The following is a 72,089-nucleotide window of genomic DNA, read 5'->3' on the forward strand; positions in this document are numbered from 1 at the left end:
TTGGGTAAACAACTGCTGAGTAATAGGAAAAAATTTTATAAGAGTAAGCCAGTATAAATCATGAACCTTGTACAAAGAAAACTTTAGAAATGAATTCATTGAGTAAATTTTGAATTTAAAGTGGTTGAGATAATAGTGGAGAACAAAATGAAAAATATACTTCTTAAACAGTGGCAGTACAAGTAAACGATGAACCATATGTATATACACATATTTATGTGAACAAAGTTCCAAACAATTAAATTGCAACAAAACATGTATTTTATCCAAGTTCTCAATTTTTGGTTCATTCTATCAAGCTGTCATAGTGATAGGAATAATTGATGTTTACCATTTTAATATTAAAGTTTTCTCACTAATGTTATTAGATATAAATGACTTTGGTTAGTGATTTTCCCCCAACACTGTGCTTTTAGAATGCATGATATGATTATGTATGAAATGGGAATTGGAAAGTCCCTTAATATCCATGAGCATGTATTTATGCAGTCTTTAAAATTTAGAATTATGTAGGTTGCCTAAGCACTATATTCAAACATTCAAGTATAAACGATTACATATATATGGTAATTGTCCCATATGTGAAGGAACTGCAAGGACCAGGGACAGAAGCAGTGAGTACGGAAGTTCAAGGTTATAACTTTCTGAACATGCCACTATCTACAGAGCATGCACATTTTTAATATATTCTAAAGCCGGCAGTTAACTCTGCAATGACTCAAAACTGGCACACAGCATCACCATAACCAAACAAAATGCTTTTGGTTTGAAAATTGGTTTCTTGTGTCAGCTAAAATTCAGAAACACATTTGCTACTCCAACCTCATTCTCCCCCCAAAACACTATTATGTAAAATTCTTTTAATCAAATGAAACTATGTAGATCGGGCTTAACTTTTCACCAAGTTGTAAACCCTGAGTACAAAACATTGTAGTCTTTTTATTATATTACTAGAGGCCCAGTGCACAAATTCATGCATGGGAGGATCCAGCCAACCTGCTCCAATGGGGGCTGATCGGGGGCAGGTCTGGTGGGGGGAGGGTACACGGGATGTTGGCGGGTCAGCCCCACCCCCAATGGGGGGGCCAGCCAGGGGGAGGGGTTGCAGGAGGTTGGAGGTGCCGATCGGGCCCCATTGGGCAGGTTAGCCACTGCAGTATTCATCATAGCAACCAGTCGTTCCAGTCACTTGGCTTTTATATATATAGATTTTAGGAGCTAGAGAAGAACTTCTGCCCCAAAAATATTAAATTTAGTTCAAATTCAATTTAGCAAACATATATGAAGTGCCTACTATTTATTAGGTGCTGAGTTGACAAATGTGAAGAAAACACTGTTGTTGCCCTCCAGAAGATCTCTGCGTAATAGAAATAACAGCTATAAAACAATGTGACAAGTATAATAACAACGATCTACACAGAACATTATAGGACTAGAAAAGAAAGTCTCCTTCAAAGTACAGGAGTGTCGAGGGTGACTTCTTAAAGTGGTTATCTCTGAGCTGAGTCTCTAAAGATGAGAAGATAGCCAAGCAAAGAAAAGGGAGGAAGCCCTTACAAAGGAGGGGATAGCATAAGTAGAGCAAAAAGCAGAGTCAGCATGCTGGCCTTACGCCACTGTAGGCACTTCAGGGTTGTTGAAGCGGAAGAGTGGGACAAAGAGGGGCAAAAGGTAACAAACACCAGCATGCTGATTTAAGTCCATATTGAACTATCCATATGAGAGAGAGCAAAGCCTTTCTGACTGAATAGAGGTACTTGACATCTGAGAGCATGGAGAAAGGGAAGGCCAGTTCCAAAAAGAAGCTTCAGCTATTAAAGACAAGCATTGCTCCTTTGTAATTTTGGTTAAGCAGGTCCTAAGCAATTGTAGAGATAGATAAACAACTTCCCTACTAACATCAAAAAGCACCATCCACATATGATTAAGCTTGCCTACAACATAAACAATGTAGCCACAGACACCCTTAGACAATCTCAGAAATATCAGCAATGTTATGATTAAGCAAAATATTATTTTGACGGTGGCATTCATTCTCATTACAGAAAAACTGTCCAAGATGTATAATATCTCATATACTATTAAGTCATTATAATGACAAATATATCTCTAGGCATTAGATTCCCTAATTGTTTTCCATGAAAACAATGACAATGCATGTGACAAGTAATGCTTTCCTTCAAGAGACCTTAACTGATACATTTGATGTTACTAATCTGGGAACTACCCCAGCAGGAAAATCTACTTGTTAACCTCTTAAATCCTAGCAGCAGTCTAGTGATGGATAGAATTGAATAGATGTAATGACACAACACTCTACAAAAGATTCCACTAGAGATCAAATCTATGCCTGGTAACTAAGACTGTATGATAATTTTTCTCTTACCTACCTTCTATCTTCCAGACTGGTGGGTTTTGAATAGGCATGCGATTGTCCTGAGGAAAATATGCAGTTACTGGCAAAGCATTATAGGCTGGTAGTTAAGTGGAAAGCCTTGAAAGTCACACAGACCTGGATTAAAATCCATTCTCTGCCTCTACTAACCCTGTGCCCCAAGCCTGATGGCAAATGAGAGATCACATTTCATAAGGCTCTCAAAAGTCCCAGCAGGATCAAGCCCCAGTTTCCCCCAGGTTGACCAAACAATATTGCATCCTTGAATTCCCTCTCCCCGTTCTCTGTATCAACTCCTTCTCCTGAACTCTAGCTCCCTGAGTTAAAAATACCCAAATAAACTACTTCCATCCAAGTTTTGTCTCAGGCTTTGCTCTAAAGAGACAGTAAAGTTAAAGGAGTTGAAGCCTATGGACTTACTATAGAGTGAAGTCAAAAGTTTTCTAGTTTCTCACCAAAGTGGAAAGGTTCCCAAGGAAACTAGGTCCTTCAAGGGTCTGGAAGGGAAAAAAACAGTTCTGAATTAGATGCTTAGGCCTTTCCAGGACATTTTCTCCTCAGATGTTCCCTAAATGGCCAGGAAGAGCTGCTTCCAGCTGTACCAGGAGGGGTGCCATGGAAACATGCAGCCACTTTGAAGCATGAGCTCACCTGGAAGTGTGCAGCAATTAACACACCCCACCCACAACTCAGGACCAACAGGGTCGGTCCGACATGCATGGCCTTCTTTCACCTAGATTGTGCAGTCAAGAGTACTTTCATAAAGCACCTTTTGATTGGCTTTCCCTTTTCCCTAGTTTTGCACCTCCCAGTCCCTCACTCCTTTCACTTGGGGTCACTCCCCAAGATAACAAGCAGAGTCAAGTCCTATGGTGTCTTTAAGAAGGGGGTAGACTAATGTCTACCAACAGATTACAGAATACAACAAACACACCCTAGGAGCAGGTCATGGCCTCAGGTTGTCCCAGTGGATTGGCCTATTGTCAACAGGATGAATCCCTTAATGGCCAGACACATGAAGTGTCACTATCCCTTTAAAATATACAGTAAAAATAACATAAAAAAGAAACAGCAAAAAATCATACATTTCAAGTACAGCATTGGCTCCATACTCAAACTCTATGTTTCATGACCGGGTTATGTCAATCAGGTTTATGTTGAAGGCCTCTAGTCTTCAGCTATGTTGAGGGCAATCTGTTGATGAAAGTAAAAAGGTCTCATCATAATTGACATTAGTTCAGGAGACTCCAGCCTCAGTGAGATGTTATTCCCCTGACCTATTACCAAATCAAATGCCAGGAGCCTTTTTTTAATAGGGAAAACAAGACATATAAGTAAAAAAAAAAATGGTACCAATGTATAATGTTATAGATATTATAGCTTATAAAAGTGTATGTATACTTAAAAGTATAGCTTATAAAAGTATATGTATTTATTAATAATTAATAATATAATTATTAATATCAAAGTATATTAAGAACTAATCAAATCTTCAATTCAATGAGTTAGACAACAGAGTGGAACAGTAATATTGAAGTTTAAGTAGAGAAAATGTACAAGAAAAGGATATGGCTTAGCCGGTGGTGGATTCTATATTATCCCTCTCAACCACTAATTGAAGGCCAGTTGGAAAGAGTAGTCCATGGTTACTTATAAGCCATAATCAACAAGAACTGAATTGTTTACCCTCCTCGAGACAGAGATCTGTGGTCCTAATGAAGAAAACTGGAAGAAGCAGGCACTAATAAAACAAAAAGATGGGAGATGTTAGGAGCTCTGCCCACCAAAATGGGAATGGACACTTTAGATCCCAATATAGTTGCATTGCTAATACACAAAGTGGTTCAACCATTGCTGAGGCACAAAACTCCTAGTACACATCTCCTTTAATGTGAGTGCAATTGAAGGGGGAGAGGGAGGGAGGGTGGGAGGGAGGGAGGGAGAAATGGGTTTGAGTAGCAGGGATTAGCTAAACTAGTATGAATTTGAATTCTGTAATTTGCCAGGCATTTTGCTAAATGGTTTACACTGCCTACTCATTTTGGAATATTCATATAAAGTGAATATTATAAATCCATTTTGCAGATGAGAAAGCTGAAGCTTGGGTTTTAAGCAACTTTCCCCAAGACCAAATAATTAGTAAGTGATAGAGCCAGACAGGCCTGATTGACTCCCGTATCATTCTTTTTCACTACACAAGGCTGCTCATCTCTCTTTTTGCTTAAGTCAGGGAAAATTCTTACCAAACTTTTCATTTATATCCCAGTTTTCATGTGTAGAGAAGTGCTGTTTCTACGAGGATGCCAGAAGTGTGATATGTGGTGTCTAACTAGCTTAGTAACAAGAATAATTCCTGCATATTCCAATATTTACATACACATTGAGAATTGTAGACCATGTTTCTGAATTAAATTGAATTACATAGATATTGACTGAAATGGGCCTGACTTAATGACTTTGGAATACCAGGTACAAGTAATTTGGAACTAAAGAATTACATTTTTTAATTTTATAAATTAATGTTCTGAAGAGGAATAAATAGCCAGGGCTAATTTCTTTCCTTAGGAAGAGAAAGCAAACACAGAAAAGTGAAGTCTGGAAATGACAGGTTCTGGAAATGAAATTTAAGCTCCAGGTCTTCAATGATTTTTTCTAACTCTAAGACCACTTTCCAGAGAATGATCTGGAAGGCTCTCTGCACTGAGCAAATCTCTTTGAAGACAGCTCTGCATTTTCCTACTCAGCTTCTTCCCTTTCTAAAAATGTTTCAGCTTGTCTTTGAAATGCTGTGGCATTAAAATGCAATTCTGTCTTCCCTCTTGCCTATTCTCTGAGCAGCAGTCCATAATTACTCCCTACCACCACCCACCCATAAACCCCTAGAATGTCTGCATGTATAATGTATCATGCATGTGCTCAACAGAATTTTTCTATGTAGAGAAAGCCTTGGAAATCTGACAGTTTTCAAGTTTCTATAACAGTGTATTTTTTCCTGCATTTAATATTGACCCCAGGCATCTTCTGTGGCTTTAAAGTCTACAGAATTATTATTCAATTTACATTCTTAGGGTTACATGAATGCCAGTTCCTCACAGGCATTGTGGCTAGCTCGTCCTGGGATACTTGAGTGGCCTTACCCCCATCTCTCTTGCAAACTTAGTCAAGACTTTTAAAGTTCATGATTTTTATGAGTCTTTTGGATGTTATGTTTCATGAAGTGCCTCAAGCATGGTCTGGAGTTCTAAACTGTGTGCACAGTCACGTGCATCATCAACAGAAGCAACTTTGCTTTGGGTGTTACACCACTTGGGAAAGCTCCAGATAGAGCAAAATCTATCACAATAATAATATAGTATGAAGCGATTTGCAAAGAAATGAATTACCAGATGAATACCCAGCATGAATATTGGGTGGATTAGCCCTGCATGCCATTTAAAGAAAGAAAACTATTTTGTAATAGGAAAATTATTTTTATATCTCTGATCTCACCTGCTGTATTTCCCTTCCATTCTGCTGATAAATTTATACACTTTTATGAAGAGCAATTCCAGACTCCATTATTGTTCCAGAAGTTCTGACATTCTCATAGAAAATTAAAAACTGCCATAACCGTCCTTCCTGCTCATAAAAGTCCTAGAAGAGGTGAATCATAGCAGAGGATCTTCTGACTTAGGGTAATTTTTTTTTTATTCTTCTATGTAAGTCCCCCAGGCAGGAAGAAGGAAGAAGTATTTCAAACCCAATTCCAAATATTTCACTTGGAATCACTCCTTGAGAAGAATGGAGCAGTTGCAATTAGCATATCTGCAAATTTTCTGAACAAACTCAGTAATATTTTCATTAATAAATTGACTGAACAGAGCCCCCAGCTGTCATCTGGGTACACACCCAACAGGAGAATTTTTAAAATAAAATAAAGAAGGTCACGTGATTATTTCTTAAAATGCCTTTGTAAGACATGGAGTCACAGAATTGAAAGGGTTCATAAAGTTCAACTGGTCTACCCTAGCTCTCTTATTTAATAGATGAAGAAACTAAGGCCCCAGGAGGTAAGGAGAGCTATACAAAGTCACAGAGCCAGCACTGGTGCCCAATATCCTACCACTGATCTAGGTTTCTTCTCATACTGATAGAAATAATCTCTAATAAGTTGTTTCATTATTTTCTTAGAAGTTAAAACAGTGATTTGTTTTGTGTTTCTCAAGAGGTTGGTTTTTTTTTTAATACATTTTTATTGATTTCAGAGAGGAAGGGAGGGGGAGAGAGAGATAGAAACATCAATGATGAGAGAGAATCATTGATTGGCTGCCTCCTGCACGCCCCCCACTGGGGATCGAGCCCGCAACCCAGGTACATGCCCTTGACTGGAATAAAACCCGGGACCCTTCAGTCCGCAGGCCGAGGCTCTACCCACTGAGCCAAACCAGCTAGGGCTTCAAGAGTTTAATTATACTTAGTAATCACATATTATTGCTCTTTCAGATATCCACTTAAACTCTATAATGTCACTAAAATGTAAATGTTGTGGTCCCATTTTCTTTTTTATCCCAAATGTTTATTGCAAAGATCTCCCACACATCTTCATTCAGGGGCTTTTAGTGCTGCTTCCTTCTGAAGGAGCATCGTCCTGACAGCCTTGCTTTTCCTTCTGGAAGCTGAGAGAGCACAGTGGAGCAGCCAACACACAAAATTGCCCTTGTGCATGGCTACTGGCAGTGATGGCTTTATAGCACCCTGGGAATTTCATATTCATGAAGTAGGAATTGGGGCTCTGCACCAGGCACTTTTTGTATTCCCTCTTTTCTTCTGGAGAGGGATAAAAGAAATCTTTTATGGGAAGCATGTTCCCATGGGGAGGTCATCTCTGCAAGCAAGGCTCTGGTCCCATTTTCTGATAAGAATACTTACATCACAATCACAAGGCTCAGTCTATACTCTCCCCAAAATTATCATATTATAGAAATAAAACTACACATTGTACCATAACTGTATCTAGTTTTCATTGTTTCTTATTGCTCTCTGATTACCTCATGGATGCAGCAATTCCCCTCTTTTATCATGTCCTCATTTTGTGCATAATCCTTGACCTGTAACAGGCATTCTTTTCTTATTACAATAAGTTGAATTCCTATACAAGACTTATTTGGTGAGCAAAAGTAAATAAGTAGTCATAATTTCAAGAATGTTTAGACATCCCTTAACTGTTTGAACATCAGAATAGATAGGAAAGGGCAAACACAGGGCCATGAAAGTCTCTGGAGTAGCCATGGGTTCAGCAGCCCCTACATCAAGCTTCAGAGGAGCCCAATTTGTAGAGCCCATTTCAGATGCACCAGAAGCAAACCATTATGTAGATGGCTAAATGAAAGGAAACTTCTTTCCTCAGAAAAACAAGTCATACTATTTTGCACTACCATTAAAAGCCTTTGCAAAGAAAAGAAAAGGGATGACAGACAAATCAATGTAAGATCCACCCAAACTTAAGTCAAATATAGCCTTTTCCCTGGCCCATGTGACTGACTCAGTTGGTTGAGCGTCGTCCCATTCACTGAAAGGTCACAGTTTAATCCCCAGTCAGTGCACATGCCCAGGTTTCAGGTTCGGATAGGGGTGCAAACAGGAGGCAGCCAATTGATGTTTCTCACAGTGATGTTTCTCTCTCTCTCTCTCCCTCCCTCTCTCTCTCTCTCTTTTTAAAATTAATAAAAACATATATTTTTAAAAATTAAAAAATATAGCTTCTTACCTCAATAATCATAAAATGGTTCTCTATCTGGTGATTCTGGGCACAATTAGTGGCCGTTGCTTATTGTCAGAACTAGTGGCCCAGTGCACAAAATTCATGCACATAAAGGAGAATTAATTAGAGGAAATATTTTAATATTGCTACTTGCCCTTTCTCTATAATAGAAGTATCAGAGAGGAAAGAAAATTAGTAAAATGTATATGAAAATCTCCCTCCTGTCAGAGTCTGGGACACGCCACGGGACCTAGAGTCAAGTCCCCACCACCCGCATGTGCTTCGAAAACTCAGGAGACCCAGACCCGGCTGGCCTCACCCGCATTGGGTGAGACCCAGACCTGGCCAGCCCCACCCCCATCAAGCCCCTCTGGGCAGGGGGCACAGCCTCAGGTCCCCCAGTTCGGCGCCAGGCAGGGGGCACAGCCTCAGGTCCCCTGGCCCGGCGCCGGGGTAGGGGGGGCTGCATGAGGTCCCCCGGCCCAGCACTGGGGCAGGGGCAGCATGGCCTGAGGTCCCTCACCCTGGCCAGGCGTCATGCAGCCTCAGTCCCCGTTGTTTGGTCGTGACATTATGGCATCCCAGCTAATTTGCATATTTATCTATTTTATATATATATAGATGATAGATAGATAGATAGATAGATAGATAGACACCTGTAACAAGAGGAGCAGCCGACCATCAAACCACAGTACTTACCTGACTCTCAGTTGTCCTCAAAAATCACACCAGCTTTAAATTGCAGTATTCCTAGGACATCCGAAACTCGGGTTGAGATCAAATAGGCCAATACCAGAGGCAGTCTTTCTGAGGACCTTAAATGAACAGTTAAGTAAGGGCTGGTGAGATACAATGTCCTCAGTCTAAAGTTGCCCAAACTAGAAGAAAACATCAAGTTGGATTCCATGTTTAAAAGTAAAGGGATTATCTCAGGAAGCATCTTAGCTCAACCTGCTATAACAAAAATAACATGGACTGTGTGGCTTATTAACAACAGGAATGTATTTCTCACAGTTCTTTTTTTAATATGTTTTTATTGATTTGAGAGAGAGAGGAAGAAAAAGGGGAGAGAGAGAAACATTAATGTGAGAAAAAAAATATCAATCAGTTGCCTCCCACATGCACCTGAACCCACAACCTGGGCAAGTGCCCTGACCAGGAATTGAACCAGTGACGTTTCGGTGCAAAACGTTTCTGTGCATGTGATGCAACCAACTGAGTACACTGGCCAAGGCTGTTTATCAGTTCTGAAGGCTGGAAGTCTAAAATTAGGGTGCCACCATGGTTGAGTTCTGGTGAAGCTCTCTTCCAAGTTGTAGACTACTGACGATGTATCCTTGTATCCTCACCCTGGCCAAGAGCAGAGAAAGGAAGCAAGCTCTCTCATGACTCTTATAAGGGCATTAATCTCACTATATGCATTCTCACAACAAGGTAATCACCTAATCCTGATTACCATCCAAAGTCCCCACCTCCTAATAAGGGGGTTAAAGTTTTAAAATATGAATTTTCAAGAACAGGAGAAAATTCAGCAATTAAATTATCACTCTTCAGGAAAAGAATCTACTATTTAATAATTCTTTAGATTCCATTACATTTATGTTTTGTGCTCTGTACTTCAGTTTTAAAATATGGCCAGATACATTCTTATTAACCACTTTAATCTTCTGGTACTTCAGATATTGCTCATCATCTACTCCAATTTTAAAATGCTCCTATGTGTACATGTCAGCATAGACACACAGAACACTTTGCCAATAGTTTTTCTCTTTTTTAAATGCATTTGTATCTATAGGATACAGCTCTAAAGTAATTTATGAATATCATACAAAAATAAAATTAAAATATGATATGAATAATATCATAATACCAAAATCTAGAGAAAGGAAATATGCGGTACAACATTTTAAGTATTTTACCCTGACATACATTTTTACATTAAAAATTATATCTGGGGATTCTAATAGTTCGCAAATTACCCTTTGATGACAGACTTCAGAGACTGAATCAATTGGATTTTAGTAGCAGCAGGTACTGCGATGTTGTGTTAATAGAAACAGTAAAGTGGTCCCTTCTTTTAACAACATCCTCTCCTTTTAACTTAGTGCCAAATAAACACAACTCCTGGAATAAAGATTTAATAGGGGAAAAAAAGGGAAAACTTCCCAACAAATAATAGCAGCAGCTTTTAAAACACATGAAGAATTAAGATACATCTCTGCCACCAGATTAGTAATGAATAAACAGGGCCCACTAATTTTTATTGTGCTTGCAGTAAAACAGACCACACAGGTCTTCTCTTCTGGAATCTGTAAGTGGTACTTAAAAATCCTTACATGGCTTTAGCACCTGTAATGACTTAGGATGTTCAGGGATGTCTAGAGGAAAAGGTACTCAGCATTTTCTTACATATACAGTTAAAAATAATTTCCTTGGTGTTAGCTACTATGACCCAGAGAACAGCTTCAGGCCCAAACACCCGGTGTATTTTTCTCTACTCACTTATTATCTCCATCAGCTTTTCTTCAATGTGACTCATCAATTACCTCTATATAAATTCATCCTCCATCCCTAATGATTGATATAAATGTTCCCCATCCACGATAACATAATTTACAGTGCTAACTTCCTTTCATCTACAATTCTGCATAGGTTTTTGACTTGTACTAACATCCCATATCACTTTAATTTTTCATATTGAATTCGTTTCAAGAAGGGATCCCCACACACATGACATCTCATTTTCAGGACAATCTGTAAACATTATGGCAATCTGTAAGCCAACCTGATAGGAGGCTATGTTTATAGAAACCCTAAGGAACTGCTGCTGCTGAAGGAAGAAACTTCTTACTGTGCGGCTGTCCCATATTTGTGAGTTCTTGCTAGCAGCTGTGTTCTGCTGATCTGGTACCAAGCTAATTCAGATATGACAGAAATCACTCTCTGGTGGATGTTTGGACAGTTTTACAGCCTTTAGTTCTCCAGGAACAAGGGAGGATCAGGAAGTTATACACAGGCAGAAAACCCCTACATTTCCCCTTCCCAACCCCAAAATTCCCACTGTCATTCTACTCTCCAGCTGTCTATGTTATGGAGGAAATTTGACAGTAAATAATTTCAGGGGGTCCCATAGATTCTGTGCATTGGCAACTTTTTTTCCTATAGCCCAATTCTAAAACTGCTAGTTTTTAAAAGGAGGCATGCTTTTTAAAATTAAAATTTGGATTAGGACCTATGTCACGTGAAAACCCACTGAAATCACTGAAAGGCATATGTAGGACATATTTAAGAGTGCACAAAACAGTTAAAGAGCAAAAGCCTGTCAAGGCAACCAGTGAGCAGCTTTTAACCAAGGCTGATGTCATGGGGGGTCGCTGATAGCAACACACAGGAACTAATGATAAAGTAAATGACTTCTGAGTAGTAGGGGAGATGTTTTTGGTGTGGTTTTTTAACTAGTGCTCAGCCTGAACTTTGTTCCATTTCCCACTCTTAGAATCCAATAGGATCTTCAAAACCTCTCCATTGTTATTGCAAAGGAAATATATTTATTTCTAAGCAGCTGTAGAATAACTGAACAAGTACCAAATGGGAGGCTAGTTACATTTCTAGGATTACCATGAATCCATGTAGCAGGAGATAGAAAGCAAATAGCTAAAGTACATACGAGTTTGCACTTCAAATGCTAAACTGTGTTGTAGAATATAGAGTAAGAATTCTCCATAATTCGTATATAAGCCCTGACACAAATAAGTGACCAGGCCTATAAGGGCCTCTGTAAATTGTAAAGCATCAACATGGGACATGGATCAATGGGACATCAGGTGATAGAAAAAGCAAGTGGCTGGACCTGTTTTCCTAGCTGTGCCTGCTGCTTCCCATGGATATGGTGAGAATATAGAGAGACCACAGAACTGGAATATCATTATTTCCAAATATTACCTAGAGTTTGTTTTTTCTACAGCTGTGTTTAAATTAATGATTTAGTAAATACAATATTTCATTGTATAATAAACATTTAATTGTTAATTTTTTATCTTTTAAAGAATCTTGATAAATATTTTCAACAACTCCATGTCACCATTTTTAACGAGAGAAAAGTCTACCAAAATGTCCCAAATTAGGTTTTCAAACAAGATCTTTATGTCCAGGTAAGCATGTTAAACAAAATGAAGTCTAACTTAGGCCTAGCTCTGTGTGAATATATCTTACAATACTTATTCTTTCATGCTGAAGACATAATATTATCTCATATATAACACATGTGTAAGCTATGCTGTCTGACCAAACTGGACCTTCAAAAATGACTAGCATTTTGCATTTTATGTAAAGAAATATGACATTATCTAAGCTTATTACTCTTATTCACCAGTGAGAGCTGCTAAGTTATCAGTTATAGAAATACAGCCCAAATGCATAATTTGATTTTCCCCTTTTCAGCAGAAAAAAAAATCCTCTGTAAAAAGAAAATGCTTTCTCCACCTTTTAAAAACCTTTTTTATGTAGAAATATTATCAAACTTACACAAGTATTGCATGAATAAAAGAACTTTTGTATTCACCCAGATTATCTATTTTATTATATTTAACTTCTCTCCCTCTCTCTCTTAAACTACTTGAGAATACGTTGCACACATCATGCCCTTTATCACAGTACGGTTATCAAATCACAAAACTAAACATAGATGTAAACTATTTTCTAATATATTGATCATATTTAAATTTTACCAACTTCCTCCAATAAATTCTTAAAATAACACATTTTTCTTTGATCCAGGTTCTAATAAAGATCATAAGTTTCATCTGGTTGCATGTCTCTTTAGTCTTATTTAATCTGGAACAGTCCCTTGGCCATGCTTTGTATTTTAAAACATTGATATTTTTTGAAGCATTCAGACAGACCACTTGTTTTGTATAATTTTGGTTTGTATGATGTTTCCTTGTGAACATATTCAGATTGTGTATTTTTTACAAGATGTCCCTAAATTTAGGTTTGTATGATGTTTCCTTGTGAACATATTCAGATTGTGTATTTTTTACAAGATGTCCAAGTGCATAATGACAACACCAGTGACATCTATCACATGGGGGGGGGGGGCAGGCACATGGAACTGGTTAAGAGAGTGGGATTCAGTAGCAACTCCATCCCATTATAGAAAACACAAAGAACATTTTATTTACTTAACCTATACCCAAACAGAAAATAAGCTGAAATCATCCTTTATACTTTGATTAAAAATAATGTATACTATGTACTGTTTTACCTGTATATTTGAGTCTTAAAATAATTTATAATAAAGAATTAGAAAACTGCCAGATGTCAAGAAAATTTCTGGCATCAAACATCAAGTAGAAGAGATATTTAGGAGGAAGAAAGACAGTCTTCTTATGTCTCAGAGTCTTACTTAAATGTCTGCCTGACTCTAATTTAAACATAATATTTCAGAGTCCTAAAGATCAAGCTTTTAATAAGAAAGAGCAGTGGTATTACTAGCCATTTCACTCACTTGCTCATTCCTTAATCCAATCTTTCCTTTATTTCTTCTGACTTTCTATCTTGCTTTCCTTTCTATCCTTATATGCCTTCAATCCTTTCTTCTTTGAACAATCATTTAACTTATTTTTTGTATTTCTATGCTTCACAGTCCTGATGGTTAGACGCCAGAAAACCACGATATGTTTCAAAAATCAGTACCCTTTCTTTCTCCTATACCACTACCCTTGACCTGGACAGAAAACCCCTCCTTAGGTAATAGATGATTGGAAACACACAAACACACACTTTAAAATCATCTAATTTATTCTTACATTATTTACCTAAATAGCTCCAAACTGATAACTGTGCATTTTGTATTACCGTTTAGAGGACTCTAGTATGGCAGGTTGTCTACTGCCAATGTGAAGTCTAGAAGACTTTCTGAGAATCAGCTGAAAATCTCTTCATTGCTTATCACTGGAAGAACCTATTAACTTTCTCCAACCTCCCTTTATTCACACAACTCCCTGTGACCCATAGTATTTCATAGAACTTGTGGAGGATTAAATGAAACTAAATATGTAAAGCACACTATAAACTGTAAAAAGCTAAACAAATATAAACTATTGTTTTATTGTTTTCATTATACTTTTCAACAAAAGATTTTCCTTTGAGTTTGCTTAAGGCCCAAACTAATATGCATGCTTATGGATTGGTTTTGAATACATCAATTAAAAGAAGACATAGTGGCCCTAGCTGCTTTTGGCTCAGTGGATAGAGCATCGGCCTGCAGACTGAAGGGTCCTGGGTTCGATTCCAGTCAAGGGCACATGCCCGGGTGGTGGGCTCGATCCCCAGTAGGGGGTGTGCAGAGGGCAGCTGATCAATGAATCTCTCTCATCATTGATGTTTCTATCTCTCTAATCCTTTCCCTTTTTCTCTTAAATCAATAAAAAAAATTTTTTAAAAAGAAGACATAGTGTCTCAAATGGAATGATGAAATTTTTAAATAGCAAAATATACATAGATTTTCTCTATGTATATCCTAGGAGCCCTACCTTTGAAAATGAAGATTTGGTTAAGGAAGATGAAAATGGAGAAGAGCATATTATATATCTATATCTGTCTACATATCTTTATATAAATAGATTATATATGATATATGGAGATATATGATATAGATAGATAGATAGATAGATAGATAGATAGATAGATGATAGATAGATAGACAGACTGAGAGAAAACTTTTCTTGGCTTCACTTATAAATGTTCTAGAGAAAAAGAACAACAAGACCAACAACAACACTATAAGACAGAATATCCCTGGGTCTGGACAGTTCTGACTACACACTGAGGATTTCTTATATAACAAACCCAACTTTAATGCTGCTTCTACAGTATACTTGATGATGACCCAATGTCTTCTGATGGATGCTAAGTGTTAAGTTGCTTGTTTTTCTTCCCTACACAAAGAGCCAAATACATTGCCTGTGCTTTGCTTTCCTTAATGCCACTATTGTTCAGGGATTCCCTCAGCCAGCAAGGGGAATAGCATGTGGATACTGAATACAAAGAGGCAGCAGGTTCCAAATGCAACCTCCAAAAGATGAGGCTGCTCCTGCACCCTGCATGGGATGAAACGAAACTGTTTTGTCCAAAGTTAGAAAGCCTGACCTGCGGGTCCTTAGAGGAGAAAAAGATTTCCTACGAGGTGACATCTGGATTCTTTCCTTGCTTCTGCTACTACTGCTGTTTTTACCACCATTTTCTATATTCCCATTTCTTTGCTGCAACTGTCAAAATTTAAGTTTGGAAATATTTTAACCGGCCCTCTTGCACTAAATAGTTTGGTAAAGGAAAAGCTTATGATTTCTCAAGCGGATGTATTTTAAAAGGGTTTAAAGGCCCCACCATTTCTTCCAGAAATTTTAATAAGCATATAGAAATAGCCAGCTGGCTAATCCTGGGAATATCCCTCCTCCCTGTTCATTTTATAGAAAGATCCTGTGGTCAGGAAATATAAAGCTTTCAACACATTGACCACAGCTAGGATTATAGGCTCATATGGTAGAGATTTTTCCCACTGCCTTTTTCTGGGTGTTGGCAACATCCAGCCACCCTCTCATCATTGTTGAAATCACCTTCACCCTTCACTCACCGGGGAGAACTTCAAGATTGACTGCACTAATGAGGGAGTCTGGAATTGAGACATTACATGGAAATCCATCAGTGTGATTAAACTTAGCATGCACACTGTGCATGCTTCGTACTTTCAAAGAGCCTGGCTATTAAATGGCTTCATATTTTTATACCTTTTGGCACCCTCATAAAAGGACTTAAGGAAACAGAATTTTTCCCTCCACTGCTACAGATGGACTATGGCAAATCTATGCTAAGAAGCTATAAAATAATTTGAAACGTCTCAGGTTCATTGATAAATCAAGTCAGTAGCTCTGCAGAATATTTTTAAATGTATAAAATCATATATATTAGTAAGGTTATATGTATATGTAAAAGCAGATATATGGTGCAAAAAGTTATTAAATTGCAAATAAAGTAAAACCTCATTAATTCAGACTCACATAAATCAGAATTTCTGATCTAACAAAGGTCTGGCTGAGCAGAAGTTTGCCTTTACCATATCAATGGATAAAAGACTTGCTGAACAAATTACTAGTGTAAATAAAGATTATAGGGAGAGTACATAAACTGCTTAAGAGGATACACTGTTTTTAGTATCCTCGAGCATTTTGGAGCACCCATTTATATACAAATGATTGAGAGTATAATTACAAAGCAACCTTAGGTATTAATCAAAGTTAGCATTGTAAGGACTTCTAAACAGAATCTTTCATTATTGCAGGTCCACTTCTTCTGAAATAAGTAAAGATGAATCCTTTTAAATATTGTATAGTTCAAACTTCTCACATATGTATGCACATCTTTGTCCAGTCGATATAATTAATAAGCTGTTAAAAACATATCATGTTATTTATTCATTAATATGCTAGACTTGTTGCTTTTGCATTTCAAGTACTGTAACAAAATTTAGTATTTCTGCATTTCTATGATATGTATGGATAAATACTTACCTTACAGCAGTATGGAACATAGAAAGAGCACAGAACTTAATCTGCTCCACCATTTTCTTGCAAGGTGAGCTTGGGTCCCAACCAGAGCCTAGGTTTCCTCACCTGTAAAATCAAGAGAGGGGCTTTAGTACTCATCTTACATCTCAAAGCAAGGATCAAATTAAATGATGTTACCTAAATAAATGAAAGTATTTCATAAAGTAAAATGCAAATAGTTTATAATTATGTAATCTATATAATACTTGTCTTTGACTTAGAAGGAAATGTTGATGATGCATACCATATTAAAATATCCAGATATAAATGTCTAATTTCTGATTACCTGAAAAATATACTGTGTCCTAACTCAGGGTGAAATGATAGTAAAAGAAATTAAAGCAATCTGTAAATACTTACTCATTCAATTTATCATCTAGAGTGCAGCATTAGGGATTAAAACCATAAGGTATTTTAGTAATTTGTAGAAACCTTTTAGATTTTGCAAATCTGAAATTCATTGTGTACCTAAGTGGGTTTTATTTTTTTAAAGACTTTTTTTTATTAAATATATTTCTTTATTGATTTCAGAGAGGAAGGGAGATGGAGAGAGAGATAGAAACATCAATGATGAGAGAGAATCATTGATCAGCTGCCTCCTGCACACCCCCTACTGGGGATCAAGCCCACAACCCGGGCATGTGCCCTTGGCCAGAATGGAACCTGGGACCCTTTCAGTCCGCAGGCCGACACTCTATCCACTGAGCCAAACCGGCTAGGGCCCTAAGTGGGTTTTAAATAAAATTATCACAAATGTACATGATGTAGGAATCACAGGATGGGCCAATCCAAAGGGCGAATAAAACAGTCTGCCCAAACCAGCCTGGTTCATCTGTCCTAATGCAGCCAGGACCTAGCACAACATCTGGAACATAAGAGGCACTCAACAATTACATTGTACTGCCCTAGCCAGTTTGGCTCAGTAGATAGAGTGTCAGCCTGCTGACTGAAGGGTTCCAGGTTCGATTCCGGCCAAGGGCACATGCCCGGGTTGTGGGCTCAGTCCCCAGTAGGGTGTGTGCAGGAGGCAGCCGATCAATGATTTTCTCTCATCATTGATGTTTCTATCTCTCTATCCCTCTCCCTTCCTCTCTGAAATCAATGGAAATATATTTAAAAAAAAAAAAAACAATTACGTTGTACTAAGATGCCTCGTGGCCAGCTATCAGCTAACCCTAGATAGATTCACAAATTCAGGATCAACATACTTGCCTTCAAGGATAAAAGACTATAAATTTCATAAGGTAAAAAAAACAGGTCTGTCTTATTACTGATGTAGCCCCAGATTCTACAACTTAGTAATTGCTCAGTAAGAATCTATTGAATGAATGAACAACTACTACAAGCCACATTTTACATAAGTGATTAAGACATGGTCTTTACACTTAATATTTATAATTGAAGTGGCCAGAGAGAGATTTATAATAGAAGGGTAAGTGACATATTATGAAGAAAGTGCTGAGAACATAGGCATTGATCTGTTAGACCAGTTGCACATTAGAATCACCTGGAGATCTTCTGGAGTAATACCAGTGTCTCTGATTAAATAAACCAGAGGATGTGGCTTGGACATCAATATTTTTCAAACTCCCTCTAGGTCAGTGGTCGGCAAACTCATTAGTCAACAGAGCATCAAACCGCGGCTCCCGAGCCACAGTTTGCCGACCACTGCTCTAGGTGATTTTAATGAGCAGCCAGGGTTGAGAATCATGGCAAGAGATTTTAAAAAGAGTAATTATAAAAGGAGGTAAAAAGAGTTAGGAAATAAATTTTTCCCAGATGAGGTGATAATTATACTAAGCTTGTTTATTCCTATGATCCATCGATCCCAGAAAAATGCTAAGGTTTCTTCCCCTTCCCGATTTCCAATAGAGTGTCTCTTCTCCGGGACTATGAGGACCAGTTCCTCCCACACGCTGTTCTTCCAGGCCCTTTGAAGTTCTAAGTCCCAAGGATTTAAAGGGGACTCAAAGAATCTTAGGAGTCCTAAATCACACTTCATTGGAGAATAAGATTAAATATCTCAATGTGAAACAAAGCTGAAAGAAAGGGAAGAACTAGGACCTTGTGATTCTCAAGTGGATGAACTGCCTTATATTGTCTAATTTTCTTCACTTTTGGAATTTTTCATAAGTAGTCATACTCATGATTGCATGATCTGAGAAAACATTGTAAAATTTCAATCATGGTCAAAGTTATATTAACTTATACTCTTATTTATAATAAGTAAACAACCTGGTGCATCATATTAGGAAAGAAAACAATGCAGTTCTTTATCTTATTATCCTGACCCTCCAATCCCAACTAAGTTGGAGGAACAATTTTCACCCTATGCTTATAATTTATGCCAAAAATTGTGATGCCAAAAAGTATTTGTTGTAATGGATCTCATTTTTAAAATATTATACCTTAGTCCTATGAGATCAGAAGTTTTTAAGGCCTCTTCTTAAAACTACTGAAAGGCATGTAGAAAAAGATTCAACCTAACATATCTATAATAATAAAAGGGTAATATGCTAATTAGACTGGATGTCTTCTGGACGTCACTCCAGACGTCCTTCCTGACAAAGCCGGGCCTGGAGGGAAGCCAGTTGGGGTCCCAGGTGCCTGCAGGCAGCCCGAGGGAAGCAGCCCGGGTCCTGGGTACCTGCTGGCAGCTAGAAGCCCGGGTCCTGGGTGCCAGAGGGAAGCTAGTGCCGGCAGCCAGGGGAAGGAAGGCCTATTCTTGCACGAATTTTCATGCATCGGGCCTATAGTCTATACTAATAAAAGGGTAATATGTTAATTAGACCAGACATCTTCCAGATGTCCTTTCGGACAAAGCCACAGTGGTGGGGGCTGAGACAGGTGGTTAGGGGCCATCATGCTGGCAGGGGAGGGCAGTTAGGAGGCGATCAGGCCGGCAGGCACAGGTGGTTAGGGGTGATCAGGCTGGCAGGGGAGCAGTTAGGGGCATCAGGCTAGCAGGCAGAGTGGTTAGGGGCAATCAGGCAGGCAGGCAGGCGAGAGGTTAGGAGCCAGTGGTCACGGATCGCTAGAGGTATGTCCCAGATTGGAGAGGGTGCAAGCGGGGCTGAGGGACTCCCCCCCACCTGGGCCTCTAGTATATATATAAAAGGCTAAGTGTCCATCCATCCAACCAGTAGCTATGATGCTCACTGACCACCAAGGGGCAAACACTCGATGCAGGAGCTGCCATGAGGCACACTGGCCATTTAGAAAGAAATGTCACCATGGGCCTGGCACCGACAAACCAACACTTGGCTTCTCCCAAGTGAGACACAGGCCCCACCACAACCCCGAAGCGACACCCCACCAAATTGCAGCCAATGCTGCCAAGACCCCATGGCACAAAATGCAGCCCATAGCCCAGCCCAGCCGGGAAACAGTTGCTGTGGGTGCCAGGTAATGATATCATGTAGCAACGCCCGGCTTCCTCTCCCTAGCAACCAGTATCCTTGGAGTTTCTTCAGCCCAGGAACCGGACTTGCTTTATAGCCAGGTGCAAACATTTTACAGTTTAACCAAATGTTTGTGAAGCGTTTTGCTGTGCTTCATCTCATTTGATCCTCACAGAAGTCCTGGAGTGGGTAGATAGGAGACTTGGTAGAATCCTATTTTTTTTTTTCATTATCAAGACACAAATAGCAATATTAAAATATTTCTTCTAATTAATTTCCTTTCAATGTGCACAAATCTGTGCACCGGGACACTAGTATTAAAATAACAACCAAATTCCTAAGCTCTTTTGTAGAGGAAAAGAGCACTCTGGAACTAAAGTTCTAATTGCAGGTCTAGCAGGAGCTGTATGCATAAGGTTGGACAAGCCATTCTCTAAGCATCTGTAAAATGAAGTAATCAGGCTGATGACGTTACAAGAGCTTTTTCCATACTAGTATTCTGTCCCATTTTAAACTCAACATATTGACAATTTCCAAATGCATTCAAGGCAGGCAAGATAATATCCTGAGGTAAAAATAAGCCAAGCCTCCCTCTAATGCTTTCAACCTTTGTTTATAGATTTCAATATTAAAAACCATTTGAAGTTTGATCTCACCACCACCACAACCTTTGGATAGGGCCTTTAATGTGTCACTCTTGGTATCTTCACACCAAGGCAGTTCTAGCCTGACTAAGTCCTAAAGAATCCTGGAAGACTTTTTACATATGTAATATATACATACTATATATATATTATGGGGATGGGCAGCCCATGTGGACTTTATTGGTTCCTAGAAACTTTTTCCTACACAGCTGTCACCCATCTAAATGAAAGAGCCATAGCTCATATGCTCTAGGTCTCTGAGTAAATAAGGCTGACTCAGGGGTCCTCAAACTACAGCCCGTGGGCCACATGCGGCCCGCCGAGGACATTTATCCGGCCCGCCAGGTGCCGCTGCCTGTCCTGCTTAGCAGCCGACTCGTCCTGGGCCCACAGTGCGCATAGGAATTTGTTCATAGTTGTTTTTTTTTAAACTATAGTCCGGCCCTCCAACGGTCTGAGGGACAGTGAACTGGCCCCCTGTTTAAAAAGTTTGAGGACCCCTGGAAAACAAAAGGGCTGCTGCCCTGACCAGTTTTGCTCAGTGGGTAGAGCGTCGGCCTGTGGACTGAAGGGTCTCAGGTTCGATTCTGGTCGGGGGCATGTACCTTGGTTGCGGGCGCATCCCCGGTGGGAGGTGTGCAGGAGGCAGCTGATGGATGTTTCTCTCTCATCGATGTTTCTAACTCTCTTTTTCTCTGTCAAAAATCAATAAAGTATGTTTTTTAAAAAAACACAAAAACAAAAGGGCTGCTAGGTAGAAGGCATCATGCAAAAGGTGGTTATTATTACTGTTACAGGTCTCATCATACTTATTCAAGCACTATAAATCAATGAATAAAAAGTACATGTGAACAGAATGACAGGACAGGTTAGTCCTAAAGACAGTTATACCTTCAGGCCAACCATCAATGGGTCCAACAAGTGTGTCTAATTCATCTGTGCACTTACAGACCCAACAGAGCCTAAAAGAATTCATGACCCCTATTGCCTGTGTAAACTCAGAAAAGGTGCTTCTGAGGGAGCATAAACTCCTCTCTCTATCCCTATGATTTTCATAGACCCTTTTCTCATATTAACAAGATTGTGTATATTACCTACAGGACCCCTAAAGCCTTTACTATCTACCCTTTGTGGACATGTGCTTAGGGACCCAAAACTTGTCCAAGAACCAGTGGCATAGAAAAGGAAATTAACATGCATTTGATCAGCATCATGAATTATATCATTAAACCAACCCAGGGTATGAATGATGGCAGGTCCAAAGGAGAATTAAAATCATCGAAATCATCCTCATAGCTGAGAAGGGCCACAAAGGACCTGATTGTAATGTTAGAAATTACATTTTCAAGTTCCCATCTGGAGGCATGTTTGTTTCTTGCTGTGTAAGTTTGCTCCTCAGTTCTTCAATGGTCCATTTTGAAAGGGTGAGACTGACTGAAACACATGCCTCTGTCTTAGGACTTAAAAAAAAAAATCACTGAAAACAATGTAGGATATAAATGTCTGTGCCCACAGCCAAGATAAAAAATGCAAAGTCTGGGCCACCTTGCCTTTAATTTTCTAACTGCTGTTTTGTAAGGCTGTGTCATGCTTCTCAGTTCAAACACGCTTTGGCTCTTTATTATTCATGGACCTTTTTCTCAGTCAGTGGTGTTGAATAATAAAACAGCCCAGGATCAAATGGGCCAATTCTCCACGCCTGACACCAACTGCTACTGTTCGCTGGGCTCTGCCAAGCGTTGCCTCTGATAATGAGTGGGATTTGGTTAAACAGTAAATTAATGAATAATGAAATATCCAGGTTGATCAGTTAGAGAGCACGCTTGCTTTGCCCTGGGCTAAACGCTTGGGGCAGAAATTACTCTCAAATGGCACTTGCCTGGCTGCTGGTCTGGATAACTATTTTACAGCCTATTGCTTGACAGAATGCTGGGGGCGGGGGGGCAGGGGAATCAGTGGGGGAGAGGCAAAGAAGAAGGACAGAGTTATTAACAGGGGGGGGGGGAAAGAGAGAAAGAATAACCTAGTTATCACCTTGTAGGTTTCTAAACTGCATATGTAAGAACAAAGTCACAAATATGATCTAGTACAGTCAGAATTCCAAAATTCCCAACACATGTTTAGCATCAAGGAGAAACGATGAATGAAAACAGTCTTCTGTCTGTGCCTATACACATATGGGATTATATGTAGAAAAATTCAACTGCAAACTTATGTTTCTGTATAGACCTTAGAATGATGACATGCAGGAAGGACATCCAGTGTCCAGTTGACAGGAAAACTCTACCCTCACTTTAAAGTTTCATTCTCTGGCTCTTAGACATACCCCTTCTACAAACTTGAGAACACTAGACAGAGGATGGGTTTACCAAATCATCATTGCAACTGAGATTCCAAGAGATACATATACAGTTATAGACATAGTTTCATTTTTTCAACTTTAACGTCACCCAGGCGTTTTAAATTGTTATGCAGTTTCATGCACCCATATGTGGCTAATATATGATCAGATGTATGTCCTCTATAAGAAACAAGCCTTGGATCATAAAATATCCACAGCAGAGTGCCATAAGGGTAACTTGTACTGAGAAACATGTTATTGCAACTCAACATTTGTTTTGGAGATACATGTCTCTAATTGGTTATATCTGTAATATCTTCTTTCAGAACATTAACCCTTTCAAATGGCATCAAAATTGGAGGGTTTTGCAATTTTACACACTGGAAAGTGAAACACTTCAATTGATTAACATGCAGTGGGTGTTTATGTTTTGGCAAATTGTTTGGGTTTAGTTTGATTTTAGTTTGTTCTTAGGTGGGAGAGAGAGAAAAGCCTTAAAAAAAAAGAGGGAGCCCTATCTGGTTTGGCTCAGTGGATAGAGCGTTGGCTTGCGGACTGAAGGGTCCCGGGTTCGATTCCGGTCAAGGGCATGTGCCTTGGTTGCGGGCACATCCCCAGTGGGGGGTGTGCAGGAGGCGGCTGGTCGATGTTTCTCTCTCATCGATGTTTCTGGCTCTCTGTCCCTCTCTCTTTCTCTCTGTGAAAAATCAATAAAATATATTTTTTAAAAAAAAAAAAGAGGGAGAATGTATTCAGACACCTCATTTAACAGGACTCACAGCTGGAAGTAAATGCAAAGGCTGGAGTGAGATAGACATTATCTTCTTTTCCTGGTACAGAGGTGGCAAATGACAGGATTGAGGGGAAATGTCCACAATCTAATAAGGAAAGGAGCAATATGACTTACCTGTAGCCTCAGTGCCCATAACTGCCACCCTAGATTCCCCAAAGCCTGCAAAGTACCAAGGTCTAGTGGCTGTTCCCTCTGTTTCATGGTGCAAAAACAGTACCATAGACAAAGTTTTCACCTCTCCACACTGGTACCCAGACCCCTCTAGCCCAAGAAAAAATAAAAAGCTCTAATTGTCTTTATTACTTTCAGACACTGGCCACGGAACACAGATGTTCACTATTGAGAATTAAAGGAAGGGGGAAAGGTCACATGGACCCAGATCAGCTTGATCCTTCTTTGGATTATTTGGCCCCATTGTCTTGAATGGCCCTTATCTTTGAAGAAGAGAAGAATATTTAGATTGAACATAAAAGTAAATGAATCACTCAGGGGGCCCATTTTGTTGGTAGGGTTCCTGACTCCTACACCTCCCCCTCCTAAAAATAGCAAAAAGGGAAGTGTGTGAAACCAAACATAAAAAGAGTGAACTGTGCTTCTGCCTCAAATCGTGAACATTTCCTGTCTTTAGGAATCTCTGGCCAAAATAATTCTATCTTGAAAGCAAAAGCCCTAATCCCCAAGAAATGGGGGGGAAAAATAATCTTTTTTTGGTCCCTTAATACATGGAACTCTCATGACAAAGTAAATTCACATGAGTAAATGTGTGTTTGGTGTGTGTGTGTGTGTTTTGTGTGTGTGTGTGTGTGTGTGTGTGTGTGTAAACAACCCCAACCAAAAAAAGGTCTCACCTAGTTTGTTGGTAGAATCATTTGTCTGGGAGGATAATATACTAATATACACAAAATTCATCCTGGTCTAAGATTGATACCTTGATCTCCAAGTTAGTGCTGGCACTTTTGCGGAGAAGAGGGTTGCTGGAAGGAGGGGAGGGGGCGAGGGGATGGAGAAGCTGACTAATGGAGCACTGAGGTTTGGTTTGGTTTTATGGCTGTTTTCTTTGTACTGACTGGGATTTTCCCAACCATGTGGTACAACCCCGCTCTGCCCCTTTCCAAACCTAGAACAATTTAGCAGTAAAATCCACCGCTGTGTATAAACTATCTAAAATCCTATTTCCTTGGAAACTCTGATTATACTGGCTCGCATTTTGCTCACTTGAACAGCTCAGGCCCTTCCTGTAATCGGGTGTTTCCTAGCTGCCCACCTCTAATTGCACATCTGGACTCAGAGTTCTGGAGCTAAGGACTCCGTGGTTCACATGATGAGCGCTAGAACTCATTGGGTTGACCTGGCCCTCCACCTCAGTCTACGCAGTACACCCAGTCCGATGTGGGTCCTAGTTTCCACCCCGGAAAGACTTGCATGCCCAGTGCCAGTCAAGCTCCCCTTCCCACATCTCTCTATCCCACTGCTCATGTGCCAGCGCCCAGAGAAACGTTGCACTGACCTCATCCTTTACTCCAGCCACTTTATAAATGTGCAACTCAGAACACTTGGCTATAACACAGGGCAGACTCTGACCTCCCCAAAATACCCTATGCACATATGCCCTGACCATTCCCTCCTCCCAGTTAAGTGCGTTGGCTAATGACATCTGGCAGCCACACCCTTGAAATGTTTGTTAATATCCCCGTGAGCAGGCACGTCCAGGACGTTACCTGGTGGTCGAGTCACAGAGTCACAGATGACTGCCAGAGCTGCCCTCCGTGCGCCTGGGCAAGTCACGCTTTGCTAAGTCCATTGGCTATTTCACTGCTTAAAAAAAAATTTTTTTAAGAACATTTTTATGCAGAGGCGTCTCCTAGCAGCAGGTGTGACTCCTATTTGGGTTTGGTCGCCTCTCGCCTGAGTTACAGCTCGAAAAGGCTGCAGCCCTCGGAAGAGAAGAGAAAAAGCAGAGTGAGTAGGGAACAATAGGTTTGAACAAGTGGGCAAAAAGTTGCGGCCTGACCTTGCTCGCCTCTGACCAGCGTGGAACGTGCTGAACTTGGGTGACAAACCTGCTCCCTCATTCTGAGTATAAACAGCTTGCCCACGCAGCAGTCCTTTGCAAACTACGCCTTAACCCCAGAGCGCGCACCAGAAGCCCGGCGGGGAGGGCGGGTTAGCCCTGCGCCCATGCGGGGGCTGGAATTATGCTCCGGGGAGCCCCGGGACATGCGTGTGCGCGCATGCGAGCGCGCGCGTGCGCGCTGCTTGAACCCTGCCTGCAACCCCGAGAACGTGCCTACAAGCGGGCAGAGGCGCTCTGTGGGTGTGCTGGGCGCAAGCTGGGGCGGCGCACGCGTGGTACGTGCGTTCGCAGACCCTGGCAGGGTGTGCGGGTCAAGGCGCTCCGGCCCAGTCTTCGCATTGCTGTCCCTTTTGGAAACGTGGGAGTGCGTCCGGCTGTGACCTGGGGTAGGGGCAAGAAGGAACGCGAGCTGAGAAAGTGCGCCCCGAGAGAAGTGGCACTGACCTCATCCTAAGGCAGCCTGCAGGTTATTTATGAGGTCTGATTTAAAAATAGTGGCTGCCAGGGAAGTGAAAAAGGAGCTCACCCCAAGCTATGAGGGAAGTATGGTTGCAAGAATGCTGTTTATGACGATATAAATCAACGTGGAGCTTGTGATGGGAAATATGGAGAGAGTGAGTTTGGGATAGAAACAAGGAAACAAAGTCAAGAAGGAAAAATGAGTTTTCCTCCTCTGCCCTGCCCAGTCCCGCAATCCCTCCCTTCCCCGGGCGCCCACAATGCCAGCGAGGAGTGTGGCGAAGGGTGAGCGCACCCGTCCCCACCAGGGTCTTCCCTAAGTTAAATGAGGCTCGTTAGAGGGCGAGGGAATACATGTAAATAAACAACTTGGAAGATTTATGGGAAGGAGTTCAATTTTATAGGACTGTATTTATAGAGCCAGCGCTGACTCACTTATAAATAGATTAATGGGAAGCTAAAATTAATGGACTTGTGAGCTGCGCGTTTAATTTCTGAGGCTTCAACATGACAGACAAGAGCCCTCGGAGACCTAGCGTGGGAGGCAGCTTGTGTTGGGGAGTCCAGACCACCCTCAAGAAGCGGCAGATCCCATTGGGCCAGCATTTCTCCGGTGGCTCTAAGCTCAGGCTGCCCTGGGTCCCTAGGAAGAGATCCCACGAGGCTTTTATTTGCACATGAAGAAAAAGAATGTGGCCTCATAAAAAAATAATGGGATCTTCCTCCTAGCATTATTTTTAACCAGGGCCCTTAAGCCGCTAATACCGGCAGGCAGGCTTTGGGAGAACTGTAAACAGTTCGCCGGCGTGGGCTGCCTCCAGGCAGGCAGGGGCAGCAGCGACACTTCTCCAAGGTCACCCAGGGTCCCCGCGCTGGGCCTGTGGTCAGGGTCCACTGCTGCAGCTCTTTCCGCAGCCCCTCCGCAGCCGCAGCCTGGTAAGACAGTAACAAAGGGGCTGCGGAGCTCAAACAGGCAGCCCAGGGCCATTCTGTTAGCCACGGCTGTCTCCGGCTTTCCTACCCTTTCCTTCCCTTCCAAATTTTTCCTTCCAGCTCTTTCCTCTAGATTTTTGTTGTTGTTGTTGCTTGTTTTTTCCCCTCACATTCAGGGCCCTCAGGATCTTGGGTTTTACCCAGTAAAGGTGATTGTCTCAGATCCTCTCCTTGTCCAATGGTGATGGGTAGGGGTGAGGGAGGTCTATAATTTACCTGTGGGATAATAGATAGCATGTCTGTTTCTCCAGAGCTAGAGCTAAACTTTTAAGTAGAAAAATTTGCCATAGGATATGGAAATTACCACCCTCTTTGTATAATCCCAGTCCTAACCAAACACTCACTCTTCAAAAAGCAAATGAAAAGGAAGCTCAATATAATACAGTTGAGCCAGAGACATAGATTTATGCCTGTGTTCTTTCTAGATGAATGGATTGCATGCCTTCCTAATCACACTTCCCTTGGTTTTCTTTCCTTCCTTCTACTTCCCTTCCTTTGTAGGGGATCTTTTCTTTGATTCAATTGTTTATAGTTTTAGCCATGATGCACCCCCTTTTAATTAATAAAGAAGACATGGAGTGGGAAATCGCACATAAACCAGATTACATTGTCCCTTCTGTCTTTCCTTATAAGGAAGTCCAACTGGGAATGATTACCTGAAAAACACAAAATTGATATAGGAGGCATTTTAGTAAATAACTGAGCACCAACTATATGTTAAGTACTCTCATAACCTGAGTTTATCAAGATTTAACTTTGTCTATTTTCCTCAAATGTATATACATATTGTTTTTTCTGCTTTTAATGATTAGGCAATGTTGATGTTGGAAAGGACCTTAGGAGGCCCACATTTTATAGATAAAGACCTTGAGTTACAAAAAGAAACAGTGACTCGTCCAAACTGTGTAACATCTTGGACGACTTTATTTTCCTAGCCTCGGGGAAGACGCCCAAGCCTTGGGATGAAATACAGATTGAGATGTTTGGTCACTGCAGCCCATTAGGACTGGGCTGCAGCCCATTAACCCAAATGAGAAAAGCTCTGGCTTCTCTAAGCCTCTGAGCCTAAGGTAGGAACCAGCCTCCTAAGACAGCTCCGCCTTTCCTCCTCTGGGTCAAGGGTCTTTTTCCTCGTTTGTTTATGGAGGGCCTTGCACTGCTTATGAGGTCAGGGTTGTGTTCAGTCCTGAAGTGAGCCAGTTGGCTCCTCCAGATCCCAGATCCCAAGGTTTGGGGTGCAGCAGCCCATACCTGGCCCTATGGGCAGTTCTCATGAGCCCTCTCCTTCAAGGAACACTGTGCCAGATCGCTGTACTACCAGCCGTGAGGAGAGGAGCATCATCTTTGATTTGCACCCAGAGCCCCTGTAGTTGCTGACACATGAGACTAAATTTACGTATTAGGAAGTAAGTTTGACGCCTCATTCTTTAAAAGGGCAAAATAAAGCAAGAGATACCATTAACATGAGCTTTTATTGCAACTTGGTTAGAAATAGGAGAGAAGAGTGTCAATTTGGAATTTTAAAACACCTCTACTGAAAACAAAAGTGTCAGTTTTTCTGAGAAGCAAAATTTATTGTATTTATGATGTAACAAAGACATTGCCTGTGTTTTGGTGAAGGGGGGGCACAAAAAACAAACCTCTTGGCTATGGTTGGACTTTCCTGTCTGTTAATTTCTGGATTGAACAATTTCCATATTCAAGAAACTGAGGATGAAAACACAACAAAAACACAACAATCTTTTTATTTATGTAAATCAGATCAACACTGGACAATAAACCAATTTCTACCCATTACCATAACAGCTTGTCTATAAAGAACAGAAAAATTCAGATAGGATTCTATCTAGGGTCAAGCGGGTTTTTTTTTTTTTTTTACCACCCATTCACAGAGGTATAGATTCACAGATAAATAATTCCAAACTACTTGCTCGCCATATTTACACATTCCCATTAAATTAAGCATAAATAAATATATACAAACTTAACATGGATACCCTCCAGCGCTCTTCTCCTGAAGAGTCAACAGATTGAAGTTATGTGGCAAAAACTATGTTAGTGAATTAGAGACCAACTCAGCAGAGGAGTCAATTTTGGCCTTTAAAGAATAGTTCTTGTTCCGCTTTTAAAAAGAAAACAAAACTAATTTTGGTATTTTTTTCTTCTTTCTCCCCCCACCCCATAATTTAACATACATCAGCACAGGAGGGAAAACACTGTGTGGGCTCTTGAGGCAACATCAGATGGTTTAAGGTTATTTCCTTTCCATGTAATGTATTACCCTTCCAGGATATCAGATGTGATGACAAATTCTCTATAAACACTCCAAGTAGGAACAAGTTGCCATTTTAAGTAAGGCTTTGTACCAGAGAGACAGTGTGTAGATAAGTTTGGGGTTTCAGGTTTTCCATTCGACCAACGTTTTCTTAGGATATGAAATAATTGCTTGAGAGAAAGTAGTTTCCCCGACCAAAGAAAATAAAACAGCCCCCCAGTCTTTGAAAAGCCTCTTCGGTGCTTTATGTGGGGGGCGGAGAAAGCTAAGAATGTGGAGCCAGAGAGGGGGAAAGAAAGTTCAAGGTAATTGGGGCAGGGCAGGGGTGGGGTAGTTCCGAGTTTGGGGGAGAAGTTCAAGATCACTTTGAGATGGGATGCTCACCCAGAACCAGAACCACTATTGGGGGGGGGGGCAGGGGGGAGCTCCCCTGAGACTCACAATTCCTATAGGAAGAGGCAGGTGGACAGAGAATGGTCGGGAAATCTTTAGAACCTCTAAAGGAACTTGCAAAGTGGAAAGTGTGAGGGACCGCGGCTGCTCCTGACTGGTCCTTTCTGTCTTTAGTGCTTTTGGTTTGGAACCGAGCATTAGGGAGGGGGCCAGGGCCTGATAAAATTGTCTAGAAAAAGTAGGGTGGGGGAGAGCTGCAACTCACCTGTTTGGTTTGAAAACAAAACTCAAAAAAGCTCGCTTTAAAAAAGGCAAACTCTTGCGTTAATCCTGTTTATTGATTTATGGGCCCAAGGAAACCCAATCTTTTAATAACTCAATTATCAGATAAACATAGCGGGCCTGGTTAAGGAATGCAAAGGGGCGGGGTCGTACAGGAAAGAAGTGAAAAAGGGCGAAGGGCCAGGGCTGTCTCCAGCCGGGGTTGGGGGCGGGAGACACGCATCCAGCCCTACTTGGTGGGGCATGGGAGGAACTTGGGAATGAGGGTGAAGGACCACAGAAGCCTGAGTAGCCAAGTAAGACCATTCCTATCCCATCGCCCGCTTCTGGAGCCTGAGGATGGAGAGAGTTTTCGTCCTAGCAAAGGTGGGGGGGGAACTTCCGGTTCCCTGGACAGTTCTAGGCCCCTCGCCCTCCAGGAGCAGGCGCCCGGGGTGGCCGCTGGGAGCAAAGCGCCTAGGTGGTGCTGAGACCCCTCCCCGCCTGCAGCCCCCAGGACGCCTCCCCATTACCTACTGGAGAATGGGGCTATCTCGGTCGCCTTAGCCCTTAAGATGAGACCGAGAGCGGGAAGGGCCCAGGCGGCCCGCGGCCCCTCCAGCGGCTGATTCTATGTCCTCAACACGACTGGGCGCGAGTGGCCCACGCGCTCTCAGGACCTGCACAGTAAGAGCAAGGCGCGTCCATCGCGTCTCTCGCACGTCACACGCGTGGGGCGCGTTGCCCTGCAAGGAAAGGAGACGATGGTTTTCAGTGTGGTTTCTCCTGGCCTTTGGCAATCAGAATACACCTAATCCTAGCCGCCAGGCCCTCGGACCAAGGCGCAGGCTTTTGAGCTGGGGAGAGATGGAGTGCCTACAACTCTCCGTAAGGTCTAGTTCCCGGCCTTGGTACGCCTTCCACTCTCCCAGGGCTGAGCCCCCCCAAAGGAGCTGGCAGTGTCACATTAACCCTTGCTTGGGCCCTCCTGGTGACCTGAAACCAGCTCCCTAACTCGTCACCTCCCCCATAAAAATGTCTGTGCAAAGCTCTCAGCAGCTTCCTACACCCAGCCCTTCCACCTTCCAAGGCCAAGACCCACCCAGGCGGCAGAACTGAGCATCCCAGAGGGTCCTAACTGGAAAGCCTTCAAGGAATGTTGCAAAGGTCCTAAAGTCTACTTTGTATAAAGAGGTGCCTGTATGGATACTAAATTTAGAGAACTACCTCACCCACCCCTCCCCAGGGGATTTCCCACCGCGTTGGGGACCGTGGGAGACAATGGGTTCCAGATCTTATTTCAAGATAACGCACAGATAAAACTCAAGAAAGGACAGGGGCTGCCAGGAGTGAGAGATCTTAAATGCATGAAACTTTATCCACTGGGAATAGCCCCATTATATCCAGACGGTGAAATTCAAAGCTGAAATACATCTCCTTTCACTTTGCATTATTTTACCATCATATACCAAAACAAGTGCACGTCTGGGAGAGGGGGAATGCCTCATTCATAAAGCATCTTTTAAGAAAGCAATTGTCGCTGAAACATGGGAGCTTGCCCCACTCTCCTCCCCACGACATTCCTAAAGCTGCTTCTCTGCCCACTAACATAGCAGTTGCCAAAGAGTCCAAGGAAATAGAACCCATTTTAAAGGCAGGGCAATACTGTTAAAATATTGGGCTCCAAGAACCCTTACTCCTCTCCCCTCACATTCGTTTTGCAGTTCAGCCGTTCCACAGAATTCTGCGATGAGGTATCTGTTAGCAACTAGACTCAGAGCTGCTTCAATCTCTTATTGGCCACTTTCTAAATTATTCCCTTTGAGCTTCTTTAAAGAAGTGCACCTGCAGAATTCTGACACACAGGCTTTGATTAAAAAGGGATCGGAATTTTTTTTCTCTGTACCTTATAGATTGTGTAGGAAGCCCCAGTCCTCTTTGAAGAAGCTCATAAACCATGCGGGCAAAGCTTTGGAAAACAGAAGAGAATGAAATGGTACATACCCCTCCGAAGGAATTACATACTAATCAACGTATTCATATTGTGGTGTGTTTTTTTTTTTTTACTATTATTCTTAAAATTGGTAGATGACACAAATATTGTAACAAATGCAAGATTCTCTGTATACCGATGTGGCAAGGCTGGGAACTAGTAACATTTCTGGAAAGAACTGATGATGAGTCTGAATCAACCTATTGGTCCGGATTTTGCTCAGGGCGGTTACCAAAAGCTGCAGCCACCGCCGCCTGCATCTCCGCTGGCCTCCCACCCCGCCCTTCCTCGCCCTCCCTAAGTAGGCAAGCGGCTGGCCCGGGAGCCTGCACCGGTGAGTTTGAAACGCGGGGCGGGGCGGGGCAGGGGGGCCGAAGGGCCTGAAACAATGCAAAAGGCCCAACCACACTCTTGTTCATCCCGGAAGATTCCCGTGACAGCTCGAGGAAGGGAGGGCAGAGTAGAAAAGGGTAGTTGGGAGAGGGGCGAGGTGGGGGGGGGGGGGGAGGGCGGGGACTTCCAGACAGTTTCCTAATAAAATATTAAAAATTAAAAAGTTCGTGCGATTCAGTCAACCAGCTGTCAAAGCACTGACACCAACAGTTTCTCCGATTTTCTTCCAATAAGTTAGCGTTTTCTCATGTTTAGTCTTATGTTTATTTTTCCAAAGGGGGTGGGGGAAAAACATGATTTTCTTTTATTATCAGTATTACTAAGCTCGAAAGAACCGAAGTGGAAAATCCGGAAGGTTGTCTCCAAGTGTATCTTGAAATAGACACTGAGAACCGATACTGTTGCTCCGTGGTACGCCTCAGTTTTTAAGTTACTTAGCTTTTCTGTTTTAATTTTGATTGCATATGTATTCTACCTAATATAATTCTTCCAAAGCCAATCCAGTATTTTAAAGCTAAAATTAATTTTTTCCTGTTTTCCTTTTGTATTTAAAACATTTTTTCCTTTTTTTTTAATTTTTCATTTCCTGTGTTTCTCCTCCTTGTCGCCAGTTTTACTACCTGGGCCTTCCCCAGACGTGTGCCTGTTAGTGGCGGTGTTGTTCAAGAACATCTTGTCCATGCCTTTGAGCGCCTCGGTGAGATAGTTCTGCAGGGCCGTGAGCGCCGCGCAAATGGCCGGGGCGCCGAAGCCGTGCGTGATGAGGCTGAAGTGCGTGAGGCAGCTCTGGATCCCCGGCTCCAGGATGGGGCTGGGCCGGCTGTTCCCAATGGGCGTCCGGTCCTGCGCCAACAGATCTGTAAATTCTTTACAAAGTTGCCTGCAAAGGGGTGGGAGAGGAGCAGAAAAAAAAAAAAAATCACCCTTAGTGTCGTTGTCATTGACATTAGAAAGGAGATGCTCACACAAGCCCAGAGGCGCCCGGTCACCGCAGAGCCAGCCGGAGAGCGAGGCTAATGTGAGCGATTCCGCTCTGTTTCCTTTCCCAGCGCTCGCCCTTCTAGAGCAGCTGGGACTGGAAGGAAAGCGGGGGTGGAGAGATTATACACCCCTTGCATCCCACAGCCTATCCTCCCTCCCCCCACCCCCTCCAGTCTTTTTTTCCTTCATTCCAGGACTGCATAACTGCTTTGAGAAATCTGCTAGGCTTTAGCGATTGGTTTTGAATATTCAGGAATTTTTAGCTCTCACCTGGCTGTTCTTTTAAAAACCCTTTCCCCCTCCTTTCCCCTGCCTCTCCAACCTCTTGGTTATCAGGCTCAAAAAGCCCTGAAAGATTTAAGCCCCTGGGCCACAAGCCTGTCCCTGCCACAGAAGCAGATTGCTGGAGCCTTGCATGGCCCAGGGCAAGCAACTGTTTATTGCAGGAGAGAATGCTGATTCCGTTCAAAGCAAAAATCTGTTTACCTGCAGTATTTGGGAAGGGAGGTGTTTTTCCAGCCCCCCCTTTTTTTTCTTTCAAGTGTGGGTGACTGAAAACCTTTGTACAACACAATTGTCGTCAATATAAAAGGATTCCGACATTGTTTAAATAAAACCTAAAGGTAGATGGTTAAGACACTGAGAGGGGAAGATTTTAGTTTGTTGAAGGTTTTTTTATTTCCTCAAGGCACCTACAATTTAGAGGACTCTCCCAGCCTTAAGAACCCTGTGGGCCTAACTACAGATTGAGCTTATTTGAAAAGATTTTCATATAGGAGGTGGGCAGGAGGATTTTAGCCTGGCAGGTCCAATGGCTTGGCTCTGCTGGCAGTCAGAGGCATGGCACCCAAAGGCCACAGCCTTTTACCCACGGGCAGGCTCATTCCGTCAGCCTGCCTCCACCATATCTAGCGGGGGTGGTGAGAAATGAAAAACGACAGAATTCCAGCCCCAGGCCCCCTTGGGATGACCTGACACCTGGTGACACCTGGCCAGGCCAACAGGTAATGCAGGCAGGTACCTGGAGGCTAATGGGAGTGACCCTTGGGCGTCCTTTCCCAGATTACCCCAGGAGGAGTAATGGCTCACCTGGATGGAGAATACCTCCTTCCCCGCCCCACATGAAAGGTTTTTTGTTTTAAGGCTGATGGCGAGAAAACACTAACAGACATCTTCTCTCACCCCCCTTTCTTCTGGTTTCTCCATTCAAAATGCACACATACATCCTCACACCAAAGAAGAAACACGTAACAGTTCTGACCTAAATAGGGCAGTTCTTAAACCAGAGGTACCCCAGAAGCATCGTGGGGTTCAAATGAGCACCCACTGATTCCAGTTCTGGGGGCTTTGGGCTAGGTCCACACACAAAAATATCTTGATACAATAAAGGGGGAAAAAGAAGAAAATATCTTGATAAAGCTCCCAGATGGCTCTGAGACTCACCCCAGGTTAAGAAGTGCTGGCCTAAGAGAAGCCACAAGGGGGGAAGTTACAAGCATTCCTTAGGGAACTGACAGAGTGGTTTGTGGAATCCTGTCATCGAATTTATACATTTGGTTTTATTTTCCCCCCAAAGTACCTTTACTCCTTTATAAAGCACCACTAGTCCCCCTCACCGCCCCCCCCCCCACCAGACGTTAGGCAAGGGGTAGGAGGGCAATTTACTGACAAAGATCTATTATATTGCTACTGTTATATCAGAGGAAATCCTTCTAAAAATAGGGTGGGTGCCAGGTTTGGATGGTTGGAAGAGATGTTTAAAGTCTTTCCTTAAGTTTGTACTCATTACCCAAGTGCCAATAAGGAAATTCTGAACTGGGGAGAACAAATGCTTAAAAGTCAAACATTTTAAATCTTCAAAGCCCAAACCAGGGTCTGTAAGCAATTAAAGTTCTGGGACATTAATATTTTTTGACCCTGCGGAAAGGGGCAATCAAATTCCAATCACGTCTCAAAAACATCTGGACAAATTTGAGCAAATGATTTTTCAGCCTTCCATATATTTCTTTAAATTACGCTGTCAACGGAGAAAACCGCGTCCTCCAGCGCTAAATAAATGAGCGCCGCTGCTTGGGCCGCGCCTGCCCTGCGAGAGAAACGTGCGGGCGCACGCAGCGCCGCCCACCGCAGGCCTGAGCCGGCCATAAAACACCAACAATATGACACGGAAGCCAAAGACGGGAGTAAATCAAATAAATAGAAAACCCACTGTAAAAGTTCAAATGAGCTCTAGATCTAAATTTAGCCAGAGATTTACTATTTTCCCCTCTGGAGTTGTAGTAAATTTAACGTCTGTGGAAGATGCCAAACAGCAACGTTGGAAAGAGAGTAATCAGAGCTGCGGGTAGAGATGGGCACACGTGGGGGACATACAGACACCCTGAGTGAGCACACGTGGCTGTGTGGATATGACAGGGAGAGGTGAAACCCAGGCAGAAATGTGCACGTCGGGATCCAGGGAAGAAGTGGAACAAGGACCCACGGATCTGCCTGATATCCCCAGGATTGGAGAAGAGAGCTCTGAAAAGCCTGGATTCAGAAGCCTAAAGCCATCCTCCCCAGAAACTTGGAAATAGATGAGACTACCCCAAATCCACAGCCCATAATCAACAGGGGGAGGAGGAGCGGAGGGGGGAAGGGGAACTGTGGGCTGAGCGGGGAGGGCTTCCAAGCCTGCAACACACAGGCTGCCAATCAATCCTACTTCTATGGCTGAGCACTTTCTCTGCCCCCCCCAAAAAAGGAGGTCTGCACTGCCCTCCCCTCCCCTCCTCCTAAGCCAGGTGAAGCCAGGGATTTGCGACACTCACTTGGTGGCCAGCAGCATATTCTTTCGGGAGTGCAGGTCGCTGGGGTCCGTGTGCTGCCGGTTCAAATACTCAGAAACAGCTTTGGCGGGAAACTCTGTTTCGCAGATGTAGCCAAAATCCCGAGCTAAGTGAACAGCTTCTCCTGGAAAAGCAGCAGCAGAGGTGATCATCAGCACCCAGCCTCTCATCCTGCCAGGGCAGGAGGGGCTCCCTGGTCAATTCTTACTATTTACGAAAGAGGCCAGCTGTTGGGAGGCAAAGCAAAGGTGTGACAGATGCCTGAGGTAAAAATGAGTCTCAGGCTGTAATTGACTTGATGGAACAAACTTTGCTCCTGCCTCTTTTTCCAGTCTCTTCCTGATTATCCTTCCAGCCAAATCCTAGTTAGATATTCCCTGAATAGCTTCAGGCCTCCCACACCCCATGCTTTGTCTTAAGGAAAAGTAGGGCCAATAGATTCAGAAGCCACTTTACAATTGCCCATAGACACTAGGTTGGATATTCAAGATAGATACCACTCTTCTTAGTAGGATTATACCACTTTAGATAAATATAAAAGTCTTCCTATCTTTGGTGTTATCTTTTGTATCTTCCTATACTTGTATTGGGAAAAGTCTCTTATTAATAAGCAATATATACAAACACAAATCATGTGTGCACATATCCACCTATATTAAAGATGTCCCATATGGAACATTAAAGATATGTTCCATAAACATTTTACACATATGAGTATTTCTATCCAGCAATGAAATATTTATTCTCCGTGTCTGTGTCTGTTTCCAGCTAGTTAGGTTTCAGGTTTCTTCTCTTCAGAGGTCCCTGTTATCATCCTCCTACTTAAGGACTTTCTACTACACAAGGGTGGCAGGGCAGCTATAGAAAACTTGGATATCTGAGAGGTTCCAGCTTCTGTGGAAGCCCCTCTCAAACAAGGCATTATCACCCTTTAAAGCACAGCCTTAGGGGTTCGAGGGAAGATCCCAAATATGAAAAAGAAATACGTTGAATTATCCCATAGCCACATTATTTTTAAGGACCATGTCTTACTTTAATCATCATTATGACAGTAACAACAAAAGACCAGAAATGGTGCTTGCAACAACTCATAAAACTGAAAACTGCCAACCAAATATTGGAATTTCAGTTCCTCCCCTTTTCCATCCAAATCCCTGTCTTGGGTTGAGATTACCGTGACTGCTTTTCAAAATGAAGATTGTGATATTACCAATTCCCTGAGGGGCAAAAAGTAAAACCCCTAGGCTGAGAGTCAACCACTAATAAATGGGGTCTGGGTATTGGGTGACTGTTGCCACTGGAGGGTAAGTTTGGGCCAGGCAACTTTGCCCTAAAGCTGGCAGAGTGCAGTGTCTATAAATGTGATCACTTTATGGTTGCTGCCTAAATAGTCTAAGACCCTGTCCTCCAAAAACCAGCTCCCCACATGAATGTCATAATATAACACCCATGAAAATAGAAGAAAAAACATACATGTTAGCCTCTAGACAAAATTCTACAACTTCCCCCATTAGGACCATCTGGATGTATTTCCTGTCCTTTCCTCATCATCCCACAAATTCAATAGCAGATCCTCTTGTTCTAGACTTCAGAAGATCCTTTTTATTATATACCATAAATATCATCTCCAACCCCCAAATGATGAGCAAATTATAATGTGTTCATCATAATTACATTCCTTTAATTCATAACTGATGAATCTATATTGAGGATCACACATGACTCCCTTCCATGTTTCCTCACACCCCACCCAATTTTCTCCTAGGCCTTACTAAGCTGTATTTCAATCACAATAAGTCCCATATAATCAATCAGCAGGAGATAGGGCCCTGGGAGTGACATGAGTTTAAAATAACCATTAAGAATTATGAATGTAATAATAGTCTCATAACTAGACAATGTATTTGCTACTACTTACTGATTCAGATGAAAACTCTGGGAAGGAGAAGCGGTATAGAATGGATTGCTATTTACAGTGACTCTTGCCAGAGTTCAGAGGGTATTTCAGACCTCTGACAGCAGAGGTGACCCCTGCACTGGCTTGGGAGGCTGAACCTGAGTACTCTTCACAGCACAGAGACCCTTATATACCTCCAGTGGCCTCTCTACAATTGCTGGCTCCCTCTAAGTAAAAAGACCTTTGAACTTCTCTCTCCACCAGTCGCTTGACATCCACTCATAAGGGCACAACAATTGCAATGATTTCCAGTTAATCATGAAATGTGTAAAATGTCAGCCTTCAGCCGACAGTTAAGCTCAGCCACTTCGTGAACCGGCCACACGTCTTGCTTACCTTCCACCAGGGAGGTGAGTAACGTGACATTTGCTGCTTTGCGCCTGCCCGCGGGTAAATTCAAACCGATTTTTTCTAGCCTTTCCCGCAAAGATCTCCCCCCATTTTTCGATTTGGCTCTGAAATTGCAAGAATTAACATTCTGATTAACCTCAGAGTGTTCCTGAAACAAAGTTTAGACTTAGCAATCTAAAGCCCAGTGGAGCTTGAAGAGGTTTTAACTTGAGGTTAGCACATTTCCCCCCTTCCTTTTGGTTATTTGCTGATAGTTTGCTGAGGTTTGCTTAATTTCTGCAATACAGGGCATAAAAAAATTGAGCATTTTCTTTTTTTATCTCATGAGTTAAAAATGATCGCAGATGGGAATAATTAGGGTGTAGGTTGTGGGTCTAGAGAAGGTAGATGTTGCACACACACAAGCTCTTTCCTTATCACTGAGCCAGTTAGGTGAGCAGAAACTGGGCAGAAAAGGCGAGCACAACCATGCAGAAAAGAGGAAAGAAACTGGGTGGTTCAGAGAGGAGAAGGCACTAGCTGAGGTGGGCTTTGCAAGGAAGGGGTCAAGAGTCGCTATAAGCCCATCCAGGTGTGGCTCAGTGGTTGAGCATCAACCCAGGAACCAAGAGGTCACCTGGTTCGATTCCCAGTCAGGGCTCCATCCCCAGTGTGGGGCGTGCAGGAGGCAGCCAATCAATGATTCTCTCTCATCATTGATGTTTCTATCTCTCTCTCCTTCTCCCTTCCTCTCTGAAATCAATACACACACACACACACACACACACATACATATTTTAAAAAGAGTTGCTATAAAATGGAGTTGGATTCAAAGGGGAAGGAAGATTGAAACATGAAACTAATGGTGATGCTAATCATAACAATAGTAAAACTAACACTGTAGCGAGTTTCGTTATGTGATAAACACTTTATATTATCTCACTTAATCTCATAGCAAGTTTTATACACACACACTTAAGGCCTGGGGGTGATTGAAAGAAACTTCCACACTCTGGGGCTCAAAGGACTCACTTGAAAACTGAACCAAAGTAGACCACAGCTAGAGGACTCAGAGTGAGAAAAGCCCAAAGGTCACCCCCTTACTTCCTCCCAAGGCTCTCCCTGTGTGTGCTAAGGTATGCGCAAAAATACAAGAAAAGAACCAGTTACTCTGACCTCTCTTGCTATTCACACAGCCGCTTTTAGGAAAGAAAGGGACCACCAACCCCTGAAATGGGCTAACTGGAACAGTTCACCTCATAGGATGTCACCTTCATGTCAGTGCCATTACCAAAGGGTTCAGGCGTTGGCAGGGACTTTGGGGGAGGCTTTAGATCTTAAAATAAAAGCCCCCTCAATTTTCCACAAGGAGCCTATGGATTGTCTTCCTCCAATCTTAGGGAGTATCTTAATGGCCCCAAGGAATAACTATTGATACTTCTAAAGCGGTATCATTGTTATTATTGGTGGTAATATTACTGAGGAAAGAAGGTCACAGGTCTAGAACAAAGTTTTTCAAACTGTGGGGCACAGTGCATTAGTGGGTTGTGACCAACTTAGACGCTAACTGCATTTTAATCAAAATAGAGAGACTGATCAGAGTACCTTGCTCTGTGAAACTTCTGTGTTAGGTAAGTGTGTGTAGCTTTTAGGTCTCTCTCAGGCTAGAATGCCCTGGAAGTGTCCCGGGGCTAGGGGGGAGCGGGACGCGGGCCAGGGCTGGGAAAGCGGAAGGTTCCCCGGGGCGAGCACCCGCGGCCGAGCAAGGCAGCGCGGACCTGCAGAGCGTGGGTCCGAAGGAGGCGCCAGCGCCCCGGGCCCCAACAGGTGCCGGCCGCAGCTCCCCGCTCGCTCGGCTCTCGGGACGCCCGGTTGCTAGGCAACCGCGTCCAGCTTCACAGCGGTTTTGGCGCGAGCCCCCTCCCCCTCGTCCCATAAAAACTAGCGTGGGGGCGTTTTACCTTCTGAGGACGCCGCCGAGGAGAGACGCATTGAGGCATTCGGGGGGCGAAAGCCGTCTCTGAACTTCCCCCACGGTTACTTTGTACTTTGAAGTGGAACTGAGCAGAGACAAACGGCCGGGAACCGAGCAAAACACCTCGCCGGTGTTGACGGACATGCCTCCCAGGAAGCCATCTTTATTCATCATCAGAGAAGTCACAGATTTGGGAGGAACCGGAACTAGAGAGAGAGAAAAAAAAATATGCCATAAAGGTGACCGGGTTTCGATCCTGGTGACCGGCTGATAGAATGTGTCCGTGCGTGCGCAGGGCCCCGGCCACAGGACGCGCGCTAAGTGGAAAGCTGGAGGAGGAAGTGTTTGTGGCGCTGCGGTGCGTTCAGAGCACTGTGTACCAGCAAATGGAAAAGCCTGTCAATCCTCTGGAAATTTACCCCATAAGTGTAGACATACGAGTGTCGCTGGCCACGGCCCCCTTCGTTACATGCATAAATAAAGACGCAACCCAGAGTTTGGATTGTGCTATGGAACCGGGCAAATCCTATTCCATCACATACTGGCTTTATGACCTTAGACATTTCACTGAACCTCTCTGAATCTTGCCTGGTTTCTTCATCTGTCTCCGGAAGGTGATTGTCACTATGCATGACATAAAATGGTGATGCCAATGGTCTTCATGGGAGCCCCTCCCACCTCTCCCGCTGGACCCAAATCCTGGTCATCACTGGAGAGGATCAGGAAGGTGGGCCCCATCAGGTGCTGTGACCAAGACCGGCCAAGTAATACCATTAAGCTGGGGAGGTGGGCCCCAAAGAGTTGCTCATTTCTCTAAAATGAATCCCATTCTTTCCCACATCATAACAGCAGATTCATTTAGAAATGAACCCAAATGCTCCTCTCCAGTGAAAGCAATTCCGCAGTGACATGAATTTTGTTTACAAATTAACATAAAGCACCGGCTGTGATTGTCTGGAGCAGTTATGATTTACAACAGGTGCCCTGATCAATCAACCAATCACTCTAATTCATGTGAGCTTCGGTCTTGCCTTGCCCCAGTTGTTTCATTTCGGCAAGTAATTGATAACAAACCGCACTCAAGGTATGTTTTATGCAGAAGTTAATAAGAGCTGACAGCTGGTTGCCACTGCTACCCAGGCGCACTCAGTGTCTCCAGCCTGTATTTCTGTTTAATTGTCTCAGTGTCATCTGCACCCCAGGCAGAGGCGGGGCTCAGTAGAACCAGAAGGCTGGGAATGAGGAACAGTGAACAGTCAACCACCCAGTTCCCTGGCACTCTTGCTCCCTTGGACTTCTACACTGCCGAAACCCATTTGCTTTCTGCAAGCTCTAGAAGCCACCGTGTAGGCGACTTCTCCCGACTTGCCCTACACCTTAGCTTTTTCCATTGGGTAAGGAGGCTCCAAATATTCAAGCAGTATTTGTTGATCACCAGTCCAGGGAATTTATTGAAAAGGGAGGCTTCCATTCCCCCTCTTTAATAAAGACTCTGTCTCACCCTATAATCCTGGTAGTAGAAAGATATGCTCTGTCTGCCATCTGGAGCCTAGAACTCTATATGTCAAACAAGTTGTATAATGTCCCTTGTATAGAACGGACTAACCAACACAATATTTTTGTAACAGCTTATTCTCTGTACCACAGATTCCAGCATTCAGACCTTCATGACTGTTTTGAGCCTCATAAAAGCCAGTTAGGTCCCAAATCTTTTATTTGCTATGAATTGTATTCAGCCCTTTACAAAGATTTTGTGGAAGGGGGCTTTCCTAGGGCAGTGGGTGTAGGGACTGAAGCATTCCCTTCTGTGACTGCTTAGCAGATATTTTTGGATTTCTGGCTCTGTCCACAAGAGTCCAAGACCTTATCCCAGGGCAGATGAATGATGTCAGCTAGCGGAGTGGATCTTGTGCACTGATGTGGTGGAGGTGGTGAGTTACAGAGGGGCTTGCTTCTTTCTCATTCCCCTCATCATATTCTCATCAGTGATGTTGCTTCCCACTTAAGAGTGAACCGGTAAAAAGTTGAAGTGTGAGTATTAATTAAGTTTGAGTTAAATTCATTTAATAGACAGTGATTGGGATGGGAACATCTATCATTTAATTCTCTTATACAGCATCCACATCTGTTTTAATCATTCTTATTCCTCACAGCAGTTCTGATTTCCATATGTCAGATTCATATTCAAGCATTATAAACAAATAATGTATGATCATGGAAACTGACATTAGATAATCTTGGAAAACTTTCCCCCAAAATATGGATTGCCCTTTGTATTTTGACATGGTATGAACTGTAGACATAAACGGTATAAAAATCTCACGCTTGATACTCAGCAACATTTTCATATTTAAATACTACTTAGAATATTTTAACGGAAGAAAACCCACTAATCTAAAAATAGTAAGTTCAGTTGCTAGTTCTTGGATAACTGAATATCTCCTGAGGATTGGAATTGTACCTGCTTCTCACAGTCCCAGATGTCAGATCTCTTAAAGAGCCAGGCCTTTAGAGACACTTTATAACTTGCCCTCTAATTTCACTATTGTTAATTGCCTGATTTTCCTGACAAGAGCTATTTCCTTTGGGGAATGTGTATTGCTCCCTCCCGTCCTTTCCACATATACATTATCACCTAAATATCACCAATCCGGTCAGCTTCTGTCAGCACACTACTGTCTTGGGGAGAAGGTGAAGGAGTTTTTTGTTTGTTTTTATCCGTAAACAACTATTTGAACAGACATGCATCAGATATTTCCGTTTTTAAATGTAAGTGTCTATCATATTCCTATCCTGTATTTTTTTTTTCAACATCAGGTTATAAACCTCTTTTCCACCTGGACCTTAGCATTGGTCACCTAGACTAGAGTCTACACATTTCTAGTCCCAACTTTCCTTTAAGTCCATAGCACTATTATCATCTACCTTCCCCTCCACTCTCACACCTGCTCAGCTCAGCTGATTACCCCCGTATTTTATTCTTGGTCTTTTTCCTTCTGCTTTCCTCCAGTTTATCAATAAACCCAGAGAGCAACAGGGCCCGGTTGATTTGTTAGTAATTATGAGTATACTGTTCCTGCTCACGGAACCCAGAGATGACTAAGATAGGTTTAAAGCGACAGCAGGAAACGGTAAGGAAATGGAGCATAGCAAAACTCAGCACGAAGCTCTCAGTTCTTTACATGTTTACAATTTTCTGTGCATACATTAAAACTGTTTTGTGGTGTGTGTTTTTTCTCTCTTCAGTTCTCAGTTGGATAGCATGGCCAACTTCTGGATGTAACACCCTCAAAACTTGCTCCCCTCCTCCCTTTTCCCTCGCATTATTTTGGGGGAAGGAAAAGGTTTAAAAACTGAATAATATTTCATTACTGTGACTGGAGTTTTATTTAAGAAAGAGGAAAAAATCATTAGAGGGAATATTATTTATTAGTGGACTATATAGAGCCAAAGTGTTAATAGGCTAGCTCTTAATCTGTATTCTTTAAACTTAAGTATGAAATTATAGCTTTGAGATCTTTGTGTTTGACTGGAAACAGACCCTCTTAATCTGACCTGCTGGTGGGGGAGGAGGGAAGAAATAGATTCAAGGGCTAAATCCTTCTGAAAGATACATGGGCTTAAATATGTAAACTATACCAGGAAGCCTCCAAGAGGTTGAGCACTGCTTGAAAATAATTACTTCTCACCAGCAGAGCATCCCTTTCCTTACACTTGCATTGTTTCTCATCTACCAGAGGGCTAAATTTTATTCCAAATGCATATATAACAATTGTACAAAATAAGTACTGAAATCCTGGAAAGAAAAATAAAAGGATTCCCACAAAGAAAGATGGAACATAAGAAAAGCTGCAGACATCCAGTGCTGGCACCCTTTAGGGACAAAGTCTAAAGAGGCTAGAAACTGAGTTGGGTCCCATCGCTTACTTGACACATGGGACCTTGAGAAAGTCATTTACCTACTCTCTGAGTTCCCATACTGGAGGTGGTGTGGCGTGTGGAAGAAGAGTGTCTAACCTTCCCAGCTTTGAAATTCTATGCACTCTGATTACTCCCTGGGTGGCTGGAATGTATCTCAGAGTTCCTACTTGAATCAATAGGGCCCCAAGTCAGCTCTGGAAAGACACACCTCTTCGCTGGAGAGGAAACTCATACCTTTTCAGACTCTCAGTACTTTTTACCGTTTAAGTCAGAAGGAAGAATCCCAGCAGAACCTACTGTAATTGAAATTGGCAAATTCTTCATTCTCCCCCATCCAAAAGAAAATCCACACCAATCCAAGTGTTTATGTGGGGAAGGGGCCAGAACTAACCGGGAAAAGGGAGAGAATGGAGGTTACACTGAAACTAACCAAACAGGATATCCCTAAGACCAATGAAAATGCCCCACAGTCACATTTGGACCTTGGACTCCAGCCACACTAGCTTCCCAAGAAATCCCAGCTTTTTTTTTTTTTTTTTTTTTTTTGATGCCTAAGGTGTGAAACCAATTGCATATTAGCCTCTGATTGCACCAAAAACTTTTTCCTAAAATCTAGGTGAGACTTTTTTAAAAAAATTAGTCTGTGGGATGTTGGCAGTGATCATGGTATTAGCTGGGCACCCCCACTCCCAACCAGCCCAGATTCCCAATCCTAATGGAACTGAGAGTTAAGAATGATTTTTTAATGTCTCGTTGGATTTTTAGACTGTTAATGTACCGAATCCTTCTCATTATTACTTTATTGATTGCTCATTGACCAGCCCCCTTCAAATCGTATTAACCACCCTCTGCCGGTTTAGATTAGGAGAGTTTAAAAAGCACCTTTCATTATTCCCACCTCCCACCCCCCACTCCTGCCATGGAGTTGAGACTCAGACTTGGCAGCTTAATGGGAGCTCTAATGGGGCAGCTAAGAAGAGAGGGGCCACGGTCCCTGCCGATTGCATTAATAGCTCAAAGGGGGCCAATACAGAAAATTAGCCGTAAACGAGCTCTGGAGATCCTCAAATGAAAGAGCCATTTATCACGCTGGCTACCTTCACTCCACTCGTTTGCTCTCTCTACTGGGAACAACTCATTTCCTCTTAACTAAATTACTTCAGAAATGTCAGCTAAGCCCAGATAGCAAACATAACGAGAGAGCTAGCCTATAATCTATGGGGTGATACCAACACGCCTGAAAAATTGGAGTGGTCAAATTTTAGAAGTGGGGTGTCATTCCATAATGAGAGAGAGAGACAGAGACAGTGAAAGATGAGAGAGGGAAGGAGGGAAGGAGGGGGGGGAAGAGAGAGACAGTGAAAGATGAGAGAGGGAAGGAGGGAAGGAGGAGGGGGAGAGAGAGAGATAGATAGAGAGAGAGAGGTAGAGAGAGAGATCCTTTATAGCTAAATTTCCTGGCTAAATTTCATAAACACAGGCAGAGACCCCAAACCTGGGCCAGTTGGGGCAATTTTACTAACAAGGTAGAATTTTTAAAAATCTCTTTAAAAGCCCATTAGAAAATAAATTAAGCAATGGAGTCCCCTGCCAGTTGTCGAAATTTAGAATATTTTGTTCAGAAAACTTTCTTACCTCCTCTTTTGGAGACATCCCTCAAAAGGTGGGGGGAGGGACAAAGATGGAGACCAAAGAGCAGAGAAGGAGCTAATGAACTCATAACCTTATTTTAAGTGGTACACAGTAATTTACAAAAGTCAACCACTTACTCCTATTTTACCCATAACTCTCTAAAACTAAAATTAGGATCTTGGGATCTTTTCTTCATGTAATAATAAAGCAAATACCTAAAATATGAAATAATGGAGTAAACCTAACACTTCTTATTCATACCACACCCCCTAAATCAATAAAGTGAAAAGGGTGCCACTTAGATGTTTTAAGCTGCACATTATTTAAAACAAAACAAAACAAAAACAACCTTTTAGGGCCATAACAAGTACTGCATGTTTCCAAAACAAAACCAGTAACTTTAGTCAATAGCCTCCTTTTCTTATTCCTGAAGATACCTTCACACATAAATATTCACATTCTGATGACAAACACATACAGGCCCTGAAAGGAAAGCCTCACACATCTGAGAATATGTTCAGCTCCCTTTGGTTAGGCAAGCTAAATTCCAATTATGTTTATTGGCCTGGCTATTAATAACATTTCTGATTGGTCATCGGTTGGCATGCCCCACTGCCAGCCTAAAAGCTGCTTCTAGGATCTGGAACTCTGAGCTAAGGAGTTCTGGCTTTCCATGAAAATGAAGGGGAACTAAAACAAAAAAGAAACAAAAGCAGCCAATGAAGAATTAGCCTCCCCCCCAATCCCCCATTAACCAGCAATTAACCAAAAGAGAAGACCCAAGAGGAAATGGTGAAAGTGAGCTGTCAGCACAGTTGCAAATCTAAGCAACCAGACACTGGAGCAAACCCAAAAGCTGGCATTAAAAAATGAAGAAATGATACTATCTAAAGAAGAGAGGGAAGGATATTTAAAGCAACACTTAAATAGTTTTGCCCCAAACCTTATTATTCACCGGTCATTCCAAAGCCAAATGGCATCATTTTAAGTACAGCTTCCACCTCCCAGCTCCCACCTCTCAGAGCTACTTTCCCTGCCTTTTGTAAAAGAAGAAAATGTAGAATGCCTCACCCTTCTCGGAATCCTCACTTCACAACCCTCCTACTATATCAGCTTGACTCTGGATTGTTTTCCAAAACATCTTTCATTGTTTTTGTGCAAGTCATGTGGCTCCCATGAATCATAAATGACTGAGGCTGGGGCTTGTTGACACCAAACAAGGACAGGTCTTCTCCAGCATAGATAAGAAAGGGTTACTGTAGTTAAAATTGTATCTCCAAACACCAGTTCTTGTGATAATTAAAGATCGTTCTGTTTACACATTCAAGCTCCTAAATTTGTGGCATGTGAGTGACATTCGGGCCCTGTGACAGCCACACTAATCGCCACGCATTCTCTCAGTGACAGAGAAGAAGGGGAAAAAATTAAGCAGCTGCAATACGCCCGAAATGAGTTATTGTAATTACATTTAATTAGTTTAATTAGTTAATTATTTTGCTTACAGCTGTACAAGAGACTGCAAACATTTGTTAATATCGCATGCCCTTTAACAGTATGGGGTGATTCCACAGTCACACTAAATCATGAACGCATATGTAGGAAGACTTAGAAATGTGCATAGGCTGGCTCAGCTTCTCAGGATGCACATATTTAGCGACACATTTGGCACAATTAAACAAAATAAGGAACAACTCATAAAACACAGAGTACTGGGAACAAAAGTACCATCGAAAAATCAAATACAAAAACAAGGAGAGAGAGAACTGTCTCAATGACCTAGGGTTGAGTCCAGCAAACTCCAGTTATCAATGAAAGAATTATAGTACATTTTTGAAAGCAGTGTTTCCCAGCTAGTTCCATACATGATGGTAGTTCATTATTTGAGATACTATCTAGAATTGCTACCAAATGTACCAGGAGAAAAATGGCAATAGTTTCTGTTCCTCTGTCTCTCTCATCCGGGTTTCTGCCTGCGGTTTTGTTTTTCCCTCCTCCCTCCCCATTTCCTTCTTCCCGACATGCCCTTTCACCCAGACAGCCTCTGTTCTATAATTGTGAACAAACATTTGTGTCTTATAAAATAATGAATTGCCCCAAAGTGAAAACTCATCATGAAGACATGAATGCACAGGAGAACTTTGTTTACTTTTGGGGGGAAAAAATCCATACCTTTTTTTATGACAGACTGGTCCAATAGATTCATGCCGCTGTTATTGGCATCTTCAACTGACTGTGAATATAAAAACATCACTATTCAAATTGACTGGATATTAAAGAATCGCACACATAAATCATGTCATTCCAAACTGGAGTGTCTGTTATTTCCATTTATATTAATTCACAAAGGGAGGTTTTATTATTATCATTATTATCTCTAAATCAGCATAGAGATGAAATTCACCCAAATTATACATTCTTCCAATGAAAGAAGAGGAAAAAGGAAACTGTGAGAGTCATCTGGGATGTGGTATTGGTTCAGTTATTATATTCAACACAGATATTACATAGACATATAAACTTTTATATTATTTGCTCTTATGAATTGTGAAAATTTGGCAACAGCTGAAAGATTTCCACCCATATTAGTAAGAGCAATTTCAGTTTTCTGTTCTATCCCTGCACATCTTAACTCCAAAATCATTTCACAAATACATAATAGTTTACATTATGGGATTTTAATTAAAGTCTGAGCAATTTGGAATGGAATGCAAACAGCAACACATAGGAACATGTTTGCAAGCCACCAGGACCGCACACCCACTGCAGTCCATACACATCCCCGTGCGCTGTGAACTTCCTGCTGTACAACAGTCCCTCGGAGGAACCTGCACAATTTGCTCCCCTCTCAACCCAGCTTCCCAGCAAGAAGCACACCTGTTAGGAAGGCAGCCACTACAGATACACAGACACACACAGAGGCCCGGATGCTCCCAGTCAGCACCTGGGGATTGGCAAGAGCATTCATCTTCTGTGCCACAGTTTCATCCCTCAGAAGGCAAGTTTCCACCCTGGTGTTGGCAGCACTTCTGAAGGGAAATAGCTGTTGGAATGGGTTTCTCACTGTCTGGCTGTGCATCCCTGGGCCTCCAAAAGCAGTGGGTTCCCTTCCCTGCCCACGCAATGGAAATAAATGCTAGGTCCTTCTGAAATGGACAACTGCTTTCCTTGATCCACAGAAATCCAAGTTTGGACCAATTCGCCACCCACTGTACAGAGAAGTCCAAAGCAAAGGGCCTGGGAGCGAGGTGGTGTTTTTACTGCACCTCCCACCCCCTCCTGCTGCATCCCCAGACAAGGTGTGTGTTCCTCACAGGGGAGAGACTGCCTACCCCAAACCAGCAGCGTGTCAGAGACTAGAGATGAGATGATCTAATCATGGAAAGGGGCAGATTACTTTGTTTCTTTGGGTATTTAATAGTCAGTCACTCCTCCGTTCTCAGAAAGGTGAGGGAAATTGTTATTCTCAGTAAGAACCGTTTTCCAAGTTGCAACATGCCGTGCACATCTTAAGAAATAGCAAAAAGCCTTTTAAAAAAAACGACTTCATGGAACTTGTTGGAAACTCCTCAGGAGACCCCAGCACGCACACGCGCGCGCACGCACACACACGATTCACGGCTCTCGGTGCCCACGTGTCTACAGTGGCGACGTGTCCACGCAGGACAAGAGCATTCGCCTGTGTCCGTGGGCGGGCAGCCCCGCGATCTCACGCGCCCCCACACCTCACTCACGTTGGCACGTAAATATGTATATACGCCTCATCAGCGACGTGGGGTAGTTGTGGTAGTTAATGAGAAGGCTCTTGTCTGATTTTCTATCTAATTACGGCCGCCTGCTGGGTTTTTGTACAGGATATTCACGCAGCATGCTGGCGCTTAATCGTCACAGGGAGGATCGTAAAGATTTAATTAGGACTGTATGCGGAAGCGCAGAAAAACAACTCAGACTCGTAATTACTAGACTTCTTTAGTTAAAAGTGATACCAGGGGTTGCTTTAAGACACGGGGGTGTGTTGGAGTGTGTGTGCCTGTGTGTGGGGGTGCGCGTGCGCGCGCGTTGGGAGGTTTGACTGAACATCCTCATATGTTTATACTCATGGGTGGTAGAGGTGATGAGAGGAGAGGGAGCAACTGATTGGAAGAAGAAAAGAGGTTTTCCTGGTAACTAAACAAACTCCAAACGAGGTGTCATCTCAGCCCCTCTTTCTTTCTGATGCCTGTTTGTTCTTAAGTTTTTTTAAACACTGCCCCCCCCACCACACACACACACACACACACACACACACACACACACAGTGGGTGAAATGTAGCATACCCAGAACCCAAGCAGCGATTTGCTAGTTTAATAGCCCCTGTGAGTAAATTGAAATAGAAATTGACAGGGTTTTATAGTTTCATTTAAAAAATATTAGAAGCATTTGGTTAATTAGCTCTCCTCCTTCTCTCATGGTTGGGGCGGTGGCCATGAGTGTGTGTGTGTGTGTGTGTGTGTGTGTGTGTGTCACACAACAGCCCCTCAGCCCTTGGCCAGATGAGGAGCCCTGGTTGTGAAGTCCACCGGCAAGCAGACCTCTGGGGATCTGTCTGGTCGGCTGGTGGGGTGGGGGTACAGGGGGTCCAGAACACGCACTAGGCCCTTGAGACTGAACCAGTGACTACAGCCCAGGCCTGAAGAACCTGACAGGTTCCTGTAACTTTGGGCCCCCCAAGCTCCAGATCCTGAAGCTGGAAATGGAACCTCTGGATTTGGGGGTCTGGTCCTGGGTACATCTCCTCTCCCCCATCTTTGTCATCTACCCTGTGTCAAAACAATCACACCTCACGAGATGGGCCCTGTCTGGGAAAGGTGCGGGGTGTATCCTTCACCACCCTTAGCACCGGGGGTCATCCACACAGAGTCCCAAGAGCCTCCCCACTTCCCCAGACTCCTGGCTGGGATGCTTCTGGGGAAGGAACTGGGCAGAGGTGGGGTGGGGCGGGGAACCAGTGAGGCTGGGCCTGCACCTTCTCCCCTCTGAGCTACCTTCACCTCTGTGGTCTGTGTTCCCACCCACAGCAGCTGGGCCCACCAGCCACACTTTGACAGGGGTATTCTCCCAAATGCACAGACCGGGCCCCGTTTTTCTCTCGCCCTTCCCATTTGGCCAAACACTCAAAACGCCTCACAATGATCTCTTTCTTTAAAATCTAAAACCAAATAAATCTGTTCCCTCTTTGGGGGGAATTCCTCTGTTGGGTCACCTGAGCCACTGGGCCAGTAGGGTGGGGGTGAGGTGACAGCCAGTGTCAGCACTGCCAACAGCAATGGTGATGAGCTGATTCACTTTCATTATCTAGCACTTTGAACCGTACCCCGAAAGGTTAATTTAAAAACTCCCTCCCAGACACATATCACCCCAATGCATTAAAAAAAAAACACAACTATTAAATATTTCTTTTCTCATATGATATTCTGAAATGAGCATGATCTCCAGACAGGGACAGTCAAGCTTGATTAAATCAACAAAACTATCATTCTTATTACAGTGGTTAAATTCAGCCACAAATCAGGTGAGACCGTCATTTTTTGGAAACAATAAATAACTGAATTTCCTTTAAAACAGTAAACCATCACAGACTACCCACAGACCACATTTGATGCTGCCACCGCATTTTAACTGTTCAGCATACATTTTTTTTCTTCATCAAAATAGAGAGGAAGGACTTGTGCACCCTTTTCCCTTCCCCATTTCGTTTTTCTTTGCCTCAGAGGTATGCCTACAATAATGCATAAAGTATACAACTATGCTAATGAGACCAAAGTGTCAATTAAATACCTTTCAACCATATTTATCTTTTCTGGAGACTATTTAAACTACAGAGCCAGAGGAGACCTGCTTAGAATCACCCAGACAGGTTTTAAAAAGCATTTCTTTGATGTTTCTTTGTTTAGTTTAATCAAGTATTCTCAACCAAATCAGGCTCCATTGTGTAGGTTGCAGATGGGATAGTGTGTGGGTAGGGGGAGTGTTTTGAGCCTTTTGTTTTAAGAAATAAACACGTGATGCCTTTCCATTGGGATGGTAACATTGAGGAGGAAAGAGTATTAATGGAGGGGGAGGGTTGAAGAGGGATGTGGAGAATATTGCTCCACAGTCATTTAATGGACCGGAAGGTGAACAGAATATCTCAAATAGTAGTTGTCCTCGTGGACTCTCAAACAGAATTGTGGCTTTCTGGGTCTCTCCCCACAAATATTCCATTTCTTGGGTGATGATTCTGGAATTCAAACATCTTGGCAAAGGGACCTGCAGGTTATGGGACATTCAAAGGAATACCTGGCTTGGATCAATGCAGCCCATGTTTTTCTTCCAATGTGCACTGTCCTGCGTAACAGAGTCTTCGCAAATCCAGCAGAACCTCTGAGCTTACAGAGGACCCTGTGCCTCCACGCAGTAGACCCAGCCTCTAGGCAGCTGGGTCTTCACCTGCCAAGTCATGGTGCCAGGCCCACTACAGGACATGCTGGGTGAGGCGGTGCCGTGGGGAGGGTCCCCAGGTTGCTCACCCAACACCCAAGAAAACAGGAAGGGGCCGGTAGCTAAGGCAAGACAAAAACATCTAGCCTTGATGCTGATGATGCTAAATGATCAAACTACATACACCTATTTCCCTCCTTCATGATTTCATTCCTAGCGTTTCTACTTTCATAAGCGGACCTCCAGACATCGCCACTAGAGAGCCACACACGTCCCTACAGACATAAACAGTCACATACGCTGTGTCCAGCGGGTCCCTGTTCTAAAGATGCAAACTACCTCCCCCAGGAGACAGCCGCCCCACCCCCGCCGCTCCCCTCTCCCGGAGCCTTTGCTATCTATTTACTGTCATTTTCGTTTGTTCGGTGGTGGTTACCTGGACGTCTTCCATCCCGGGGTGGCCGAGGCCGTGCAGCGAGAGGCTGTCCCCCATGCCCGCGTCCAGGCCGTGATGCGCCGAGTGCAGCAGCACGTCGGGCCGGCGGACCGAGTGGTAGTCCCTCCGGGGGTCGAGGCCCGAGAGCTGGGGCAAGGCGGCCCGGGGCTGGGGCAGGAGAGAGCCGGCTTCCGAACCCACTTCTTGCCGCTGCCGTTGGCCCCAGGGGTGCTGCTGGGGCTGGTGCAGGGGGTTCAGGGAGTAGGGGTCGTTGACGTGGGAGTAGGGGTCCTGGCTCTGGTGGTAGGGGAGCGGCTGGTAGGGGGGCGGAAAGTAGGGCGGCTGGAAGTCGGACGACGGGGTGTGGGACAGCGGCGGGGCGCTCGAGTAAGGTCCTTGGGACACCGAGCCCAGCTGGGAGAGCCGAGAGCTGTGGCTCGGGACGCCATCGTGCCGGTCCTGGGAGCCGAGAGAAAGGGAGAGAGAGGAAAGACAAGGGGAAGAAGAAGAAAAAAAAATACAAGCGACAAATGGAGAACCGGCTTCAGTGCGTTCTTCCCGGGACAGGGGAAGCAGGAGTCTGAAACTTACACTGCCAAGTTGACTCAGAGGGCAAGTGATTTTCAGCAATTCCAAACGCAAGGCTTTGAGGGGGAGGGAATGGGGAGAATCACCCACACAACCGACATCGGAGCCTTCGGTGGGGAGTGCAAAGCCAGCAAAAAGGGCGAGGGGGAAATCACTGTGCATGGGGTGAGGTTCTAAATTCCTTCCTTAAAAATAGAGCCGTCTTACATATGGTCTTTGCTCTTCTGGGTGTTTGGGGCAATTGTTTCTAGCTCTGCCAGGGTTCCAAAGCATAACAGATGAAACTTCACAGTCAGCTGTGCTGCTCCTCCAGCTCAAAACCAACTTCTTCCTTCACTGGCAACCCAGGGGGCTGCCCGGGAGCTCCCCACACAGCCTGACAATTCCAGGAGCTGCGAGGAATCTGTGCGATCTGGGTTCCCAGTCCCCCGCTCCCGCCCCAAGAGGAATGAATTTAAATAGTGTTTGATTGAAATGGATCTCATTAGGAATCATATCCTAAGCCCCTGTGAAGTTGAGCTGTGGTTTGAAGGAGTTATTTTGAAGGTTGCTTTTCTCTATCTAATGCTACTATATACTCCAGGGTGTGAAAATGAAGGACTTGAGGTTGGAAGGAGGGGAAATAAAAAAGCCCAGACAACTCTCTGTTTGGTCCTATCTGGAGTGGTAAACTAAGTGACAAAAAAAAAAAAAAAAAAAAAAAAAAAAAGAGGAGGTCTGTGTGTGAGAGAAGGGTGTTTAAGTTTCTCCCTCTCTGTGGAAATGCCATGGTAAAGTCCCTGTGTTTCTTTTTGGAGAAATAGTCACCTAAATTTCCAAAGTGCAATGGCAAATGAAAAGTTTTCTCTTTGGTCCCCCCCACCCCCAGCTGACTCCAAGAGCTCAGACGGAGAACACACAATGCAGAGAGAAGCAGCTGCAGCCTCGTCCAATTATGGTGCTAAATTACCAAGCCAAAGGCGCTCCAAGGAAGACAGAGACAGAGAGAGTGAGACACGCACACAGAGACCGAGAGACGGAGAGAGACAGCGAGAGGGAGCATGCAGTTCTGGTACAACGTGAATCCAAACTCACCATGGATGAATAGGTGTGGACTAACATCTGGAAAAAAAAGCCTGGTTACTGCTCAAAATCAAACAATGATTTAAAAAAAAATCAAGGAGTCCAGCAAAGAAACGAGCTGGATACAGAAGCTGAGCTTGAAGTGTTTCCAGGGCAAGCCATCAAAAAAAAAAAAAAAAAAATCCCCCCCCCACCCCCAAACAAGATTGGCGCTGCCTGTCACACACAGAGCTGTTCATGGGTCTCTTGCTGTCTTTTTGGCCTTATTTTTCTTCTGCCTTTTTTTTTTTTTTTTCCCCTGGGCTCCAGAAGCAGTCCTCTTCCACCCGCAGCTGGGCTCAGACTGCTCCGGCGCCCCTTCCTCCCTCCGCTTGCCTACACCGCCTCATAATAATTGATATTCATGACTATTAATATTACACGAGTACTTTAAAGGGAGAATGGAGGACAAATGGAGCGTGAAGCAGCAGCCAGCGCAGAGCTCCCCTACTATTGTAAATGACGTTCATTCAGTGGAGAATTACTAGATGTAATCAGACGAGGGGGCTGGCAGAGGCGGTCGGGGGAAAAAGTTTAGCAGGAAAGAGGCAGAACTTCATTGAACTGAGCCGGGGACAGCCGCCCGCACAGCAGCCTCTGTTTCCCGGGACAGGGCAGGGAGGGAGAGCATCGCAGGGGGCTTGTGTAGCACGGAGGTGTCCTTGTTCCCGAAGAGGGACTTTCCTGACGGGAAGAATTGATCGCCCGAGGTGCTTTGTGTGCAGATTAAAAAACAAAATAAAAAGGCGTTGTCTTGTCGTTTGGAGGGGAGAGAAAAGGAAGCCGGCGGGCCCGCTGTTTACAGTGATGTGTGCAGACATCCACCGAATGTTGGAGAGGATGCTTATGTATTAGAGGACAGAGGCGACAGGGGGGCTCGTGCAGCCGTCCCCTCTTTAATGCTCACAGATTAAGTCTGTGATTTTTACCTCAATTTAAAATACATGCAATCAATCTTCAGGTACACTAAACCTATCCTTTCCAGGCAAAGCCAGGGGCAACAGAAAACCTTTTCGGATATTTCAGGAACCCGTTCGACTGGCTTGACTGCCATTTCTGTTAAAGTTCAACCTTCCTCCCAACTTAAATGGGCTCCTTCCACAGGCTGTGGGTTCTCCTATATATTTTCAGCACAAAATTTAGCAGCTGAGAATACCTGCAATATTCTCTCTCTCTCTCTCTCTCTCTCTCTCTCTCTCTCTCTCTCTCTCCTCTCGCCCTCCCCCTTTATTCTCTTCCCCTCTTCCACGCCACCCCTTCCTTCTCCTCTCGCCCTCCTTTCTTTCTTCTCTCCCCCTCTCCTTTACCATTCAGCCAGTTTACTTTTCACAATCAAAGAACCAGTTATGCCCCGCTTACGTTTTCGTACCCATGAAACCCGTCTAGACATACCACGAGCTCGGTCCCCCAGGGCCCCATCGCCGCCGGTGTCATGCCCACTTGGGCCGCTCACCTTTTCTTTTTAACGCGGGTTCTACCGCCTTCGACTTTGCCCTCATCCCGCCCGATAAAGAATAGGAGGCCGAACCGAAACCAGCACCACAAGGCGGAGGCCAGGCTCCTCGTTACAGTCAGTGCAAAACCACAAAGAGGAATGAAAAGCCCCAAGCATCATGTATCATTTGCAGGAAGAGCTAGCTCGCTCTCTCTCTCTCTCTCTCTCTCTCTCTCTCTCTCTCTCTCTCCAAAATTAGGATTCAAGGCTGGGCAGAGCTGGGGGGCACTGGGCGCGAGCTCTGCCTGCGGGCGGGCAGGCGAGCCCATCTGTCCCGCGGGCGGGCCTGGGCCGGCGGCGTCCGTCGGAGCTCGCGGCCGCTCTGTGCGCCGCCGGTGCCAGCACCCGCAGGGCGGCTGGGGCCGGGCTTCCCCGAGTCTCCCCGGGGCGGCGGAGTCGCGCTTCCCCCAACTGGTGGTGGTGGTGGTGGTGGTGGTGGTGGTGGTGGTGGTGTGGGGGGGCGGGTGTTGGTGTCCTGCCGCCACCGCTACTCCCGACCCGGCACTGCCCGCGCTCGCCGCCGGGGCCCGTCCCTTCCTCCCTCCTCTCGCCAGTCTCCCCTCTGCACTCCCGCCGCCCCGACCTCCCGCTCCCTAAGTCCTCTTTGCCCGGCGCCTTCCTCCAGGCTTTTCTTTCTTTCCGCCCCCGACGTCTGCTGGAAGTCTTCGCCGAACTCCCCCCCTCTTCCTCTAGCTCCTAATTCGGGGTCCCCCAGGCCATCCCGCTGGCGAACGAGGCTCAGCGGGCTGCCGCCGGCCTTTCCTTCCCCTCCAGCCGCGTGCCCCGCGCCCCGCCCGGCCTGGGAGGCGCCCCGCCGCCGCGTCTCTCGGCTCCTGAGACCGAAAGGGCGTCGCGGGCGCGGCCCCTCCAACTGCGGGCGCCCCGGGTCGCGGACAAGTTCTCCGGCCGAGGGAGAGTCTCGCCAGAGAACCGCGCGCATCGACCAGTGGCAGCAAATTCGCTAAAAATGCCCAAACATGGGGTGGTTTGGACGCTCTGACCCTCAGAGAAGCAAAACCCAAGAAAAGAGAAAAAAATAACTGTGAGGACTCCTTGGCGTGTGCTCCATCGACACCCATCTATCTACCTCCCTCTTTCTATTTTCCGTCCTCTATTTGGATCCGTTTGTGGTCGATTACAGAAATTTTATTGAATTTTTTTAAAAAAAATGAAAGCCTGAGTCCAACGAGACTTGAAAACCTAACCCTCGCCCACACTCCCAACCAGGAGAGCCTCTGCCTTGAGCAGTCTGTCTTCTCTGCCCACCTTCCCCATCCGAGTCTAAGGGGCTGAGGGGGTGGCGGGGAAGAGAGAAAGAAAAAGAAAAGAAAAAAGAGAAATCTTCTAAGTTAGTCAGATTTCAACCTTTCAAGTCCTTTCTCAGAATAGCGAAGTCTCTCCCCAAGCCAGCTTTTCTAAAAGTTAGAGAAAGCTGAGAAAACCGACCGGAAATCTGCGAGGAAAACAGCTTAAAAAAACACACAAATATATCAGTTGGGTTGTCAAGAAGCTCAAATTCTCTATCTGCAAAACTCTAAGATGCATCCAGGGTGTCCGCTCACCTCATAGATATCTTCGTACTTGACATTCTCCACGAGCTTCCAGAGCATGATGGCAGCCTGGTCTCTAGGAGGTGAGTGCATTCATGTGAGGAGCAGATGTCTGGCTTCTCAGGACTCCGCTGTCTGTAATGATCCATCTATAATTGGAAATGGGGGATACACACCAAATCCGACGCTCCTCTCCCATCGCAACTTATATCTGTTGTCTCAAACAATAGGCTGGACGAGTCAGCCTCAGCAGAGAGAAAAAACATGATTACACACTCAGGAGTTAGATGCAACCCGCAGACATATATATTATAAAAATCATAAACACGGATTTACACCCAGATACCCACATTTAGTTATGTAAGCACCCCTGGGTCACGCTGTCTACAGACTCTACCCCATGCATTTAAAGGAGAAAAGATGGTTGATTCGTGTGATTAATAGAAATATACACATTTAAAAAGCCTCTCTCTATTGAAAATGATGAATCATTGTAGCCACTAACGAAAGACTTTAAAATTCATAATGAGAAATCAGGGGGCCAACAGCCCCCCCCACACACACACTTTTCTATCTAGATTTTAAAAGGGAGACCATTAGTGAGATTTTTAAACACAAAAGCTCCTATTCGTATGGGTTCCTCAGGAGGGTATTTTTAAAGCTGGATTTTGGGATTTTAAGGGTGATCTCTCTGTGTGGATGGCTATATAACTTTTTTTTTTTTTTAACTGTGCCTCTGTCACTGTAGAACAAAAAGCCAGCTCTCCAGAGTGACCATTTCTAACGTTTTTTGGTCATTTTGATGAGCACAATGGGTAACTTAAATACGATATGAACACCTCAGTCTGCACTGTTTGTCATTTTACCGGTTGTTTGTATGTGTTTTCAACAGATCCCATGTGCCATCTTTTTCTTGGCTGGAGTCTCCATTTTATGAAGTTATTTTTTTCTTTTTTCAGATGTTGGGAGCAACATAGACACATGCACCCATCTACACAATGAGTGGATTTGGAGCCTTCTTTGCTGAAAGGAGACATAGTACATTTTAGATTTACAGCTGTTTGTCTATAACTAACTTTTAAGTGGTTTTAATCACGGAGGATCAAAAATAGTCACCTAAACCTTTGGAAGGTTTGAGCAGAATGTTCTTTCAAGGCATCCTGAAAAATACTTTGGGGTTTGTGGGTTTTTGTTTGTTTTGATGTATTTTTTCCTAGTAAGGTGATTTGTATAGTGTTTGTTTTTTTCTTAGTAAGGACAACGTAAACAACAACGATAACAACGAAGTTACCCAAACCTGGAGCATGGGAGCCCTTTAAGGCACAGGGTTTCTGAATTTCATCACAAGGTGACTATGCACCTCATTCCCCGCTTTCCCACCCCCTCTATTTTTCCCCCCTATTCCCTTTCAGGGTGCGGAAGGATCCCCACAGCCAGAAGGGAAGTCCAGTGGAGGATCTCCACCCCTGAGGCAGAAAATAAATGACAGGAGGGAATGAGGAGGGACCAGGGCAATTTGGGGTGGAAGTTATTAAACCTGATAAGAATGAATCTGCAAAGGGCGATTGTCTGTAAATCTCAGGACTGACTGCTGCTGGTGCGCGCTGGAGCAGGGACGGCCACTGAGGAGAGGGCTCCGGACACGCGCGGTGGACACCGGCTCCGTAAAAGCTAAGGGGATGCTTCATATAGTGCAGAATGAACAATTCAGCAGACTTTAAATTGAAATTTTTAAAATGCTAGGTGAAATGAAAGGAACACAAAGAAGGTGCTTCAAAAGGAACTTTAGAAAGAAACCCTACCTTAATTTCCAGTTTTAATTTTTATGCTTTGCCTTTCTGTCCTCCTTCCCTCCTTTCTTCCCCCCTCCTTCCCTCCTTTCTTCCCTCCCTCCCTCCCTCCCTTCCTTCCTTCCTTCCTTCCTTCCTTCCTTCCTTCCTTCCTTCCTTCCTTCCTTCCTTCCTTCCTTCCTTCCTTCTTCCTTTCCTCTGCTTTAATACTAACACATTTAAGTTATACAAAATCTATTCAGATTTTCCACTAGAAACATAAGCAAAGATTTATTTTCTTGGCCCCCAGAGCTGGTTTGGACATTCTTCCTAATTTTATTGTGTGGTGGGACTGGAGATGGGTTTTACCTTCCCTTCCCACCCTTTCCAGTCCTACAACCAGTCCCAGATCAATATTTTGCAAGATAAAGATTATAGATTTGGATATTCAGATTCTCTAGACACAGTTTTATTAATGGGAATAATTTGTCTTCTCACTTTCAAATCAATACCTCCATTATCTTTTTTTAAATCTAAAGATCATTCTTACCCAAAATGAAAAGCATTTGGAAAGATCTTAATTTTTTTTCAAATGCTTTAAACAGATTATCCATTTCTTTTTTGGTATATCATTGATTAGCTTAAAATAAATAGACTCTAAGGGTTAAAAAACAACAACAATAAAACAAAACCTGAGAGAGATACTTCATATATAAAACTTTTAAAAATACATTGGCATAACTGCTTTATAGCCTTATTTGTGTATCATTTCAAATTTTGCACATGCCAATAGTGGGTGTTTTTAAAATTAGAAACGTCTTGAAATATTTTGTTAAAATGTATATAAATTCTTTAAAAAAACGGAAAAATAACCAACCTAGTTTTATTAAGAATGAAGCATAAATTTAAAAATATATACACACACATAAAGAGGCAGTCAAAGAAATACATAACAATAATTAAAACCGAGTCAATTTTTCAACGTGGGCATTATTCAAAAAATCTTAGAAATTGCAAGGGAAATCTTTCCTAGGGAGCCGCCTCTGTCATTGAGCGGGCAACGGCGCCCTCTGTTGGGATTTCGTACAAGCACACCATGCCAGGTTGCTAGATTTCTTCTACAGCAATTTCTTTTGGTTCTTGAAAACCTGTTATTGCTAAGAGCGTTTAAGTTGAATTCTTATTATAGCTACTACTTTTAGAAACGATTGTTTCAGCATCTAAAAAGCTTAAACGCCTTTAAAAATGTACAAATAAAAGCTCAATCTCTACCGAGAAAATTTTCCTATTTTGAGCCGACTTTTCTTGCCCTTAACTTTCTGTTGCATTTCGCTTTAACCTTCTATCACGTAATGTAAGAAAAGATTCACGCAAGAACTCAATTAATGCAAACGCATAGGCAAAACAAACTCTGGGTTAGAAGTGAAATCTAGAGATTAATATGCATTTTCATCATCTTTTCGTTTTTTCTTGTCTTCTTGTTTTGTGCCCGTATTTTATTTTATTTTTATTTTTATTTTGTTAGGGCACGCACAGGCTCGCCTAGGTCCAAGCGTGCTGGAGAATCCTAGACAGTTATATTCGTATTTTCACTTGCACTTATGTTTATGTCCGTTTGTAACAGCAGACGGAAGAGTTAATAATACCTTCCTTTTCCGATAGAGGGAATATTTTACGATGAATGTCAGAGACACCGATGGAAAGCGAATGCACTAGCATAGAGCCCTCTGCTGGCGGTTCTTGGTTGTAGGTTTTAAATAACAACGAAAAGTTACCAAAAAGTATCTTACATTCAATCAAGATCAACTATTAGCACCGCCGTGTTTTATTTCTTATTTCTTCAAAAAAATATAATTCTGGAAAAAGAATAACTGGAAGGGAAGGGCCAGTTTAGATGGAGTTCGTTGAGGAAGCCACATTGATGCTGATACCTGACTATTGAGATTGAGATGCAAACTGTCATGCAAAGAGATTTGGAAGATCCCTGGCCAGTGTAGGTCAGTTGGTTGGAACGTCATCCCATTCACCAAACGGTTGCCAGTTTGATTCCAGGTCAGGACACATGCCTAAGTTGTGGGGACTTAAAAAAAAAAATCAAGCCCAGCCAGTGTGCCTCAGTGGTTGAGCATTCCACCAATGAACCAAGAAGTCATGGGTTCGATTCCTGATCAGGGCACATGCCCAGGTTGGGTTTCAGGCTCGATCCCCAGTAGGGGGCATGCAGGAGGTAGGAGATTGATGTTACTCTTTCATCAGTGTTTCTATCTCTCTATCCCTCTTCCTTCCTCTCTCTCTAAAATCAATAAAAACATATATATATTTAAAGTTTCAAAAAATAAATAAAAATTTAAAAAATATGAAACATAAAAATACAATTATGAATTACCTATATTTCTCAGACTTCCTTCCCCCATTCCTATGAGGTAAGGCTTCATAAACTATCTCCCTTTGAGGCTGCCTGATGGACTGCCTGTTCTTTTACACATTACATGCTTCACCAGGATTTCCCTTTTTTATCTTCCCAAAATATAAAAATAATAGAATGGCCAAAAAAACCCAAGACTTAGAATAAGGTTTATTGTGTCAAGTCAGGACCCTGATCCTTCTCATTTTCAGTAGGGATGGGGAAAGCCACTTAATAGCATGAACTTCAGTGTACTGAGCTATGAACTGGGCATGATTGTGAGAATTCAATAAAACAATGCTTGTGAAGGACTATTTGATACTGTCACTTTGCACAACAATTTAACTTCTCAGCATTGACACAAGACACTGGAGCTGGGTGTCAGCAGAGTGAAGACTTCCATCAGTCAGGGGACCTACTAAATTATCCTGGTTAGAAAGTGGAGGTGGGAATCCCATGTGAGGTCTTCCCACTATGCACTCAGCAATTCCCCCACAGCATCAGGATGCTGTCTGCCTTCCTTCATTCTGAAATTAAAAGGACAATCTTTGACCCTGCTGGTGTGGCTCATTTGGTTGAGTGTTGTCCCATGCACTGAGATCACCAGTTCAATTCCTGATTAGGGCACACGCTTGGGTTGTGGGCTCCATTCAGAGGAGGTATGCAGGAGGTAGGCCAGATGTTTTTATATTAATAAAAACATATTTTAAAAAAAGAAGGTAGCATTTAGGGACTACTAAGTTTTTCCAAAGTTATTCTCCCCCCCTCTCCCGGATTTATAAACAGGCAAAGGAAGAGAGTAAAGGGAGCACTGACTTCTTCAACATACCCAGACACTACCCCCACCTCTTACCTGTCAGACACATTATTGTCCACTGAGTTGATTAATAAGACAGGACAGCTGCACTTTTTTTTAAAAAAAAAATATTTTATTGATGTTTTTACTAAGAGGAAGGGAGAGGGAGAGAGAGTTAGAAACATCGATGAGAGAGAAACATCGATCAGCTGCCTCCTGCACACTCCCCACTGGGGATGTGCCCGCAACCAAGGTACGTGCTCTTGACCGGAATCGAACCTGGGACCCTTGAGTCCGCAGGCTGACGCTCTATCCACTGAGCCAAACCGGTCAGGGCTAGCTGCACTTTTTATTGTGACGACCTGACTCTATTTTTCTCCCATCTTTCTAAGATCAAGGTTTTTCTTCATATTTTGGGGGAATCTTGATTATGTATTTTTATCATCAATTTGGAAAAATTACTGTTGAATATGTGAAACTACAATTCAAGCACCTGCTCTTGGATTTATAGGGCTTTGCTACCACAGAGGTTTTAGTGATCTGGGTTTGAGGAAACAAAATAGGAACAACTGTTTGCCTTATCATTGTTTACAAAATTAAACCAGGGTGGACATCTCTAAATTGATTCTTCATGATCATACAGATGGAGGCCAACATTGCAAAGGAAATCACATTTCTTTCTTTAACCATAGGATTCAGTCAATGAATTTGTAAAGCTGAAATCACCCGTGAGAATGAAAATCATTGTGACTATGGAAACTCCTATTTTCTCTTGGACTTTTGGGGAGCAGGAGTAATTTTATCACATATTTGGGGTGTTCTAATGTCCTTAGGTTTTTCTGTTTAATTGTGGGGTATACAATTGCCAAGCAGACATTTTTCAAATCTGTTTCATGGAGATAAAAAGATTAAGGAATGGAAGATTGGCAGGGGGGTGGGCCGTGGGGGGTGTTGGTTAAGTGATGCAAACAGCCACAGAACAGTTGTTTCCAATTCCAGTGGCTATTTGACATACAAAATGTGAGAGGTGCGCTTCTCTCTTGGCGTGACTAATGCAGGAGGACAGGTGTTTCCATCATTGTGGACATTTCCATGTTATTGCTTTAAGAAGAAGCAATCTCAAAGGGTGAGAACACTAAACAATCTGGTTTCAAAATGCAACCAATAGACCAATACATATCTGTGAGGAAAAATTTGCAAATAAAGACGTAGAAAGATGTAGAGCAGAAATATAACCTTTAAAGCATGAATAAACACATACAATGTACAGCATCAGAGCTGAAGCATCTCTTAAGTACAAGGGACATTCAGGAGAAATTAGCATTATATGGGAACTACTTCCTAAAACTCACATCTATGAATTTTGATAAAAATAGAGAATGATATTCACTTTATGACCCTTTTTATTTCTTAAACATAAGATGATTCTTTCTCTTACCAGCTATGTTATTTTGGGTAAGTCCTTTGGCCTTTCCAGGACTCACTTTTTCATCTATAAAATGAGGTTGATTTACTAGTTGATATCCAAGATTTTTCCTTAAAAATGGACTTGATGAGATTTATGAAAGCATCAAATAGAAAGTAATGAAAAGTTTAAAACTGAGGTATTGCTTTTTTAATTAACTTGTTTTTTATTGATGAGAGAGAGAGAGAGAGAGAGAGAGAGAGAGAGAGAGAGAGAGAGAGAGACATCAATATAAGAGAGAAACATCTATCAGCTGCCTCTCCCCCGTGAACCCGCAGTCTGGGTGTGGGCCCTGACCAGGAAATGAACCTGCTACCTTTTGGTATAAGGGATGAGGCTCCAACCAACCGAGCCACACCTGCCAGGGCAAAGTGTTCCTTTCTGAACATGTTGTCACAAAATCTCAGCTCTCTGGGATCCTTGGGGGTGGGGGGAGGGCAGTTTAAGAGAATTGACTCCGATCTTTTGGTAAATGCTAATCACACACAAAAAGTTTTTAGGAATATCATCTTAGAAGAAAGCAAACAAAGGAAAGAAAAGAATACAACTTGAGGGAAGAAGATACCATTTTAACAGTTAGTACCTCATAGGCACTTTAAAGAACTCAAGCATCTAAGTCTAGAAGAATGACATCCTATTGCAGTAAAAGGGTTTGCAGTTTTGATCTTGACATTATGGTCAGTAACCTTTGATAAAGTATGTGAAAGGAAGAAATGTCTACTAGCAGAGGCTCGAAAACACTTCATTTTCAGAAAGAGGGAAAAAGATGGGAACTGGAAACAACAGATGAGGAATCATGCTGTTGTTCTCCTCCCCCCCGCCCCCACCCCTCAAATGATAGTGTAGGTTGTCAAAGGGGTTAATCCTGCACTCTGGGAGGGAAGGAGGAGATGCCTGGACACCAGCTTGGACTCAGGAAGAACAGACCATCCGTGTTCTCCTTTCCTTTTGTTATGGATTTACTAGGCAGGGGACACAAAGTCCCTGCAGATCATGAAGACCCTTCAAAAATGTCTCTCTGGCTCCTAGTTGAGTGATAACATTTGGGGGCAGTCTGCCTTTTGACTAAGGACAAGAGCTTTGGAGTGGACAGATGGGTGTGAATTCCAGATCTGCCACTTACTCTCCTGGACATTTGGGAAATTACTGAACCTCAATTTCCTTATATGAAGCATCCTATATAATAAAGAGGTAATATACAAATTGACCGTCACACCCTTGCACAACATGGCCGCCACAAGATGGCTGGCAGGGGAGGGCAGTTGGGGGCGATCAGGCCAGCAGGGGAGGGGAGTTGGGGGCAATCAGGCTGGCAGGAGAGCAGTTAGGCGTCAATCAGGCTGGCAGGGGAGTGGTTAGGGGTGATCAGGCTGGCAGGCAGAAGCAGTTGGGGGCAATCAGGCAGGCAGGCAGGTGAGCAGTTGGAAGCCAGCAGTCCTGGATTGTGAGAGGGATGTCCAACTGCTGCTTTAGGCCTGTGGGATTGGGCCTAAATCGGCAGTTGGACATCCTCCGAGGGGTCCCAGATTGGAGAGGGTGCAGACTGGGCTGAGGAACACACCCCCTCCCAGTGCACGAATTTCATGCACTGGGCCTCTAGTTTGAAACATATTTCCATATATGAGACATATTTATTATATGAAATATGTACACAGCAATAACCATTACATGGGGGTGGTCATAATGAGGAGATAATACATATGATAATAACCCACTGCCTCCAGCATAAGGAAATACTCAGTATATTGAATCTACTGTTACCATCACAAATTTGCAGCTATTTGAATAATTCTCCCCCCCCCCAATAAGTTGATTGATTAATAAAAACAAATTTGAGGCAATTGCTTTCATAGTTTACCATGGAACTTCATTCTTAGTCTTATTCTTCTTTCTAATATTAAAAAAAAAAATTGGTGACTCAAAAGAAGAATTAAAAGATGTGTTCATTATTTTTCAGGTGCTAAACATTGGCAGGGAATAGTCAGTACACTGGATTACAGAATGAAGATTCAAACATATTTTGACAGGCTAATACTCTGGAACAAATCCCCAAATCTAATTTAACAAAGATAAAAGCAACAAAAACATAACTGTAAAAGGGAGGATTCCAGACTGGCAGAGAAAGACATGAAAATACCTATAGTTTTCCACTGCTCAGGGTTCTTATTGTTTCTGGAACACAATAGTCACATCAGCATCATACACAGCAACTTGTTGAGACTGATAAACACAGATAGTGAGTGAAATCCCAGGTTGCATTAGTAAGGATTGTATGTTCAGGTCCAGATAAGTTGCAATCCCACAGTCAGACTGGATTTCTGGCAGTGTGTTCAATTGGGTGGCCTGCTTTAGACTGTCCCTGATAAACCAAAAGGTCTCTAAAAGACAGTGACAGGATTAAAGAAAGTCCTAGAAGCCATGTCAAGAGAAAAAGGGTTGAGAAAACTGGGAGAGTTATCCTAGAACAGAGAAAACTTGGGGACGTGAACTCTGTCTTCTACTATTTGGGGTTAATCTTGGGGAAGACAGAATAGAGGAAAAAAATTAGCATATATCTTATTCACTGCTATATTGCCTGCATAGAGCAAAGCTGCGAGCCCAAATTCAATCAAATCATTTTAGCTAAAAACATTCTCTTTCCCTCTAAAGCAGGGGTGGTGACTTCTGGCCCAAGGGCCATGTAAGGCCCGAGAAATCATTTGGTCTAGTCCTGCCAAGGCATTAGGGTTGAGTTAATTAAATGTTTGACCAAATATAGCAGGCTAATGTTTAAGCTGATAATTTTGTACGACCCACAAATGATGTTATATGTAAATATCCAAATGGTGCTTGGCAGGAAAAAGGTCCCCCACCCTTGCTTTAAAGATAGAGGATAAAGATCATTAGAGAGAAGTTATTAGAGGCTGATTTAACTCAGTGTGAGAAAATAATTTTGTAAAAATTTGAAGGACTGGACCAGGGCAGCTTTGATTGAGGTCTTCCAGGATGCTAGCTGGGAGGCCTCTGTCTGGAATGGGGTAACGCTGGGCAGGAGGTCCTTTACAACACCATTTGAGGTTAGCAGGTTAGTAATTGTAAAGGACTGACATTGAGATGTGAGATACCATTATTTCTGCATCTGTTTGGGGACTTGTGCAATTACTAAGCCCATATCTTCATGTACTGCATATACTATCTGATTTCTATTAGTAGAAATAACATCACACAGTAATTATACTCAATATCCTTATTGGTCTGTCAGTTTCTGATTGTGTTGCTTCTGTCATTATCACTTTTTCCCATATTTAATAGGATTTCTGTGGGTGGCTTTACAGAATGAATAAAAAGGACATTTATTTATTTAGGGTATGGATGAAGGGCCTTTTAGGCTTTCATTTGCAATCATTTTTGAGAGGCATTTGTTTGATTTCTAAAAGAAATAAATCCTTTGCAGAAGATATATCCAATGATCACACTCCAAGCCAGTCTTCCTTTGAGCAAGTTTCAAAAATCTTTGAACTGTTAGCTAGAGCTTTGTCACTCTAAACAATGAACAATAACTTCTATTTCTGGGTTCTTTTGTATAAACAAATATTTTTGTTCCATATACTACTGTAATACTGTGTCACTGCAACTCACAGAAAGGTATGTTAAATAAATAATTTTAAAACAACAACAAAAGAATTTTAGGCGATTGAATAAGTGCACAATTAACAGAAAAGCAATTCTTTCTAAATATTTTCTTTTCTTTTAAAAAAATATATTTTATTGATTTCAGAGAGGAAGGGAGAGGGAGAGAGATATAGAAACATCAATGATGAGAGAGAATCATTGATCGGCTGCCTCCTGCATGCCCTGCACCAGGGACTGAGCCTGCAACCTGGGAATGTGCCCTTGACTGGAATTGAACCTGGGACCCTTCAGTCCGCAGGCCAATGCTCTATCCACTGAGCCAAACCAACTAGGGCTCTAAATCTTTTCTTAACTGCAAAGAAAGGTAAAGAGTCTTTAAGAAAACTTTCACATTTATAAAGAAATTGTGAAGTATGTTCTTTTTCTGTATTGTAAAATATTTTTTAACTCTACCATCACAACCTAAACATAGAGTGAAAAAATATTTTAAGACCCAACTAAGCATGGGCAGTCAGTTTGAGTTTTTTTAAAAATGTTTTCATTGATTTTTTTTTATAAAGAGAGGAAACGAGAGAGAGAGAGAGAGAGAGAGAGAGAGAGAGAGAGAGAGAGAGAGAGAGAGAGAGAATGTAGATGAGTGAGAAACATCTATTGGCTATCTCCTACAAGACCCTTACTGGGGATGTGCAATAACCCAGGTATGTGCCCTGACTTGGAATCAAACCAGTGACCTCTTGATATATGGGACAATGCTCAACCAACTGAGCAACACCAGCTGGGCAACAGTCAGATTTTTTTTAAATAAATTTTTATTGATTTCAGAGAGGAAGGGAAAGGGAAAGAGAGGTAGAAACACCAATGGTAAGAGAGAATCATTGATCTGCTGTGTCCTGCATGCCCCCTACTGGGAAATGAGCCTGCAACCTGGGCATGGGCCCTTGACCAGAATCAAACCCAAGACCCTTCAGTCCTCAGGCTGACGCTCTTTCATTGAGTCAAACCAGCCAGGACAACAGTCAGCTTTTAATCATCTTTGTTTCACTAGTTTCCTTCAGAATTTTGGTTAATATATGAAATGTGGAGTTTCCAGCAAGAGACTATATGAAAGCTTCTAAGGAATTGAAATGAGAACTTGACTTAGACATATTTACAGCTTCTGAAGCCATCTGATGCTTTTGTGGGGCTCATTCTTTCAATAAATATTTAGTAAGAGCCCATTTTTTGCAATGTATTATGCAAATATAAGGATAAGTCAGAGAAGAAAATTTCTTAGAAAGATTCTACTGTCTTAGTAATGGAAATGAAATATAGGATGAGAAGAGTTTGGGATCTTGAGTATGAAACTATATTAAGTGGAATTTTAGTTTCTAAGTTAAAGTGTTAAGTAACATCACATTCTATCTAGTGTTTAGATATCCCACTACTAATAAATTTTACTTTTTAGGTTAGGAGTTTTGTTTTATTTAAAATAAAAAACATGATTAGTGATTGGTATATGAAATGCACAGGTATGTGTATGTGTGTGTGGGAGGGTCTGCGTGTTTCCTATCAGGCTGTAAGATCCCAGACTTTATAAAATTATATTTATTGGGGTGACATTCATTAATAACATTATATAAGTTTCAAGTGTACAATTCTATAATACATTAACTATATATTGCATTGTGTGTTCCTCACCCCAAGTCTGGTCTCCTTTTGTCACCATATATTCACTCTGATAATCATGATACTGTTGTCTGTGTCAGACTTTGTTTTGTTTGTTAATTTCTTGCTCTCTGTTTTATATCCTACACATGAGTGAAGTCATATGGTTCTTGTCCTTTCTGGTTTGATTTATTTCATTTAGCATGATACTCTCAAAATCTATCCATGTTGTAGTAAATGGCAGTATTTCATTCTTATGGCTTAGTAGTATTCCATTGTATATATGTACCATGTCTTTTTTAAAAATGGTTTTTATAGATTTGAGAAAGAGAGAAAGGGAGAGGGAGAGACAGAGGAACATTGATTGTCTGCCTCCTGCATACTCCCCAGTGGGGATTGAGCCCACAGACTGGGCATGTGCCCTGACCAGGAATCAAACCTGTGATCTCTTGGTGCATGGGACTACGTCTAACCAACTGAGCCACACTGGCCAGGGCCACATCTTCTTTATCCAATCATTCATCAAAGGTTTTTTTCATGTCTTGGCCACCGTGAATAATGCTACAAAGAAGTTAAGGGTACATAGATATTTAGGAATAAGTGTTTTCACATTTTTGGGGTAGATACCCAGAAAAGGGATTGCTGGGTCATATAATAATGCTATTTTGAATTTTTTGAGGAACCTCCATACTGTTTTCCATAGTGGCTGTACTACTTTACATTCCCACCAGCAGTGAATAAGGGTTGTTTTTTTCTCTACATCCTCTTCAACATTTGTGATTTCTTCAGACTTTTCATTTCTTCCATATTCTGCCAGTGGTGACTTTGTGCAATAAAGTCTCACTCTAAGCATTCCCAGGACTGGATTTACGCCATTAGCAATGAAAGCCTATCTTCAGGGCTACATCTTTTATCAGTTTAGTAGCTCTTGCCCCTTGGCCCAAGGAAAACAAAGGTCATTCAGTTGTGAACTGATGACTTGGCCTGGACACCAATGTACTTTCTGGCCTTGGCTGGTCTTTTACCTCCCTAGGTCTCAGAATCCAGGATCAGGATTGTGTGACTGAGTGTGCCCATGTGTTGAATGACAACACATGGGGAAAAGTGGACTTAGCAGCAAGTAGTCAATTACTTATAGTTGCTAAAAAGGATCTGTTCCAGAGCATATGAGGCAGAAACTTCCCTGATTCTCACAAATCTATAGTGCAAGTCTGACCATGATTTATTCTTAATCTGGTATCTATGAGCAATTACTCTTTTTTATTAATGTTATTTTTGCAAACACTTTTCATTTCAGTTCTAGTTATGGGGACAGTACTAAAAAATGAGGCACACAATTTTAGACCATGTGATGATGTTGGCTGCAATGTGACCTTTGAATGACTTCAAAGAAACAAATGATGTTGGCTACACAGAGAGACCAGAGGTCTAATAAATTAGGATGTTTTAAATTTTTTCTCTAAACATTATTTGGTGAGTTAAACTATTGTTTCCAGCTAACAATTTTTGTCTTCAATAAAAGAAGGGAGCCATTATTTTGGAATGAATATTATACAGGGTGGGGCAACAGTAGGTTTACAGTTGAGTACACAAAACACAGAGTGTATTCTTATATTACTTGTTATTAATTATTGTACTTTTCCATATGAACAACTGTAAACCTACTTTTGCCTTACCCTGTGTTAATATATTCTAGTACCACTGACTTATATTTGAGAATGAATGCAGGTGTTCCTATAGTAAAAGTCATATTACAGACACTTTGATTAAATTAGCAATATTTTTGTTTAACATGACAGAAAGACTCAATAGACAACCATCATTCACTTTGCCCTTTATGTTACATTTATTTTCTTTAGACTGATTAGATTCTAACTGTTTTGACAACTAACAGTAATAATGCTTTCATTTCTATTATGAGCTCTTCTTAAAATCTCTTCACTGTGAATAGTATAGCTTCCTTTTTTTTTTAGTAACCTAGTATTATTAAATAATACATTTCACCTGTTGAAACTTACCATTCCCATGCCCTATGCTAAGCACATTAAATTTATTAGCTCACTTAATTTTTAAAAAATATTTTATTGATTTCAAAGAGGAAGGGAGAGGGAGATAGAAACATCAATGATAAAAGAGAATCATTGATCAACTGCCTCTTGCATGCCCCACACTGGGGATCAAGCCTGGTTCATAGGTCAACGCTCAACCACTGAGCCGGGCATTAGTTCACTTAATTTAATCTTCAAAGGGTCTGTGAAAAAGGTATTATTCCTCTAGTTTTTTTTTAATGAGAAAACCAAGGCCCAAAGAGATTAAGCAACTTTTCCAGACTGTCAGGACCGATAAATGACAAAAATAGGATCTGAACCTGACTTTGACTTCCAAGTTGT

At 42.7% G+C, this 72,089-nt stretch overlaps 1 protein-coding gene across 5 annotated transcripts; it reads right to left on the reverse strand.

The window, feature by feature from the left end:
- Positions 1-30,432: 30,432 nt before the first annotated feature.
- TFAP2B (transcription factor AP-2 beta) lies at positions 30,433-58,369 on the reverse strand. 5 transcript variants are annotated; one of them, XM_080665448.1, is made up of 10 exons: positions 58,022-58,132; positions 54,938-54,964; positions 53,276-53,734; positions 48,552-48,612; positions 40,816-41,035; positions 38,861-38,979; positions 36,550-36,691; positions 33,379-33,638; positions 32,279-32,341; positions 30,433-31,118 (listed from the first exon to the last, which is right to left on the reverse strand). In XM_080665448.1, exons 1-9 carry the CDS (start codon positions 58,100-58,102, stop codon positions 32,280-32,282), a joined length of 1,431 nt encoding a protein of 476 aa, XP_080521574.1. In that variant the 5' UTR covers positions 58,103-58,132; the 3' UTR covers positions 30,433-31,118; position 32,279. The 5 variants fall into 5 exon arrangements, with proteins under 5 accessions (XP_080521574.1, XP_080521578.1, XP_080521577.1 ...); XM_080665452.1 differs by lacking the exon at positions 58,022-58,132 and adding an exon at positions 56,418-56,559; XM_080665451.1 differs by lacking the exon at positions 54,938-54,964 and having other exon boundaries at positions 58,022-58,287.
- Between the last annotated feature and the right edge of the window lie 13,720 nt (positions 58,370-72,089).

The sequence above is a fragment of the Plecotus auritus genome (genome assembly GCF_963455305.1).
Source record: "Plecotus auritus genome assembly, chromosome: 4".
In the NCBI taxonomy this organism is placed as follows: Eukaryota; Metazoa; Chordata; class Mammalia; order Chiroptera; family Vespertilionidae; genus Plecotus; species Plecotus auritus.

Excerpts from the sequence above, each read along its gene's own strand:
- TFAP2B (XM_080665448.1), bottom strand. The coding sequence starts at position 58,102 with ATGCACTCACCTCCTAGAGACCAGGCTGCCATCATGCTCTGGAAGCTC. Across the intron at positions 36,692-38,860 it reads ACTCACCTCCCTGGTGGAAG|GAGAAGCTGTTCACTTAGCT; the intron begins GTAAGCAAGACG and ends CTGCTTTTCCAG. Across the intron at positions 32,342-33,378 it reads CACGTCTGGGGAAGGCCCAG|CTTTGCCCGCATGGTTTATG; the intron begins GTAGTAAAACTG and ends TGTTTTCCAAAG.